The sequence below is a fragment of the Equus quagga genome, chromosome 17 (assembly GCF_021613505.1).
Source record: "Equus quagga isolate Etosha38 chromosome 17, UCLA_HA_Equagga_1.0, whole genome shotgun sequence".
Taxonomy (NCBI): Eukaryota; Metazoa; Chordata; class Mammalia; order Perissodactyla; family Equidae; genus Equus; species Equus quagga.
In genome coordinates this window covers 14,404,663-14,476,751 of record NC_060283.1, presented here as the reverse complement: position 1 = coordinate 14,476,751, position 72,089 = coordinate 14,404,663, and the positions used below count along the sequence as shown (strand labels likewise).

The window sequence follows — 72,089 nt, the reverse complement described above, 5'->3', positions numbered from 1 at the left end:
GGATTAGTCAGTAGTATTCTAAAGAGCCACAAGACATAGCCCCAGAGAGCCTCTCCGTGGCGGGAGGGAAGGTAAGATAGGATTGAATTTAGATGTATGTTTGCTGAAGGATAGAAACCTTGAGGGGATTGGAGATTCTAGAGAAGATTCTAGAGAAGACACAAGTAGACAGACATGGAGAAAAGCTGGCAGCTTCTCTGAGGTAGGGAAAGAGACACACATAGTGACACAAACACACATACACACACAGAGTTGTGGACATGCAGAGAGAGGCTGACAGCTATGTAAGCATATACATAGCATCGGGTCCACAAACTCAGGCAGACACCAGGCAGAATGGATGTGACACATAAACAGGCAGACACGTGGACTTGGACCGATCACTCAGATGCAGAGACAGGCAGACACACAGAGGCAGGCATTCAAGTGGATGAGACAGGAAGACAGGTGACACAGACTATAGAGGGTGGGACAGACACACATAGAGATGGGTGGCCATATACACAGGCAGACGGATGGGCACAGGCACAGGCAAACTCTTGCAAAGACAAATAACCACACACACAAGCAGAGAACTACACGTAGGTGCAAAAGATGCATGCTAGAATGCTTTTGACAGAGATCTAGGCGGGAAGAACTAAGACAGACATGTAGTGACACAGGGCCCTGGCTACATACCTCCTGGGTATCTCTCTGGATAGAACTTGCAAGCTCAGAGACTGAACTCTGTTTAGAAACCAGTTAAGCCTTGGAAATAGCTCAGGTATCTGTGGATATGAGCTCGTGGGAGAGGGTTGTTGACAACGGTGGGCCTGGGACTGCCTTCCCTCTGGTCCCATGAACATGCTCATGGATACATCTTACCATAGCTCCCACTGCCATGATTCTGAAACTATTTCCAGGTTTAAAGCTACTGAGCTCTTCTTTCCTTCAAATTTAAGGAACGTTAGCATTGTGCAGACGGGGGCATAAGGTCTAGAGAGAGAAAGTGGCTTGCTTTCACTTACTGAGTGACTCAGAAGAGCTGGGACTAGAACCAAGTCTCTAACACCCAGGTGCACAGAGCGAGGAGCTGACCCTGTCAAGGGTCTCACTGTCAGGGAGTCCTGGAGGATAGGTAATAGATCTGGGGCCCCCAGCTGCAGCAGTGATCAGGAAGGCCGCTCTCCTTCTTCCCTCTTTCTGCCCTTCCTCCCCAGGGATAAAGAGCCTAACCCACTGTTGGCACAAAGGCTGCTCCAGAGGCTGCTGGAACATGACTTCCAGCTGATCCAGCACTGTGTGTAAGGGGGTCACAGCCCCAGTGAGCACATCTCCTTTGGTGGAGAAGATGTCTGAGGGATCTGGACACTGTGCACATGGACGTTGCTGAGAGCAGGGCCACAAGGACAATTGGATAGGGCATGGGGGCTCTCCTTTCTGTTGGTGTGAGGCTAGGGGTCCTCTGCTGTCAGACCTTCTGGGCATGGCTTCCTCCAGGAAGCTCTAGGCACAACTGCTGGGTGTTCAGGAGATCCCCCAAAAGAAGGAGAGCCAGTATGGCTGAGCTCCTAGCCTTTGCCCTATCTGACCATACCTTCAGAGTACTCGGGGGCAATGTGACTCCCTTCCGGCCCTGGCCACCAGCAGCCCCTATCCTTGCCTCTCATATCCTGACAACTACCAACTTTCCTTACTTCCTGGCTGAGGTACTGGGCGAGAGTGGGAGCAGGAGGTTGCCCTGCCCATCAATACCTCCTCTCTTCCAGGGACCCTGTTATGGGGGCCTGTGTTTATGAAGGAGTCAGACCTCCCTGCCCCGGGGCCTCCTAGGCCTGCTGACATCCCACAGTCTTCAAAGCCAGAATTAATCCAGTGATGCACAGGAGATGCCGGAGTTCTTCAGGGAGGGGCTGAAAAACAAACACAGCCTCGTCAGGTCTATGGCCTCAGGCCTCTCTCAGGTCTGTCCTGTGGATGGGTGCACTTGACACCATGGTCACAGCGAGGCACGGGCCAGAGGATGGCTGGCCTTAGCGTTCAGCTTCAATCTGTTTTTGTCCTGAATTCTGCCCCCAGCTCTGCTATGAATGCTCTGAGTGATCTTGGACAAGTCACCTCCTCTGACTTGGGCCTTAATTTTCTCTTTGGTGATGGGAAAATATCGAATTCATCATGTGGTTCTCAAACCCTATTTCAACAGCCAAACCCTTTCCTAACACACGAGAGAAGCTCAATAAAACCAGACAGGGGTGGAGATGCCCTCTGTGTGGCAGGGACAGGCAGTGGCCTTGAGTTTTGCCTGCTGGGCTCTGCCTTGACCCTCTCACTGGTTTCTTGGGTCTCTTCAAATAGTCCAGCACTGATAAGGACCACAGTTTGATGTCATGACACTGAATTGCCTCTAAGGCTCCTTTCAGGTCTGACTCTTAATTTTTAAATGAGTCTGATCAGGTGAGCATTGGAATAGTCAGAACTCTTTCTTTTTTTGTTTCTGAATAAAATTTGCCCTGAGATAACTTTTGTTGCCAATCTTCCTTTTTTTGCTTGAGGAAGATTCACCCTGAGCTAACATCTGTGCCAATCTTCCTCTATTCTGTGTGTGGATTGCAGCCACAGCATGGCTGCCAACGAGTGGTGTATGTCCACGCCTGGGAAACCAACCCGGGCTGCCAAAGTGGAGCACGCCAAACTTAACCACTAGGCCATGGGCCAGCCCCGCGGAATAGTCATAACTCTTTATCCAGGGGGGATTGGGGCTGAGGAAAGGGCATAGAGAGTCCAGACTCGGGCTAGAAGGAAAAGTTTTAGGCTTGTGGACTGTGCACCGGAAGAGATGAGGAACACTGAGTGGGCAGAACCATTAATACACTAAGAGCCAATGGAACTTTGTTTCATTATGGATTGTGCTGACCTTGTCTGAGAGAGGCTGGTTTCCAGGACAAACAGGCCATGGTTCCAGAGAGATCCAGGTGAGCACCTGAGGGCAGGTAAGAGGAGGGCTGGTGCAGGGTCCTCAGAAGGGCCATTTCAGGGGACAGTGACAGCTGTGTAGTGTACAAAGCATCCTTGAACCCAGTTGCCATTTGGTCCTCATGCGAGTCCACATAAAGCAGGAGTTATCATGCTCATTTTACAGACGGGAAGCTGAAGTGCAGAGGGACAGAGTGATTTGCTCCAGGTCACACAGGCAGTAAATGGAAGATATGGGCCTAGAACCTGAGTCACCTGGACCCTGCCCCACACCTGCAGGGAGGTACAGGTGGCCATGCAGAAGTGGGACAGGACATCATCTGCAAGAGTCACCTGCTGACTTGTCGGAGGAAGCTCCTGATGCAGTTGTGCTGCCCGTGTGTTTGGAATATTTCCTCTTGGGGGCGGGTAGGAGGAGCTTGAGCCATGTCCTTTCCCCTGCAAGCTGCCTCCAGAGCAGGCTGCACACCCTGCCCTGAGCTCCAGGAAAGCCCCAGGAGGCCCAGAGCACTATGTCTCTGGCCTGGTTGGTGGTTGAAGCCTAGGCTTCCCCTTGGTGATCCAACATCCCTCTTCCAGCCCATGGGAATGAGCCCATGTAGGTAGGAGGGTACCCTTAGTGTGGGCTCTCAAGAGACAGCTTAGATCATCGCCAGGATTCAAATCCTGACTCACTCACTCCTGGGTGTGTGAGCTGGGCAAGACATTCAGTCTCCATAGGTTTCACTTTCATCTCTTGAAATATGGGAGTGATTATTCCTTCCTTGCTCGCTTGGTTGTTGTAAAGCTTGAATGTGATAATTAGGGATTTTAAAGAGCCTTGTAAATTTTAAAGTGCTGTGAAAAATAAGAGATAGTTATGCCAGGATTGGAAACAACAGCATATGAGCATCAATAGCAGCTCTCAAGGGCGCTCCAGAGAGCAGCTTTGGCGAGAGGAATGGGAGGGGGGCAGGGACTGTGCACTGGCCAGCCTGAAGGGGGCGCCAGTGATTAGGAAAAATACAGGATTGCAGGTTAGGGTCCATGAATATACATCTGGTCTGCCACATGCTTTTTAAAATAAAGTTTTGTTGCAACGCAGCCACACTTACTTGTTTACGTAGTATTGCCTATGGCTACTTTCTCACTACAATGGCAGACGAGAGTAGTCCTGACAGAGACTGCTCAGCCCGCAAGGCCTAAAATATTTGCTATCTGGTTCTTTACAGAAAACGTTTATTGGATGCTGCTTTAAAACAAACCTTTGGGTTATAAGAAATACAGGGAAGAGTGACATATGTTAGTTTTCTATTGCAAAGTAATAAATTACCATACATTTAGCCGCATAAACGACAAAATTTAGCTCGTAATTTCCATGCGACAAGAGTCAGGGTATGGGTTATCTGGGTCCTTTGCTCAGGGTGTCCCATGACTGAAATCAAGGCAGTGGGTGGGCATCAATCTCATCTGAGACTCAAATCCTCTTCCAAGCCCCATCAGGTTGTCAATACAATTTACTGCTCTGCCATTGTGCGATTGTGGTGCCCATTTCCTTCTTAGCTGCAGACCAGGGACTGGTCTTGAGCCCACCCTCAGGTCCTCGCCATGTGACCCTCTCATCTCACAACGAGGCAGCTTACTTCTTCAAGGCAAGCAGGGGAATGTCTGTGCTTCTTTGAATTTCTCTTTTGGGCTTTCTCCATTAGGTCAGGCCCACCTGGGATAATCTCCCTTTTGATGACTCAGAGTCAGCTGATTAGGGATCTTACTTATATCTTCAAAATCTGGAAACTTAATAATGGGAGTGTTATCTCATCATATTCACAGGTCCTGCCCTCATTCTAGGGGAGGACATTATACAAGGGCATATGTCATTGGAGATCATTTAAAAATTCTGTCTACCACAGACCTTAGCAACCAATCAGACAAATCTAGAATATAGAGTATTTATAACACAGCCATCAGTGCCTTGGAGCAAATGAAAAGGAAGGGGAACTCTACTAGATTAAAAGAATGTAAAAATAAAATTTAACAATCAAACACATTGGTTGAACATAGGTTGAATTCTGATTAAAACTAATAAAATAAAATCCATTCTTGGATAAATAAACAAAATGTGAATGTAGACTAGATATTAAATTAGGTAATGGAGTCATTGGTCATTTTCTTAAGCGTGGTAATGGTATTATAATATGGTCATTTGAAAGAATATCCTTAAGATCCATAATGTTAAACAATGTCATTGAAGTACAAAAAACACTCAGAAAAAGTAATATCATATATGAATTTTCACAATCTTAACACACCTGAGTTACTAGCACCAGATCAAGAGTCAACACATCACCAATTCTGAAACCCTTCTGTGCTCATTCTGCTCATCACTCCCAATTCTAATAGCATTGATGGATTTGCTTGCCTTTGTCCTTTTTAGATCTGGAATCATACGGTACGTACTCATTTGTGTCTGATTCTCTTCATTTAAATTATGTTAGTGAGATTCATCCAGATCGTTACAGTAAACTATAATACTTTTGATGGAACAGTATTTTCTCTTCATAGACATATTTAATAAGCTATGAGAAAATTTTGCTAAATGGAAGATATTCTCAATTGTAATTTTTTTACATTGTACTGTGTATATATTTCAGCCCCTGTATTTTCACATGTGCCTTTTTTGCCTCCTCTAGTTAGAGTATCTTTCTCTGACAAATTTTATAAGACAAAATCATAAAATTATGATTTTTTGGAATGTTTCATGAAATTTAAATGATGATCACGGTATAGACAAATATCAAATCATTATGTTGTACACCTGACACTACATAATGTTACATGTCAATTATATCTCAATAAAAAATGTGCATACTGAAAAATGATTGACTTTGTTGGTTATTTCACTCCAGATCAGAATATAATTTTAACTAATTAAAATTAGGAGCTTCATCAAAAGCCTTGCCACAAGATAATATATTCTAAGCCACAATTATGTAGTTTCAGAACTACACCTTGTACAGTTTTTGCTGTTTATTTTGTTTAGCTTTTCCATTCCTATGGAAGGAATAAATTTCAACGCCTTCCAGTTTGCAAGATTTGTTTTCATTACTTGGAACTTGCTAAAGCCTTCAAAATGAAGGTTTTTGTCCTCCATTCATTACATACTTTGATGAAAGATACAAGATTTCTAACAGATTTTAAATAAACATAATAAAAATTTTGAGAACATTTTAACAAATGAGTTCAATATTATCGTAAATCACCCAGGCTGATTTCAAAGGCTTTTCAAGGCTTACATACTTCTACAACACTATGGATAAGAAGCAGGAAAGAAAGAAGCTGCCATGCAGAGTTTTGTTTGTTTTTTAAATTTTTTTGGTATTCCATCCCATCTTGGTCAAAAAATGTTGTAACCCCATTTCTCTAATTGTGTCTATATGGAAACATTTGTAAATATCAACAACTATGGCTTCTGTTTTGATGGAAAGACCATCATAACTTGTTTGGATGCAAATCTAAATTATGTGTACCACAACTGATTCCAAATATATGTCTGTTCCATGGGTTTCAAAATTCAATAAGGACATGATTGTTATTATGATGCCGTGCTTCACCTAAATTTGTTTTTGTATTATTACCACAAAAACAAGAAGTGTTGCCTTCATGGTTGATATTCTATGCTGAATTTACAGCAGCATTCCCAATAATGTCATCTTGTCACTGACAGAAAGAACTTTTGACAGCTTTACTTTGATGACTTGGGTGAAAAAATCAAATTATTGGAACAACAAATGATTTTCCAGTTGAAGCATTTAATGACACTGATATAAAACTGTCATCATTCCACTGTGCGTAAAACTGGTCTTTTCTATTGGAGCTGATGCATTACCAAGTACTGCTTTACTTTTTCTTCATGCACGAAAAATTAGAATTAAATAAATGTGCTCAATTACCTTTGATGTGAACGAAAAGTCACGCTGCACAGAATGAAATGTAAACAAACACACCTGCTATTTTAAATCATTACTGTCAGGCACAGTCTTTGAAAGCAAGCGTTATGCATCTTCAGCACATTCGCACCTTCTACTTTTCAAGTCCTCATGGACATCGCCGTGACTCCCTCAATGGATGATAAATGTGCTCAAACATCTTGTGCAAAATACATGTTCATCATCAACTTCCTGGAGTAACATGCCCTTCTGGTTTTTGATTTTATTAATACCAAAAGTGCTTATTGCAAAATATAAAAGTGATACCAAACAAAATATTGCTGTGGTTTTGCATCATTCAAAAATAGACCAAACCACTGTAGCAAAAGCTTTCAGACTACTCTTTGTATGCTCCACAGCACTTCTTAGTCCCTTTGTTCTGCACATTTTTTGTTTATACCTAAGTGCCTGTCAAGGGACACCTGTGGCTTCATGTGCTTTGGCATGGGCTGCAATACAGCTGGCTGGTACAACTGTGGCTGCCAGAGGCAGCAGTGTCAAATATTTCTCTCACCATCACCCTAGATCAGAGAAATGAGCCCTCCCTACATCCTTATGTCTGAGTGATTCTTTATTCTTTTTTTTTTAAACAGGAGGTACCTTGTAAGCTATCCTTGGACAAGAGATTTCATTCTGGAAGTAATCAGGAAAAGAGAGACAAGATATGGCTGATGTCTTTCAGATTTAAATGTATGTCAAAGTGACAACTATATTCACTCTATATGTGTCTCACACACTACTAGGTCTGACCATGGCAAAGCTGGCAGTGCAAATGGAAGTCTACCAAAAATATCAAAAATAAATAATTAATCATGAAAAAGTAAAAAATCTGGGACAAATGCCACATTGACTAGGATGCCAGGACAACAGGTGTAAATAGAGACTGTCCTGAGAAAACCATGAAGTTGTAAATGTGCTTTTCTTTCCTTTCTTGTAGTTTGGGTCTGCTGGCAACCATTATTTGTGGTTTAATTTCTCTGAAAATGTCTATTTAGCCTTCATTGCTGAATGATATTTTCACTGATATAGAATTCTAGGGTAATATTTGTTTTTAGCACTTTAACGATGTCGTTACCTTCAAAAATTTCTTTTGTTCCATTTTCTCTGTGCCTTCTTGTGTCCCCCCAATTACACATATGTTTGACCATTTGATATTTTACCAAATGTCTCAGACATTCAGTTAAAAAAAATTTCTTTTCCTCTCTCTGCTTCAGTTTGGATGATTTCTATTGACCTGTATTTGTGTTTATTTTGCTGTATCCAATCTGCTTCATTTCACATATTGTGTTGTTTAGTTCTAGAACTTGCATTCTGTTAGATTTTTTGTTTCTCTGATGAAGTTCCCCATCTGTTCATCCATTTTATTCTTTTATTCTAAATTCTTTAACATATTTTCAGCAGTTATTGTAAAATCATTGTCTCTAATTCTAATTATGCATCTGTTTGAATTTTTCTTTTGGTTTTGGCTTAAATTCATTGCTTTTTTTCATATCTAGTAATTTTTTTGTTGTGTGCTGTACTTTGTGGATAACGTATTGTAGATATTCTATACGGTAGATTGCAAAAATAGCCACATTTCCTGTTTTTTTATTCTTCTGTTGGTTCATAAAAGGTCTCAGTCTAAGGGCTCTTAACAATAAATTTAACTCAGTTTAAAGCTAAGTTCTTTACTCTTTCATTTAGAACTGTAAGGTATTTCCTGTTATAAATTTATAGGCCTTTTTAATTATTTTGCGTGTAAGAATTCTCTTTATTTGAATTTGTGGTTGACCTATCTTGGCATATTTGTATCTAATGCTAATAACATTCTACTAGTAGCTTTCGAGAAAATGAGGTTGGGAGAATTGGGGTATGAAGAGGATCAGCTTTGCATTGCAAGGTAAGTACCAGCAGAGATAGAGACAAGAAGCTCTTTTAGACAGAGAAAGAGATGATGCTTGCAAGGGACGCTCTATGGGGTTGAGATTTGGGGTACTTAGAGCCACCCAAATCTTCCCTAATGTTGCCATTCCAGATTGTTACCACAGCAAATCTAGCCTCTTCTGACTAATCCCAAATTCCAAATTGATTGTCAGCATCTTCTTTAATCCTTACAGGAATTCTTTCAAGTAGGAAATATTAATCTTTTTTTGATTTGAGCAAACTGATATTCTAAGAGGGTGAGATATTACCTGAGAAGGTAATACCATTTACAACTGTTTGCTATAGGTCCATCATTATGACTGCAGATGCTGGGAATGAGTTTATTGACAGCAGTAATTGTCACAAGTCAGGCAATCTGTTTAGGAGGAGGAGAAACAAAGGAATTGAAGATTCAGAATGTAGAGAATTTCCACTTGAAAGGCGGGTATTAAAGTCCTGGAGGTATTGGGAACCATTTGGGAAGACATAAGTAGAAGACTAGCCTAAAGGAAGCACTCTTCCTCTACTATTTTAATCTGTACCAATGGGAAATTCCACTGGGCTTATGGTTCTTTTCATGAACTTCCTCATAAAGAGTTGGCAGGTAACCCACACCATAAAAGAAAAAACTCCCCTTATTCTCCCATCAGTATGATTCTCAGCTATAACCCTCCATGCAGACTAAAAGTCAATATCAATGAGCAAAGAGATAAAAGGATATATATTATTAAATATATTTACATCTCTTACCTTATATATTTATATCTCTTATACACATATCTTATCTATATATGTATATATTTATTTATTGATTATAGGGAATTGGCTCACATAATTACGGAGACTGAGAAGTCTCATGATTTCCTTCTTGTCCATTTCCCAAGTGCTAGTGAAAGCCACCTACTGTCCATTCTTGAGGGCAAGTACCAAATGGTTTTGATGCTTATCAGAGCGTGAAGATCTGGGGAGAAGATGGATCAGGATGAAGGACACTCACCTAAAGCGACATCCCTTGGGAATTGGAGTTTACTAATGACTTTTCTGAATGTAGTTTTTATATCTTTGTTCTTCAGACTGTAAATCAAAGGGTTCAGCATAGGGATGACTACTGTGTAAAATACAGGCATGGTCTTGTTTTCCTCTCGGATTTGTCTGAGTTACTTCTCTGGTACATGAAGGCAAGTGTCCCAAAGAATAGAACAACAGTGGTGAGGTGGGAGTTGCAGGTGGAGAAGGTCTTGGCTTGCCCACCAGCAGACATCACCCTCGGGGGGGCTCTGATGATGAACATGCAGAAGATCAGGATGATTATGACATTGGCCAGGAACATGAATTTGGCAAAAAAGAGGATGTCAATCTCACTTTGTGTCATGCTGTGGCAGGCGAGCTGTGGCAGGCATGCTCCAGCAGGGGTGGGGGATTACAGAAGAAGAAGTTGATCTGATTGTCATCACAGAAGGAAAGGGTGAAGGTGCATGTGGTATTCAGGATGCCCCCTAATACCCTACAGACATAGGTGCTGGACAACAAGCTCCTGGAGGTCCTTGAAGTCATAGTCACCTTATAGTGCAGTGGATTGCTACTAGCGACAAAGCAGTCATAGGTCATCACTGACAGCAGGTAACATTCTGAGCCTGCAGAGATGGTGAAGAAAAAGAACTGGGCAGCCCATTGGCCATAGGAAATGACTGTCTTGCCTGTGGTCAGTGTGGTCAGGCTCTGAGGGGCAACGATCAAGGCACAGCAGACACGCTGCAGGGCAAGATAGCTCAGGAAGAAATACATTGGGCTGTGGAATTGGGTGTCCACTTGGGTTAGAATAAACATCCCCATATTTAGCAGAAGGGTGACTAGATGTAAACTGGGAAACATTAGGAAGAGTAGAAGCACCAGTTCAGGGTGATCTGTGAACTTTATCACCGTGATGAGATTTCTTTTGCCTATAGACTCAGTGTAGCTGGGTAGCCTAAGGTGGAGAATGGAATTAGAGATTCTAGAATGAAGGCCTTTGTTTTCTTCAGAGTCAGATGTTAAGTGACTATCTCAGATATTTTCTGCTCAGAGAGAGAAGAAGATGTTTACCATCTTAAGAATCCACAACTGGCAGTTACTATGGAGAGCTTTTACTTTTCTCTGTGTGTCTCCTGAAACTAGACTTTGGGCCAGTGTTTCTTCAAGTTCACTTGCTTATTGTCTGGGGCTTTCTTAAAGGCCAGAGAACCTTAGAATATCAAACTGTAAGGGATCAATCTAGAGTCCTTTCTTCTAGAATATCTCCAATAAATTGTTACGTAGCCTACACGTACACTGGGACTGCCTCATATGCCAGAGAGAATTCTCTTTGAAAAGAGAATTTGATTTATCCAGTTGCCTTTTTTTAAGGCCAGGACAAAATAAAAAAATTGAAGATATGTAGCCAACCTACACATTAACTGTCTGCTCTGTCCAAAGAGACAGGTATGTGATACAACACACAGGTTTCATGCCTTCAGCGGGGCTGTGGATGGAGCTGGCATTGTGACATCCCTTCTAGATCTTTCCTTACTGTTTTCGTAACTCAGTTTGGAAATTTCCAGTACAGAAATCCTGAATTTGCACTCAAATCTATTTTTCTGCTCTGTGACTCAATATCTCCTTCTTTCAAGGCTGCCGTTATCATCCTTGTTTAGCCACAGAGTCTTTTTTTTGCTTTTTTCTACAGAAATGGAAATTTAGAGATATGGAGTCCGTGTTTTAGGAGAGGCTTAACTAGGTGTTCTCCAAGGATTCTTTTCTTGCTACATCTATCTCTGAATGATAGGATTATAAATTTAAGTTTCTTTGAGGCTCTTAAAAGACTACTCTGAATGCCTCAATATTTGAAAGAAATAACCAGTATATTCAGATTTCTAAATAATCATACGCTTTGTAGACTTACAGCAATAACTAGGTAGGATTGTGCTTAGTAGGATCTGTGCTATCATGACTGGCCAATTATAGCATCTTTTTTTTCCAGAGTGGTCATAAGTTTTCAGTCCAGCCATTGGACATGTCCCATGACACTTGTATAACTTCGTTCACAGCCTGAGAACAGATACCATCATGCTCTAATTGACCTTTTTGCCTAGAGGGATGCATTCATCTGGCAGCTCTCTCCTGGATGGTGGCAACAAACTTGCATCTATTCAAGACATTGATTGCGCCAATGGAAAAACCTAACAATAGCAAAACCCTTGAAACTCTGAACTGTTAGCTGTTGTCTGTTAGTTTGTGTGTCCACATGGCTGTGTGATTTCTGTCATTTGAATGTAGCATTATGTCAGGTGAGCATCTGAGTGACTGATTTCTCTCTTTCTCCAGTATTTAGGGGGTCACTGTGCACACAGCCCTCAGGATGGTCTCCGTGAGGGCTGAGACCCTGAAAATGGTGGCTCACAAGCTCCGCTCTACACTTGGTGAAAATGCCCACAACCCTCACTAGAGACTCCAGACTTTATAGACACACAGAACCCTGGAGCTGGAAGGGACCTTGCGATGTGGTTCTGCAATTTTCTAGCTCTGCTTCTCAGGGGCCCCAGCCTTCTTGGAGATGCCTCAAGGGTCACAGCAGCGGGAAGTAAAGGAGGGGCTGAGCCGGTGGGGAGCTGCCAACTCAGCCCCAGCTTCAAACAAAGCAGCAATTCTTTTAGCTCTTGTAAACAACCAGGTGCTTCATTTCATTTTGTTTGCAAAGGGGGTTCTAACGTTAAAAAGAGATTTGAATGCACTTGGTCTACTCCATTCTCTTCACTTGGCAGAAGAGGAAATTGAAGCCCAGAGAAGAAGTAACTTTAATCCAGTGTGCCAGAAAATACTCCTCGCGAATTTATCTCAGTGGGGCCTCAACCCTAGTGTCCTATTTGGTGCCTCAGGAAAGACCACGGAGTCATGAAGGAACAACCAGCACTAATAAGTCCAGATGGAGCCACATGGTTGGGAGGATTTGTACCACATAGCCGGGACACTCAGAGGCCAGGCCACAGCAGTTCCCAACTTGTCACCTACCTCAATGCATCTCTGCCTGTAACATCCATTTCCACATTATCTTCTCAAAAGCTTCTCATTGCCCTGTCTCTCTGACCTCACCAGTTGAGACAACCTCCTCAGAGAGACCTGGGCCCATTCTCAGTCACACTCTGAACACTTGGTTACTCAACAGTGTGAGTGTCAAGGGAGTAATAATATCTTAATGCCAGCTATTGTTCCCTGCCCTTGACATATTTGTTACTAATTACTGTAATCATCAGCAAGATATGTACTCTTATGTCCATGTTATATAAGATAGAATTGCAGCTTTGAGAAGATAACTTGTTCTAAAGGTCACACAGATTAAATTGCATTTGAAAATTTGGAAAGCACATTTAATAGTCTCTGGAATATATCTAATCTGCCAACGTAGTCACAGGATTTACATTAGCTCATAGGGAAAGAGCTGGTCCTTGTGCTCCTGTGAGCGATTTCTGTGAAGCACTGTTGAGGTTTCTTTGTTTTCTGAGCAGGCCAAAGAAGATTATTGCTTTGGTGATCTGAAAACCAGAGAAAATGCAATTACCTCATCTTCTTCGGTGCAATTTTATGCATATGCTGGAACGCACCTTTGAATACAGTCCTAGCAGGTAGCAGGGCCAGCCTGGGCGCCCTGTTTTATAGACCATTGCTGGTGAAATTCATAGTTTGCAACCTACAGGTCCTCCAGGTGGCGAATTCTTTTGCCTTCTTGCTCTGACAACCCAGTTAGGATCTCTTGTTTCCGAATCATTGAGTTTTCTGATCCAATTGAATCTTTTGCTGGTTTTAACATCTTGTAGGTATCATCTAAGATAATGCTTGTGTATGAAGATGATAACGATAAATGAAAGACAGACCCTTTCTTTTTCTCTGATTCACTGTGATGATTTACTTGCCTTCAGTGGGGACTGTGTGAGCCCAGACTTGCTTGAAAATCACAAAATGAGGAGGACAGGGTTTCAGATTTCTGGAAGAAGCCAGCTCCCTTCAGTTAGAGCTGACTGCAGGGGTATTATATGTTCCTCTCTCTCCATCTAGCTAAGAGAGCAGTGGGTCTGGGGATTAAAAAGCTCAGAAGGGCAAGTGGCAGACCCTGAATGAGACATCATTTCCCATGTTCCTCTGTATGCTCTTTAGGGAATTAACAATGTCACCTTGCTGCCACTTCCTCCAAGGCTGGAAAGAAACTGAGCGAGAATCCAGATCTACTTTGACAACTTACAGATGAGGAAACAGATCCAGAGCGGTTGCGTGTCTCACCTGAGGTCACATAGCTTCTCAGCTGCCAGCTGAGATTGTGTAGGATGATCAGAAGTGTTGGTGGAGGGTGGTTGTGGTCAGGAGGAGGAGACTGGGACTATCACACTATGGTGTGTTTCATCAGGCTGATTTCACCTATTAGCCTGTTTTGCTCAAGGATTCTGCTTCCTTCTAGACCTGGTTCAGATCTCATCACTCTGGGGAGCCTGACTGAACCCTCCAGGTCCATCCATGTTGCTGCAAATGGCACGATTTTGTCTTTTTTTTATACCTGAGAGGTATTCCATTGTATAGATATACATACCATATCTTCTTTATCCATTCATCTGTAGATGGGAACTTGGGTTGATTCCAAGTCCTGGCTCTTGTGAATAATGTTGTGATGAACATATGGGTGCATATTTCTTTTTGAATTATTGATCTCTTGTTTTGTGGATAAATTCCCAGTAATGGAATAGCTGGATCATTTGGTATTTCAATTTTTTTTTTTTTTTTTTTGGTGAGTAAGATTGACCCTGAGCTAACATTTGTTGCCAATCTTCCTGTTTTTCCTTGAGGAAGATTGTCCCTGAGCTAACTTCTGTGCCAGTCTTCCTTTATTTTGTATGTGGGAGGCCTCCACAGCATGGCTTGATGAGCAGTGTGTAGGTCCACACCTGGGATCCAAACCCACGAACCCAGGCCTGCTGAAGCAGAGCACGTGAACTTAACTACTATGCCACCAGGCTGGCCCCTGGTATTTCTATTTTTAATTTTTTTGATAATTATTTTATTGAGATCAACTTGTTATTTCTTGTCTTGTTAATTATAGTTATTATTATGTGTGTGAGGTGATATCTCATTATAGTTTTGATTTGCATTTCCCTAACAATTAGTGACGTCGAACATCTTTTCACGTGCCAGTTGGCCATCTGCATAGCTTCTTTGGAAAAATGTCTGCTCATACCTTCTGCCCATTTTTGATCAGGTTGTTCATTTTATTGTTATTGAATTGTATGAGTTATTCACATACTTTGGAAATTAACCCCTTTTCGGATATATGATTTGCAAATATTTTCTCCTAGTTTATGAGTTGTCTTTTTGTTTTGTTGATGGCTTCCTTTGCTTTGCAGAAGGTTTTTAGTCTGATGTAGTACCATTTGTTTATTTTCTCTTTTGTTTCCCTTGCCTGAATAGACATGGTATTGGAAAAGATACTAGTAAGGCCAATGTCAAAGAGTGTAGTGCCTATATTTTCTTCTAGGAGTTTTATAGTTTCAGGTCTTACATTGAAATCTTTAATCCATTTTGAGTTAATTTTTGTGTATTGTGTAAGATAATGTTCTCCTTTCATTCTTTTGCATGTGGCTGTTCAGTTTTCTCAACACCAGTTATTGAAGGGACTTTCCTTTCTCCATTGTATGTTCTTGACTCCTATGTCACAGATTAGCTGTTTATAGGTGTGTGGTTTTATTTCTGGGTTCTCAGTTTTGTTCCAGTGATCTATGTGTCTGCTTTTGTGCCAACACCATGCTGTTTTGCTTACTATAGGCTTGTAGTATATTTTGAAGTCAGAGAGAGTGATACCTCCAACTTTGTTCTTTTTTCTCAAGGTTGCTTTGGCTATTCAGTCTTTTGTTGTTCCGTATAAATCTTAGTGTTCTTTCTTTTATTTCCATGAAGAATGTCATTCAGATTCTGATTGGGGTTGCATTGAATCTCTAGATGGCTTTAGGTAATATGAACATTTTAACTATGTTTATTTTTCCAATCCATTAGCATGGAATAGCTTTCTGTTTCCTTATGTCTTCTTTTATTTCTTTCAATAATGTCTTATAGTTTTCAGTGTATACATCTTTCACCTCCTTGGTTAAATTTATCCATAGACATTTTATTCTTTTGTTGTGACCATAAATAGAATCGTATTCTCAACTTTTCTTTCTGCTAGTTCGTTATTAGTATATGGAAATGCAACTGATTTTTGTATGTTAATTTTGTACCCTGCAACTTAACTGTATTCACTTATTATTTCTAATAGTTTTTATGGTGGATTCTTTAGGGTTTTTTATATATAGAATCATGTAATCCACAAATAGAGTTTCACTTCTTCTTTTCCAATTTGGATCCCTTTTATTTCTTTTTCTTGCCTAATTGCTCTTGCCCAAACTTCTAACACTATGTTGAATAAGAGTGGAGAGTGGGCATCCTTGTCTGTTCTTGTTCTCAGAAAAATAGCTTTCAGTTTTTCATTGAGTATGACGTTGGCTGTAGGTTTGTCATATATGGCCTCTATTATGTTGAGGCACTGTCCTTCTATACTCATTTTATTGAAAGTTTTTTTTTTTATCATAAATGGATGTAGGATCTTGTGAAATGCTTTTTTTACATCTATTGAGATGACCATGTAATTTTTATTGTTCTTTTTGTTAATGTGGTGTATCACATTGATAGATTTGTGGATGTTGAACCATCCTTGAATCCCTGGAATAAATTCCACTTGATCATGGTGTATGAGATTTTAATGTGTTGCTATGTTTGGTTTGCCAATGCTTTGTTGTGGATTTTTGCACCTATGTTCATCAGTGATACCAGCCTGTAATTTTCCTTTTTTGTGTTGTCCTTGTCTGGGTTTGGTATCAGGGTAATGTTGGCCTCATAATATGAGTTAGGAAGTGATTCATCTTCTTCAACTTTTTGGAAGAGTTTAGGAAGGATATGTATTAAATCTTCTTTGAACGTTTGGTAGAATTCTCCAGAGAAGGCATCTGGTTGGGGACTTCTGTTTTTTTGGGAGGTTTTTGATTACCATTTCAATCTCTTTACTTGTGACTGCTCTATTCAGATTCTCTGTTTCTTCTTGATTCAGCTTTGGGAGGTTGTATGATTCTGTGTATTTATCCATTTCTTCTAGGTTATCCAATTTGTTAGTGTATAACTTTTCATAGTATTCTTTTATAATCTAGCTTATTTCGCCTAACATAATACGCTTAAGTTCCACCCGTGTTGTTGCAAATCGGACAATTTTGTATTTTCTTATGAGCTGAGTGGTATTCCCTATTGTATATACACATACCACATATTCTTTATCTATTCATGCATATAAGGGCGTTTGGATTGCTTCCACATCTTGGCTATTGTGAACAAGCTGCAAATATTGTGAACATAGGGATGCATAAATCTCTTTGGATGAATACTCAGTAGTGGGATAGCAGGATCATATGGAATTTCCATTTTTAATTTTTCGAGAACTCTCCATGCTGTTTTCCATAGTGGCTGTACCAGTTTGCTTTCCCACCAGCAGTATACGAGAATTCTTTTTTCTCCCCATCCTCTTCAACATTTGCTGTTTTTGTCTTGGTAACTATAGTCATTCTGACAGTTGTAAGGTGATATCTCATCGTAGTTTTGATTTGCATGTCCCTAATAATTAGTGATGTTGAACATCTTTTCATGTGCCTGTTTGCCATCTGTATACCTTCTTTGGAAAAATGTCTGTTCAAATCTTCTGCCCTTTTTTTGATTGGGTTGTTTGATTTTTGTCAGGGAGTTGTATGAGTTCTTTATATATTTTGGAGATTCACCTCGTGTCAGTTATATGATTTGCAAATTTTTTTCCCAATTGGATTTTATTTTCATTTTGTTCATGGTTTCCTTTGCCTTACAGAAGTTTTTTAGTCTGATGAAGTCCCATTTGTTTATTTTTTCTTTTGTTTCCCTTGCCTGAGTAGACATGGTATTTGAAAATATGATGCTAAGACTGATGTCAAAGAGTGTACTGCGTATAATTTTGTCTAGGAGTTTTATGATTTCAGGTCTTACATTCAAATGTTAATCCATTTTGAGTTAATTTTTGTGCACAGTGTAAGATAATGGTCTACTTTCATTCTTTTGCATGTGGTTTTTCAGTCTTCCAACCCTGCTGAAGAAACATTCCTTTTGCCATTGTATATTCTTTGCTTCTTTGTTGAAGATTAACTGTCCATAGATGTGTGACTTTATTTCTGGGCTTTCAAGTCTTTCCCATTGATCTGCATGTATACTTTTGTGCCAGTGTCATGCTGTTTCACTTGCTACAGCTTTGTGGTATATTTTCAAGTCAGAGGTTTTGATGCCTCTAGCTTTGTCCTTTTTCCTCAGGATTGTTTTAGTTATGCAGGGTCTTTTGTTGTTTCATGTAAATTTTAGGATTCTTTGTTCTGTTTCTATGAAGAAAGCCATTGGGATTCTAATTGAGATTGCATTGAATCTGTAGATTACTTTAGTTATTATGAACATTTCAACTGTGTTTATTCTTTCAATCCATGAGTATGGACTATCTTTTCATTTCTTTATGTCATCTTTGATTTCTTTCAGTCTTAAAGTTTTCAGTGTATAGGTGTTTCACCTTCTTGGTTAAATTTATTCCTAGATATTTTATTCTTTCTGTCGTGATTGTAAATGGGATTGTTTTCTTGACTTCTCTTTCTGCTAGTTAGTTATTAGTGTATAGAAATGCAATTTATTTTTGTGAGTTAATTTTGTATCCTACAACTTTGTGGTAGTTGATTATTTCTAATAGATTTTTGGTAGGTTCCTTAGAGTTTTCTGTATATGGGATCCTGTAGTTTGCCAACAGCTAGAGTTTCACTTCTTCCTTTCCAGTTTGGAAACCTTTTATTTCTTTTTCTTGCCTGATTGCTTTGGCTCAAACCTCCAGTACTATGTTGAATAAGAGTGGCAAGAGTGGGCACCCTTGTCTTGTCCTGTTCTCAGAGAGATGGCTTTCAATTTTTTACCATTAAGTATGATGTTGGCAGTGGGTTTGTCCTATATGGCCTTTATTATGTCAAGGTACTTTCCTTCTATACTCATATTGTTGAGAATTTTTAACATAAATGGATGTTGGCTCTTGTCAAATGCTTTCTCTGCATCTTTTGAGATGATCATGTGATTTTTGCTCCTCATTTTGTTAATGTGATATATCACATTGATTGATTTGCAGATGCTGAACCATCCCTGCATGCCTGATATAAATCCCACTTAATCATGGTGTAGATTCCTTTTAATGTATTGCTGTATTCGGTTTGCCAATGTTTTGCTGAGGATTTTTGCATTTATGTTTTTCAGTGATATTTGCCCGTAATTTTCCTTCTTTGTGTTGTCCTTGTCTGGCTTTGGGATTGGGGTGATGTTGGCCTCATAAAATGTGTTAGGAAGTGTTACATCTTCTTCAATTTTTTGAAATAGTTTGAGAAGGATAGGTATTAAATCTTCTTTGAATGTTTGGTAGAAATCTCCAGAGAAGCCATCTGGTCATGGACTTTTGTTTTTGGGATGTTTTTGATTACTGTTCCAATCTCTTTACTTGTGATTGGTCTATTAAGGGTCTCTATTTCTTCTTTATTCAGTTTTCAGAGGTTGTGTGAGTCTTAAGAATTTATCTACTTCTTCTAGGTTATCTGATTTGTTGGCATGTAGTTTTTCATAGTATACTCTTAAAATTCTTTGTATTTCTGTCATATCCCTTTTAGTTTCTCCTCCTTCATTTCTAATTTTATTTATTTGATGCTTCTCTCTTTTTTTCTTAGTGGGTCTGGCTAAGGACTTGTCAATTTTGTTTATCTTTCCAAAGGATCAGCTCCTAGTTTCATGGATCCTTTCTATTGATTTTTTAGTCTCTATTTCATTTATTTCTGCTCTAATTCTCATGATTCCTTCCTTCTACTGACTTTGGGCTTTGTTTGTTCTCTTTTTCTATTTTATAACATTATGAAATTTCAGTTGTACACTGTTATTTGTCAATCACCATACATATGTTCCCCTTTACCCCTTATGCCCACCACCCAACCCCCTTCCACTCTGGTAACCACTAATTTTGTTCTCTTTGTTCGTGTATTTGTTTATCTTCCACACATGAGTGAAATCATATGGTATTTGTCTTTCTCTGACTTATTTTGCCTAACATAATACCCTCAAGTTCCATCCATGTTGTTGTAAATGTTATGATTTTGTCTTTTTTTTTTTTTACAGTTGAGTAGTTTTCAATTCTTTACACACACACATATGCAAACACACACACACACATATATGTACACACCACAACTTCTTTATCCATTCATCAGTCAATGGGCACTTGGGTTGCTTCCACTTCTTGGCTATTTTGAATAGTGCTGCAATGAATATAGGGATGCATAAGTCTCTTTGAATTGTTGATTTCAAGTTGTTTGGATAAATATTCAGTAGTGGGATAGCTGTGTTGTATGGTATTTCTATTTTCAATTTTTTTGAGAATTCTCTATACTGTTTTCCATAGTGTCTACACCAGTTTGCATTCTAACATTTTTCACATTGAACTGTATAAATATTTCAGCCCATGTGCATTTTTTTGCCTCCAGTTAGAATATCATTCTCTGACAAATTTTTATAAGAAAAAAATCATATTTCAGGTGGTGAACATGATGTAATCTACACAGAATTCGAAATATATTATGATGTACATCTGAAAATAAACAAATAAATAAAAAAAGAAAAAATCAAAAAGTGATGATGTTTTGGAATGTTTCATCAAATTTAAATGATTACAATATATACAAATATCAAATCATTATGTTGTACACCTGATATATGTTGTACACCTAATATAATGTTTCATTGTATGTATGTGTGTGTGTGTGTGTATATATATTTTAAAGATTGACACCTGAGCTGGCATCTGTTGCCAATCTTTTTTTCTTTTTCTTCTCCTCAAAGGCTCCCAGTACATAGTTGTATATTCTAGTTGTAGGTCCTTGTGGTTGTGCTATGTGGGATGCCATGTCAGCAAGGCTTGATGGGCAGTGCCATCTCTGTGCTCAGGATCCAAACCAGCAAAACCCTGGGTCACTGAAGTGGAGCATGTGAACTTAACTGCTCGGCCACGGGGCAGGCCACTTATGTTATATTTTTTATATTAGATCTCAATAAAAAATGTAAAGGCTGAAAAATGATTGACTTTATCAGTTATTTTGTTCCAGCTCAGAATATAATTTTATCCAATTAGAATTAAGAGCTTCACTGAAAGAGGCTTGCCACAAGGCAATATATTCCAAGCCACAATTATCTAAGTTCAGAATTACATCTTGTACACTGTTTTTGTTCATTTATTTTGTTTAGTTTTTCCCTTCCAGTGGAAGGAATAAATTTCAATGCCTTCCAGTTTACAAGATTTGTTTTCAATACTTGGAACTTGCTAAAACCTTAATTTTAATTATAATATGTCTTTATGTGGGCCTCTTTGGGTTTATCTTGTTTGGAGCTGTCTGTGCTTCCTGTACTTAGATGTCTGTTTCCTTCCTAAGGTTAGGAAAATTTTCATCTATTATTTCTTCAAATAAATTTTCTGCCCCTTTGTCTCTCTCTTCTCTTTCTGGGATACCTATAATCTGAATGTTAGCACGTTTGATATTTTCCCAGAGTTTCCTTAGACTGTTCTCATTCTGTCTGATTCTTCTTTCTCTTTTCTGTTCAGCTTGGGTGATTTCCTCCAGTCTTTCATCTAGCTCGCTGACCCATTCTTCTGCTTCCTCTACTCTGCTATTGAGTCCCTCTAATGAATTTTTCATTTCCAGTATTGTAGTCTTCATTTCTGATTTGTTCTTTTTTATATCATCCAGTTCTTTGCTGATGAGCTCACTGTGTTCATCCAGTCTTCTCCCAATATCTGTGAGCATCCTTATGATATTTTGTTTGAACGCTTTGTCGAGTAGGTTGCTTGCTTCTGTTTCATTTAGTCCCTTTTCTGGGGTTTTGTCCTGTTCCCTTACTCGGAAAGCATTCCTTTGTCTCCTCATTATGCCTCTTTCTCTGTGCTTCTTTCTTTTTTTTTTTCAAATTTAATTTAAGAATTTATTTTTTTTCAATTGCAGTAACATTGGATTATAACATTATATAGCTCTCGGATGTACATCATAATATATTTCGAATTCTGTGTAGATTTCATCATGTCCACTACCCAAAAACTAATTATAGTCCATCCCCTCACATGTGAGCCTAATCACCCCTTTCGTTCTTCCCCCCCTCCCCCATGGTAACCACCAATCCATTCTCTGTTGTTATGTGTTTGTTTGATGTTGTTTTTATCTTCTACTTATGAGTGAGATCATACAGTATTTGAGTTTTGCTCTCTGACTTATTTGACTCAGCATAATACCCTCAAGGTCCATCTGTGTTGTCACAAATGGCCAGATTTCATCATTTCTTATGGCTGAGTAGTATTCCATCATGTATATATACCACATCTTCTTTATCCATTTGTCCCTTGATGAGCACCTAGGTTGCTTCCAAGTCTTCGCTGATGCGGGATCGGTGAGCCGAGGAGTCGAAAGAAAGATTTCTTAGACTCTCAAGATCTGGCAGTAGTGCTCTTTTATTTAGAGAATAGTGTGGAATAGCATGGGGACAGGACCCATGGGCAGGCAGAGCTCCTGCTGCTGCCCCCGCTGGCATGGGGACAGGACCCATGGGCAGGCAGAGCTGGTGTGTGGGGACAAGACCCACGGGCAGTCAGAGCTCCTGCTGCTGCCCCCGCTGGCATGGGGACAGGACCCATGGGCAGGCAGAGCTGGTGTGTGGGGACAAGACCCACGGGCAGTCAGAGCTCCTGCTGCTGCCCCCGCTGGCATGGGGACAGGACCCATGGGCAGGCAGAGCTGGTGCGTGGGGACAGGACCCACGGGCAGTCAGAGCTCCTGCTGCTGCCGCATGGGGACGGGACCCATGGGCAGTCAGAGCTGGTGCGTGGGGACAGGACCCACGGGCAGTCAGAGCTCCTGCTGCTGCCCCGAGTTGAGGGTTAGGGCTAATTTTATAAGGCATGGGTACGTGACTTATTTTTACTGGAAAAAAAGAAAAGATGATGTAAAAAGTCATTAAATGATTTCAGTGCAGATGGGGTCTGGTTATTGTGCGGTCATATAACTTTAGATACAAATCTGGCCATATAGATCGGCATGTAGGTGAGGATGCCCTGGGCTTCGCTCCCTGGGGCGGTCCTAATTCATACCATAAAAAAAGTCCACTGGGTCGTATAGTTTGGCATGTAGGCCAGGTCACCTTGGGCTTCTCTAGCTGGGGCAGCCTTAATCCACATCATTCGCTATTGTGTATAATGCTGTAATGAACATAGGGGTGCAGGTATCTTTATGCCTTTGTGTTCTCAAGTTCTTTGGATAAATACCCAGCAGTGGGATAGCTGGATCATATGGTAGATCTATTCTTAATTTTCTGAGGATACTCCATACTGCTTTCTATAGTGGCTGCACCAGTTTTCTCTGTGCTTATTTCTATGTATTAGGTGAGTCGGCTATGGCTCCTGATCTTGGAGAAGTGGCCTTATGTATGAGATGTCTTATGAGGTCCAACAGTGTGCTTCCCTCTTGTCACCAGTCCAAATGATCCAGCAGTGACCCCTTTGTGGGCTATTTGTGTCCATCTGCTGTGGCAGGGTTGCTCCCATTGCAGGTACCCAGGGAGTTGAGTCTTTCCTTCCCTGGCCAGCTGTTTGTAAATCCGGTTTGGGGAGCCTCAGCACTGTTGGCTACAAAGTCTATCAGCACACTCCTATTGCAGTTTTCCTCTTAATTGGGTTGGTACTCAGTGTAGCTGGTTGCTAGGCTCAGGGGCTTACAGTTGCTATAGGCCTCAGGCCTACAAGGCTGTTGTCAGTTCTCTTAGGAGTGCAGCTGAGTGGGGCTGGCCCTAGGCACAGGAGCACTCAATTGTTTCAGGCTTTGGAAGGTGGGGCTGATCCTTTTTACGGCTATTTGTGAAGCACAGGTCTTCCGCTGCTGATAAGCCTCATCCTCCACAGGACCACACACACTGTCAACACAGTCCTGGTCCGTGCACGCTTCTCAACCCCCTTGAGTGTACCCCGATGCCACACTGCAGAGGTCCCCACTCCTCCACCAATGCCCCCCACAGTTCACCTGGTCCTCACACAGGTCCTGCTCCACAGAGGTGGACACACTTGCTGGCCTGTAGAGGATCAAGGCACCCAGTCAGTGCAGGCTGAAAAGTAGCCGGAGGGTTGCTGTTAAGTGGGGCCGGTCCCTAGGGTGGGCTGCCTGCCCTGGCTGAACTGGATTAGATCTGTGCTCTAGTGTGTGTATCAGACCCCTGGGCTAACAGGCCAAGGGAAAGAACCTCAGTGGCGCCCACCGGGGTCTGTGTCAGCATGTCTGGACCAGGTCAGAACAATGGCCCCCACCAATGTCTCAGTCTCCAGAGAGGTCTCTCCTCTCACCAAGATGCCCCCAGAGCCTGCCAGGTGAGTCTCGTTTCACCAAAGGGCTGTCAGCCTTCTCTCTGGTGATTTTAGGTTGCTGCAATGAGTGAGTTTGTTCACAGGCCCTTTAAGACCCAGATCTTTTTGGCTTTTGGCTGATAGCTTTTCTAGCTTTTTTTTGGCTGATAGCTTATCCTCGTTGCAGTTAATAGCCAGTGATGCCAGACAGTAAGACCCCCGTTTCACTTGGGGTGAATCTGAAGGATGCTTATAGTAGTATCAGCCCCTGTTCCGGACCTCACTTCTCCAGGGAGGGCTGCGTACCTTAGAGTGTATCCTGCCTGGCCAGCTGAGAAGCTCCGCTGCTCCCAAAGGTGGTTTTTTTCCTCTCCAGCAGGAATTTCTGCCTCTTCCGCCTTAGGACTGTCCCTTGTTGTGGGGGTTCTTTTTATCCAGTTTTCAGTTTTCTATCCGGGGTAATTTTTCCAAAAATAGTTGTAACCTGGTTGTGTTCATGGGAGGAGATGAGTTCAGAGTCTGCTTATGCCGCCTTCTTGACGAGATCTCTTGGAACTTGCTAAACCCTTCAAAAGTTGAAGACTTTTGTATTCCATTCATTACATGCTATGATGAAAGATACAAGATTTTTATCTGATTTTAAATAAATACAATAAAAAGTTTGAGAAAGTTTTAACAAATGAGTTCAATATTATTGTAGATCACCTAAGTTGATTAAAAAGTAGCATTTCAAAAGCTGTGGGTAAGAAACAAGAAAGAAATGAGCTGCCATGCAGAGATTTTTGTTTGTTTGTTTTGTGTTTTTGGTATTCACTCTCATCTTGGTCAAAAAAATGTTGTATCTCCATTTCTCTAATTGTGTCTATATGGAAACATTTGTAAATTTTAACAGCTATGGCTTCTATTTTGATGTAAAGGCTATCATAACTTATTTGAATGCAAATCTAAATTATGTGTACCACAACTGATTCCAAATCTATGTCTGTTCCATGGGTTTCATAATTCAATAAGAACACTGTTTTTATCACGATGCTATACTTCATTGAGATTTGTATTTGTATTATCACTGCAAAAACATGAAGTGTTGTCTTCATGGCTGATGTTTTATACTGAATTTACAACAGCGTTCCCAATAATGTCAGATATCTCCTCGCTGATAGAAAGAACTTTCAACAGCTTTACTTTGATGAATTGGGTGAAAAAGAAAATTATTGGAATAACAAATGATTTTCCTCTTGAAGCATTTAATGACACTGATATAAAGCTGTCACGATTTCACTGTGTGTAAGACTGTTTGTTTCTATTGGAGCTGATGCATTACCAAGTATTGCTTTGCTTTTTCTTTGTTCACAAAATATTGGAATTAAATAAATGGGCTATCTTACCTTTGATGTGAATGAAAAGTCACACTTCACAGAGAGAAATGTAAACACACCTGCTATTTTAAATCATTACTGTCAGGCACAGTCTTTGAAAGCGTGTGTTATGCATCTTCATCACATTTGTACCTTCTACTTTTCGAATCTTCGTGGACATCACCATGACTCCCGCAATGTATGATAAATGTGCTGAAATATCCTGTGCAAAATATACGTTCATCATAAACTTTTTTGAGTACCATGCATTTCTGTTTTTTTATTTTATTGATGCCAGAAGTGCTTATTGCAAAATATAAAAGTGATACCAAACAAAATATATTGCTATGGTTTTGTACCATACAAAAATACACCAAATCACTGTAGTGAAACCTTTCATACCACTCTCTAAATGTTCCACAACGCTTCTTTTTTTTAAAAAAGATCTTATTTTTCCTTTTTCTCCCAAAGCCCCCCAGTACATAGTTGTGTATTTTCAGTTGTGGCTCCTTCTAGTTGTGGCATGTGGGATGCTGCCTCAGCATGGCCAGATGAGCGGTAACATGTCTGCGCCCAGGATTTGAACTGGTGAAACCCTGGGCCGCCAAAGCAGAGCACACAAACTTTACCACTTGGCCATGGGGCCGGCCCCCAGCCACAGCACTTCTTAGTGCCTGTTTTCTGCACTTTTTCATTTATACCTAAGTGCCTGCTAATGGGCACTTGTTGGCTTCATGTGCTTTGGCATGGGCTGCAATACAGCTGGCTGGTACAACTGTGGCTGCCAGGGGCAGCAGTGTTGAATACATCTCTCACCATCAACCTAGACCAGAGAAATGAGCCCTCTCTATATCCTTGTGTCTAAGTGATTTTTTTTCTTTTTTTTTTAAACAGGAGACATCTTGTGTGTTGCCCTTGGACAAGAAATTTCATTCTGGAAAGAATCAGGAAAAGAGAGACACGATATGACTGATTTGTCTTTCATATCTAAATATATGTCAAAGCGACAACTTGATTCACTTTATTTGTGTCCCACACACTCCTTGGTCTGACCATGGCAGAAGTTGGAAGTACAAATGGGAAGTATATTGAACTATTAATAATAAAAAAGTGAAAAATCTGGGACGAACGCTGCATTGACCAGGATGCCAGGAAAATAGGTATAAATAGAAACTGTCTTGAGAAAACCATGAAGTTGTAAATGTATTTTTCTTTCCTTTTTTTTTTTTACCTCCCTTCCCTCCTTTCTTCTTTCCTTCCCTCCTCCCTAGCTCCCACTCTTCCTCCCTGCCTCCCCTCCTTTCTCGCCCTCTCCCTCCTTCCTCCCTTCACTTCTTTTCTTTCTCTCTCCCTTCCTCTTTCTTTTTGAATCGTTAAAGTCATATTTTCTTTCAGGAGAACTGATCACCAAATACAGATTTTTTAATACTAAAGCACTTTATTGAGATATAATTTCAATACAGTAAATTAATCTTATGTGTACACCTCAATGAATTTTGATAAAATATATGTACATATATAACCATCACACAGATCAAGATATAAAAGATTTCTATACCCCAGAAAATCCCCTCCAGTCTCTGTCTTCACCATCATTCCTCTCCTCTCCTCCAGAGGAAACCAGTATTCTGATTTCTATGGCCATAGGTTAGTTCGTCTATTTGAACTTCATATAAAGGACATCATTTGGTCTGCCATCTTTCATTTGATATTTTTTGAGAGTTGTCCATGTTGTTGCATGTATAAATAGTTCATTTGTTTTTAAATTTATGAGTGTGTGTATACTACAATCTGTTTATCCATTCTTCCTGAACACTTTTGGGTTGTTTTCCATGTTGAGCTGTTGCGAATAAGACTGCTCTGGACTTTCATGTAAAAGTTGTTTTGGGCAAACATATGCATTTGTGGGTATATACCAAAGAGAAAGAATTACTAGGACTAGGGTAGGTGTTTATTTAATTTAATGAGAAGTTGGCAAATAGTTTTCCAAAGTCACATTATTTTATTCTGATCATGCCAAGTGTTGAAAAGGGTATAGAGAAACTGGAACTCTCATACATTGCAGGTAGGAATGTCAAATGGAAAATCATTTTCCAAAGCAGTTTGGCAGTTGTTTAAAGCTTGAATCATACACCTACCGTAAAACCCTGCCATTCCACTCTCAGGTATTTTTTCAAAAGAAATGAAATGAATGTGTACACACAAAGACTTGTGCACAAATGTTTGTAGCAGCTTTATTTGTATTAGGCAAAAATGGAAACAATTTATCAACAAGTGAATAGATAAACAGATTCTGGTGTATCCATTTAATGGAATGTTACTCAGCAATAAATAGAAATTGATGGTAAATGCAACAAGGATGAATCTCAGAATAGTTATGGTGAATAAAGCCAGTCAAGGAATAGTAAATGTTATAAATCAATTTATGTAAAGTTCTAGAAAATGTAAAACTAATAATGACACAAAGCAGATAAGTGTTTGTGTGGGGATGGAGGCTGGGAGAAATGAATTACAAAAGTACATGAAGAAAATTTGGGGGTAACAGATATGTTCTTTATATTGATTGTGGTAATATTGTATACATATGGCAAAACTTGTACATGGAAGAAAGACTAGTTCTACACAAAATGTCTATTTAGCTTTCATTGTTGAATGATAGTTTCACTAGATATATAATTCTAGGTTAATATTTGTTTTTAGCACTTTAACAATGTCATTACATCAAAAAAATTTGTTTTGTCTCATTTCCTCTGTGCCTTCTTGTTTCCCTTTAATTAAGTGTATATTAGACCACCTGATACTTTCTGAAATGTTTCAGACATTCCGTTTTTAAAAAATTTCTTTTCCTCTTTCTGCTTCAGCTTGGATGAATTCTGTTGACCTGTATTTGTGTTTGTTTCAACGTATCCAAACTGCTTCATTTCAGGTGTTGTGTTGTTTAGTTCTAGAACTTGCATTCTGTTAGATTTTTTGTTTCTCCATTGAAGTTCACCATCTATTCACTCATTTTACTTTTCTCTTCTAAATTCTTTAATATATTTTCATGAAGGGATGGAAAAAGATACTCTATGCAAATGGCAATGAAAAGAAAGCTGAGGTAGCAATACTTATATCAGACAAAATAGATTTTAAAACAAAAACTGTAATAGACAAAGAAGGGCACTATATAATGATAAAAGGAACAACCCAATTTATAAGAGGAGATAAGACTTGTAAAAAATATCTATGAACCCAACATAGGAGAACCTAAACATAGAAAACAATTATAACAGACATAAAAGGAGAAATAGACAGTAACACAATAATAGTAGGGGAATTTAACATTAAACAACACATTAGACAAGATGGACTTAGTAGATATATATAGAACATTCCATCCAAAACCCACAGAATACACATTCTTTTCAAATGCACATGGAACATTCTCCGGGATTGATCACATATTAGGCCACAAAACAAACCTTAATAAATTTAAGAAAATTGAAATAATACAAAGCATCTTTTCTGACCACAAAGGTATGAAACTAGAAAACAACTACAGGAAGAAAATCAGAAAAGCCACAAATATGTGGAGGTTGAACGAAATGCTACTGAACAATGATTGGGTCAATGAAGAAATCCAAGGAGAAATAAAAAAATACCTGGAGACAAATGAAAATGAAAATACCACATGCCAAAATCTTTTGGATACAGCAAAAGCGGTTCTAAGAGGAAAGTTTAGAGAAATATAGGCCTACCTCAACAAACAAGAAAAATCTTAAATAAACAATCTAATAGTGCACCTAAAGGAACTGGAAAAGGAAGAACAAACAAAGTGCACAATCAGGAGAAGGCAGGAAATAATAAAAATCAGAGCAGAAATAAATGAAATAGAGACTAAAAATAAATAGAAAAAAATCAATGAAATCAAGAGCTGGTTCTTTGAAAAATAAACAAAATTGACAAACCTTTAGCTAGACCCACTGAGAAAAAAATAGAGAAGGCTCAAATAAATAAAATCAGAAATGAAAGAGGAGAAATTACAGTGGACACCTCAGAAATACAAAAGAATAAGAGAATACTGTGAAAAGCTATATGCCAACAAATTGGATAATCTAGAAGAAATGGATAAATCCTTAGAATCACACAACCTTCCAATACTGAATGCAGAAGAAATAGAGAATTTGAACAGACCAAGCACCAGTAAGGTGATTGAAATGGTAATCAAAAACTTCCCCAAAAATGAAAGTCCAGTACCAGATGGCTTCCCTGGTGAATTCTACCAAACATTCAAAGAAGAGTTAATACATATCCTTCTCAAACTCTTCCAAAAAATTGAAGAGGAAAGGAAACTTCCTAACTCAATTTAGGAGGCTGACATTACCTTGATACCAAAACTAGACAAGGACAACACAAAAAAGAAAAGTAGAAGGCCAATATCTCTGATGAACATCAATGCAAAAATCCTCAACAAAATACTAGCAAATCAAATACAACAATACATTAAAAAGATCACACACCATGATCAAGTGGGGTTTATTCCAGTGATGCAGGGATGGTTCAACATCTGCAAATCTATCAACATGATACACCACATTAACAATATGAAGAATAAAAATCACATGATCATCTCAATAGATGCAGAGAAAGCATTTGAAAATATACAGCATCCATTTATTATAAAAACTCTGAATAAAATGGGTATAGAAGGCAAGTACCTTAACAATAAAGGCCATATATGGCAAATCCACAGCTAATATTCCAAATGGAGAAAAACTGAAAGCTATCCTGCTACAAACAGGAACCACACAAGGATGCACACTTTCACCACTCTTATTTAACACACTTTTGGAACTGATAGCCAGAGCAATCAGGCAAGAAAAATAAATAAAAGGGATACAAATTGGAAAGGAAGAAGTGAAACTGTCACTATTTGCAGATGACATGATTTTATATATAGAAAACCCTAAAGAATCCACCAAAACACTTTTAGAAATAATAAATGAATACGGTAAAGTTGCAGGCTACAAAATCAACATACAAAATCAGTTATGTTTCTATACACTAACGATGAAGCAGCAGGAAGAGAAATTAAGAATACAATCCCATTTACAATTGCAACATAAAGAATAAAATACCTAGGAATAAACTTAAGAGGTGAAAGATCTGTACACTGAAAACTATAAAACATTGTTGACAGAAATTGAAGACACACAAAAAATAGAAAGCCATTCCGTGCTCTTGACTTGGAAGAATTAACATGGCTAGAATCTCTATACTTCTTAAGCCAATCTACAGATTCAATGCAATCCCTATAAAAGTTCCAACAATACTTTTCACATAAAAAGAACAAATCTTAAAATTTACATGGAGGGGCCGGCTCCATGGCCGAGTGGTTAAGTTCGCACGCTCCGCTGCAGTGGCCCAGGGTTCGGATCCTGGGCGCGGACATGGCACCGCTCATCAGGCCACGTTGAGGCAGCGTCCCACATCCCACAACTAGAGGGACCTGCAACTAAGATATACAACTGTGTACGGCGGGGGGAGGGGGGAATTTGGGGAGATAAAAGCAGAAAAAAAAAAAAAGGATTGGCAACAGTTGTTAGCCTAGCTTCCCATCCTTAAAAAAAAAAAAAAAAGGAAGATTGGCAACAGCTGTTAGCCCAGGTGCCAATCTTTAAAAAAAAAAAAAATTTACATGGAACAACAAAAGACTTCGAATAGCCAAAGGAATCCTTAGAAAAAAGAACACAGCTAGAGGTATCACACTCCCTGATTTAAAAATATACTACAAAGTTATGGTAACCAAAACAGCAAGGTACTGGCACAGAAATAGACACACAGATCAATGGAATAGAATTGAGAGCCCAGTAGTAAACTCGCACATCTGTGGGACAGCCAATTTCCAACAAAAGAACCAAGAACATACAACGAGGAAAGGAAAGTCTCTTCAACAAATGGTGTTGGGAAAACTGGACAACCACATGTAAAAGAATGAAAGGAGATCATTATCTTACGCCAAGCACAAAAATTAACTCATAATGGCTTAAAGACCTGAAATGATGAAACTTCTAGAAGAAAACATAGGCAGTACATTCTTCAACATCAGTCTTAGCAGCATATTTTCAAGTACCATGTCTGACTGGGAAGGGAAACAATAGAAAGAATAAGCAAATGGGACTACATCAAACTAAAAAGCTTCTGCACAACGAGGGAAACCATTAACAAAATGAAAAGACGGCCAAACAATTGGGAGAAGATATTTGCCAACTATATATCTGAAAAGGGGTTAATATCCAAAATATATAAGGAATTCATACATCTCAACAACAAATCAACTAACAATCCATTTAAAAAATGGGCAATAGATCTGAACAGACATTTCTCCAAAGAAGATATACAGAAGGCCAACAGGCACTGAGAGGATGTTCAACATCATTAACTATCAGGGAAATGCAAGTCAAAACTACAATGAGACATCATCTCATGCCCATCAGAATGGCTATAATTAACAAGACAGGAAAGAATAAGTGTTGGAGAGGGTGTGGAGAGAAGGGAACCCTTGTTCACTGCTGGTGGGAGTGCAAACTGGTGCAGCCACTATGGAAAACAGTATGGAGTATACTCAGAAAACTAAGAATAGATCTACCATATGATCCAGCTATCCCACTGCTGGGTATTTATCCAAAAAACTGGAAAACGCAAAAGCATAAAGATACTTGCACCCCTATGTTCATTGCAGCATTATTCACAAAGCCAAGACTTGGAAGCAACCTAACTGTGCATCAACAGACGAATGGATAAAGCAGATGTGGTATATACACAACCGAATACCACTCAGCCCTAAGAAATGATAAAATCCGGCCATTTGTGACAACATGGATGGACCTTGAGGGTATTACGCTAAGTGAAATAAGCTAAAGGGAGAAAGTTAAATACTGTGTGATTTTACTCATGAGCAGAAGATTAAAAACAACAACAAACAGTTACATAGAGACAGTGATTAGGTTGGTGGTTAGCAGGGGGGAAGGGGAGGAGGGAGAGAGCGAAAGTGGTGATTAGGCACATGTGTGGTGATGGATTGTAATTAGTCTTTGGGTGGTGAATGTGATGTAATCTACACAGGAATTAAAATATTATGATGCACACCTTAAATTTATATAATCTTATTAATCAATGCAACTGCAATAAAAAAATTAAAAAAATAACATTTACAGCAGTTATTGAAAAGTTCTCATCTCTACTTCTGGATCATTGTGCATCTGTTTCAATTTTTCTTTTGGTTTTGGGTCAAATTCCTTGCTTTTTCATATCTAGTAATTTTTTTGTTGTGTGTTGGACTTTGTGGATAAGATATTGTATATATTCTGTAAGGTAGATTGCAAAAATGGCCACAATTATTTCCTGTTGATTCATAAAAGGTCTTGGTATGAGGGCCCTTACCAATAAATTTAGCTCAGTTTAAAGCTAAGTTCTTTGGTCTTTCATTTAGATCCCTAAGGCATTTATTGTTATAAATTTATAGAGCTTTTTAATTATTTCATGTGTAAGAATTCTTTCTCTGTTTGAATTTGTAGTTGACCTATCTTGGCATATTTGTATCTAACCCTAATAAAATTCTACTAGTAGCTTTGGAGAAAATGAGGTTGGTGGAATTGGGGCATGAAAAGGATCACTTGCTTATTATCTGGGGCTTTCTTCAAGACCAGAGAACCTTAAACTATCAAGACTGGAAGAGGTCAATCTGGAGTCCCTTTCTTGTAGGGTATCGGCAATAACTTGTTATGTAGCCCAGGTGTACAGTGGCATATGGCAGAGAGAATTCTTTTCAAAAAGAGAGGTTGATTTACCCAGCTGCCTTTTTTTGGAGGCTAGGAAAAGATAAAAAATTGAAGATATGTAGCCAGGCTACACATTAACTACTTGCTGTGTCCAAAAGGACAGGGATGTGATACAAAACATAACTTTCACGCCTTTAGCTGGGCTGTGGATGGAGTTGGCATTGTGACATCTCTTCTAAATCTGTTCTTACTGTTTTCATAACTTGGTTTGGAAATTTCTAGTACAGACATCCTGAATTTGCACTCAAATCTATTATTCTGTTCTATGACTTGATAACACCTTCTTTCAAGGCAGAATTTTCATCCTTACTTAGCCACAGAGACTTTTTTTCTTCTTTCCACAGAAATGGAAGTTTAGAGATACGGAGTCCGTGCTTCAGAACAGGATTAACCAGATGTTCTCCAAGGGCCCTTTTTAGGCTATATCTACTCCTGAATCATAAGATTATAAATTTAAGTTTCTTTGAGGCTCTTAAAAGACTACTCTGAATGTCTCAATATTTGAATGACATAACCAGTATACTCAGATTTCTGAATAGTCATATGCTCTGTAAACTTCTAGCAATATCTTAGTAGGATTGTGCTTAGTAGGAACTGTGCTGTCATGATTGGCCAATCACTGTAGCTTTTTTTCCAGAGTGGTCATGGTCTTTCAGTCCAGCCATTAGACATGTCTCATGACACTTGCATAACAGTTCACAGCCTGAGAACAAACACCGTCATGCCCTAATTAGCCTTTGTTATCATCCTAGAAAGATGCATTCACCTGGCAGCTCTCTCCTAGATGGCGGCAGATACAACTTGCATCTGTTCAAGATATTGATTGTCTCAAAGGGAGAACTTCACAATAAGAACATCCTTGAAACTCTGAACTATTATCTGTTGTCTGTTAGTTTGTGTGTCCACATCTCTGTGATGCCTGTCATTTGAATGTAGCATTATGTCAGGTGAGCACCTGGGTGGCTGGTTTCTCTCTCTGCTATTTGCAGAGTCACTGTGTACCTGGTCCTCAGGATGGGCTCAGCGAGATCTGAGAGCCTGAAAACGGTGGCTCACAAGCTCCTCTTGACACTTGGTAAAGTTACCCACAACCCTCACCAGAGACTCCTGACTTTATAGACACACAGAACCCTGGAGGTGGAAGGGACCTTGTGATGTGGTTCTGCGATTTTCCAGCTCTGCTCCTCAGAGGCCCCAGCCTCCTTGGAGATGCCTCAAGGGTCACAGCAGTGGGAAGAAAAGGAGGGGCTGAGCCAGTGGGGAGCTGCCAACTCAGCCCCAGCTTCAAACAAAGCAGCAATTCTTTCAACTCTTGTAAACAACCAGGTGCTTCATTTCATTTTGTTTAGAAAGGGAGTTCCAAAGTTAAAAAGAGATTTGAATGCACCTGCTCTACTACGTTCACTTTATTTGGCAGAAAAGAAAACTGAAGCCCAGAGAAGATGTAACTTTAACCCAGTGTGCCAGAAAACACTTCTGAATTTATCTATCTCAGTGGGGCCTCAACACTAGTGTCCTATTTGGTGCCTCAGGAAAGGCCACGGAGTCATGAAAGAACAAACCAGTGCTAACAAGTCCAGGATGGAGCCACACGGACGGGAGGATTTGTACCACATAGCCGGGACACTCAGAGGCCAGGCCACAGCAGTTCCCGACTTGTCACCTACCTCAATGCACTTCCCTGCCTGTAACATTGGTTTTCACATTATCTGCTTGAAAGCTTCTCAGTCCACTGTCTCTCTGACATCAACAACTGAGACACCCTCCTCAGAGAGACTTTCCCCATTCTTGGTCCATGCTCTAAATACTTGGTTACTCAACAGTGTGAGTGTCAGGGGAGTAATAATATCTGAATGCCAACTATTGTTCCCTGCCCTCAACATATTTGTTATTAATTGCTTTAATTATCAGCGAGCTATATAGTCATATGTCTGTGTCATATAAGATAGAATTGCAGCTTTGAGAAGATAACTTGTCCTGAAGGTCACACAGATAAAATTTAAATTGCGTTAAAAAATTTGGAAAGCATATTTAATAGTCTCTGGAATATATCCGATCTGCCAACATAGTTACAGGATTTACATTAGCTCATAGGAAAAGAGCTGCTCCTTGTGCTCTTGAAGCACTGTTGATATTTTTTGTTTTCTGAGTAGGCCGAGAAAATTACTGCTTTGGTGATTGGAAAACCATAGAAAATGGAATTACCTCATCTTCCTTGAGCTGATTTCATGCATATGCTGGAGGCACCTTTGAATACACTCCCAGCAGGTAGCAGGGCCAGACTGTGTGCCCTGTTTTATCTAGTGTTGCTGGTGAAATTCAGAGCTTGCAACCTACAAGTCCTCCAGGTGGTGAAGTCTTTTGCCTTCTTGCTCAGACAACTCAATTAAGATCATCTTGTTTCTGAATCATTGGGTTTTCTAATCCAATTGAATCCTTTGCTGGTTTTAACATCTCCTAGATATCAACTAAGATGATGCTTGTGTATGAAGATGATAACGATAAATGAAAGACAGACCCTTTCTTTTTCTCTACGATTCACTGTGATGATTTACTTGCCTTCAGCGGGGACTGTGTGAGCCCAGACTTGCTTGAAAATCACAAAATGAGGAGGACAGGTTTCAAATCTGTGGCAGAAGCCGGCTCCCTTCAGTTAGAGCTGACTGCAGGGGTATTATATGCTCCTCTCTCTCCATCTAGCTAAGAGAGCAGTGGATCTGGGGATTAAAAGGCTCAGGAGGGCAAGTGGCAGACCCTGAATGATATCATTTCCCGTGTTCCTCTGTGTGCTTTTCAGGGAATTAACATTGTCACCTTGCTGCCACTTACTCCATGGCTGGAAAGAAACTTAGAGAGAATCCAGATCTACTTTGACACATTACAGATGAGGAAACAGTCCCAGAGGGGCCGTGTGTCTCACCCGAGATCAGATCACGTAGCTTCTCAGCTGAGGTTTGTGGGATGATCAGAAGTGTTGTTGGAGAGTTCCCTTTTCTCCACATGCTCTCCAACACTTGTCTTTTCTTGTCTTATTAATTATAACCATGAGATGATATCTCATTGTAGTTTTTATTTGCATTTCCCTAATAATTAGTGATGTTGAGCATCTTTTCATGTGCCTGTTGGCCATGTGTATATCTTCTTTGGAGAAATGTCTGTTAAGGTCTTTTGCCCATTTTTTAATTGGTTGTTTGTTTCTTCATTGTTCTGATACATGAGTTCTTTATATATTTTGGATATTAACCCCTTATTAGATATATAGTTTGCAAATATCTTCTCTCAATTGTGAGGTTATCTTTTTGTTTTGTTGATGGTTTCCTTTGCTGTCTAGAAGCTTCTTAGTTTGATGTAGTCTTATTTGTTTCTTTTTTATTTTTTTCCCCTTGCCTGGTGAGACATGGTTTTTGAAAATATGCTGCTAAGACTGATGTCAAAGAGTGTACTGCCTGTGTTTTCCCCAAGAAGCTTTATGGTTTCAGGTTTCATACACTGCTGGTGGGAATGTAGATTGGTGCAGCCACTATGGAAAACAGTATAGAGATTCCTCAAAAAATTAAGAATAGAACTATCATATGACCCAGCTATTCCATTCTTGGGTGTTTATGCCAATAACACAAAGACAGGAACACATAAAGATATATGCATCCCTATGTTCATTGTAGCATTATTCCCAATAGCCAAGACTGGAACAACCTAAGTGTCCATAAAGGGACAAGTGGATAAAGATGTGGTGTACATATACAATGGAGTACTACTCAGCTATAAAAAGAGATGAAATCTTGCCATTTGTGACAAGATGGATGGATCGCAAGGCTGTTATGCTGAGTGAAATAAGTCTGACAGAGAAAATCCAATACTGTATAATATCAGTCATAAGTAGAAGATAGAAACAACAAATAAACACACAGATACAGAGATTAGATTGGTGGTTACCAGAGGGGAAGGGAGGAGGAAGGAAGGCAAAAGGGGTGACTGGGCACATGTGTACAGTGAGGGATGGTAATTAGTCTTTGGAGGGTGAACATGATGTAATCTACACAGAAATCAACATATAATCATGTACATCTGAGATTTATATAATGTTATAAAACAATGTTACCTCAATTAAAAAAAGAAGAAGTGATGATGGAGGGTGGCCATGGTCAGGAGGAGGAGGTCAGGAGATCAGGAGGGACTATATCACACTATGGTGTGTTTGATCAGGCTGGTTTCACCTATTAGCCAATTTTGCTCAAGGATTCTGCTTCCTTCTAGACCCATTTCAAGTCTCACCACTCTGGGGAGCCTGACTGAACCCCACAGAAGAAGTTCTTCTGTCCTCAGTGAGCCGTACACCACTTACCTTTCTATTCTATATTGTGGCAGAGTCTTTAATCATCTCCTAGAATATTCTGTGGGAGAGGTATTCAGTCCTACAGTGTTCAACTTTGAAATAAAAGAAGACGGCTTAATGGTGGAAAACCAGCAAGAACAACAGAGCAGGGAAAAGTCATTACTGAGGAGAGACCTCTAGAGCCCCTCAAATTCTACTATGTTGTTGTCAAGGAAAGAGGAGAGGGGTCCCACTGTCTTATATGGGCACAGAAGCCATGACTCCAGCCTCTGTGTGAGCTTAGGGTTGGGTGAGGATTCAGATATTAGTTTATTTTTATTGTGAAATATAATATACAAATAGACCTGTTCATAAAAATGGATACATTTTAATAAAAAATTATAAAACGAACACCCAGGTAATCACTATAACCAAGATAAATGGAATACTACCTCTCTCCAGAAGTTCCTGTGGGGGCCTTCCTCATCACAACCCTCCTTTGCTCCTTTATCATGACTATAGTTTTTTGTTTTTGAGGAAGATTAACCCTGAGCTAACTGCTGCTAATCCTCCTCTTTTTGCTGAGGAAGCCTGGCCCGGAGCTAACATCCATGCCCATCTTCCTCTACTTTGTATGTGTGATGTCTACCATAGCATGGCTTGCCAAGCAGTGCCATGTCCACACCGGGATCCTAATCGGTGAACCCTGGACCGCCTAAGCGGAATGTGCACTCTTAACTGCTGCGCCAGTGGGCAGGCCCCAATGACTATAGCTTTAATCACTTGTTTAATTTAAAGTTTTGTCATATGTCTTTATATTCCTAAACAGGATAGCTTAGTTTAACCTATTTTTGAAAATATATGTATAAAACTGTATATGTATAGCTGTTTCTAGTTGTTTTCTCTAATAAGATAAACATTTATTTCTTTTCCACATAAAAGAAGCCTGGAGATAGGCAACCCAGGGCTGGTATGGTGTATTAAAAATGTCATCAGGGGCTTAGGCTTCTCTTTCTTTCTACTGTGCTGCTTTCTGTGCATGGCTTTCATCTTAAAGGTCAACTTATGGCCCACAATGGCTGCCAGGGTTCCAGCCATCACATCAACACTCCAGACAAGAAGAATAAAAAACTAAAAGCAAATGTTTTGAGTTTTATGTTATTACAACAATGTTTTATGAACATCCTTGCCCCCATATCCTGCTGTGCATGGGTAAGAATTTCTCCATTGTGTATACCTAGGTCACTGGAATAGCTGGATGGTTATGTGTATCTTTGATTTTTAAAGGATAATGCTAAACTGTTTTAGAAAACTAATTTTTTCTACTCATTTTTCATATCCTGACAACACAGTGGTATCATACTTTTTAAGTTTTGCTTATCTAGTGAGCATATTGTGGTTTTAATTTGCATTTTCAGATTACTAAGGAGAGCAAGCATCTCTTCATAGGCTTATTGACTATTTGGATACTCTTTTTGTGAATTACCTGTTTCAATCTCTGTGTTGTCTTTTCTTAATGGTTTTTCAGTCCACACACAAACACGTACACAAGATAGAAATTCTTGTTGATTGTATGTCTTAAAAATACTTTCTTCCATTCTGTGTTTTGACTTTTTATCTTCTTAATCATGAGTTTTGATGAACAGAACCTCTTTTATGAATGTCACACTTAGGGATATTAAAATTTGTGATTAATACTTTTGCTTTGCATTTAAGAAATTTTTCCATATAAAGAGATTATGAGAATATTCTTTATTATTTTATAAAGATTTTATTACTTTCCTTTCACATTTCATTCTCTACTGTACTTTGAATTTATTTTTATGTGTGATGAGAGATAGAGGGCTGTATCAGGTAGGGTCTCTATAGGCAACAGATGGTGTATTCAAATTGGGTAATTTGGGGAGAGTTTAGTAAAATCACTTTAAAAAGGTGTGGAGACAGTGTCAAGATGGTAGCATAGATGGGCTCTGAACTCACCTCCTTCTGTGGACACAACAAATTTGCAAGTACTCTGGGAATAATTATCCCTGAGAGAGAACTGAAAACTGGACGAAAAGAACCCCCACAGCAAGGGACTGTGCTGACTGAGGTAGAAGAGGCAAAAATTCCTTTCTGGAGAGAATAAAAAGCCGCCTTCAAGCTGTGGCACCTCACAGCTGGCCAGGAGCTGTCCTAAGGTATGAAGCCTTCCCTGGAGGACTGGGCAATCTGAGTGCAGGAGTGTTACCACAATAAGCAGCTTTTGGACTCAGCACAACTGAGACAAGTGTCATAATATCTGGCTTTGGTGGTTATTAACTACAATGGAGAATAACCCCAGAAAAGCTATCAGACATAAGGAAAAGAAGCCAGCTCTTAAAGGGCCCCCACACAAATTCACCCAATTCAGAAAGCAGCCTAAAATCACCATAAAGAAAGATGCACAGTCCTTTGGTGAAAAGAGCCTCTCTTGATAGGCTCTGGGTGCATCTTGGTGAGAAGTGAGACCTCTTTGGGGACTGAGACATTGGTGATAGCCATTATTGTGACCTAGTACAGGCATGCTGACACAGATGCTGGCAGATGTCATTGGAATTCTTCCTGGCTAGTTGGCCCAGGGGTCTGTCCCATGCACTGGAGTCCAGATTTAATCCAGCTTACTCAGAGCAAGCAGCCCACCCTAGGGACTGGTCCTACCCAACAGCAATCCCTAAGGCAACTTGTGGGCCCATGTGGGTGGGTGCATGGAAACTGCAGGAGGGCAAGAGGATCTGCTTCTGTAGGGCAAAGAGCGTGTGAGAGACAGGCCTCATTGGTGGAGTGTGTGGGGCCTCAGCAGTGGGGCGACTGGGTCTGTTTCAGTGGGTTGAGGCATATGCATGGGGAAGGACTGTGTTGATGGGCTATGTAGCCCTATGAGTTGTGAGGCTTATCAGCTGCAGCAGACTTGTGAATATCAAAAGCCACATAGGAGACCAGCCCCATCTTCCAAAGCCTGAAACAATTAGGTGCTCCCATGCCTAAGGCTGGTGGCACTCAGTTATAACCTTGAGAGAGTTGACGAAAGCCTTGCAGGTCTGAGGCCTACAGCAATTGTAAGCCCCTGAGCCTAGCAACCAGCCATGCTGGGTGCCTACTCACTTAACAGAACAACTGCAACAGGAATGTGCTATTAGACCTTGTAGCCAACTGTGCTGGGGCTACCAACACCCAAAAAAGTGACCAAAGGGTCTATATCAGCCATATGCAGCTAAGCATTACAACCAGCTGGCCATGGGGCCAGCCTAGCCTCTCTAGGCACCTACAGCAAGAACAACCTTGCCACTACAGAAGGACACATGTAGCCTACACAGGGACACTCCTGGAACATTTGGAGCTGGTGATGAGAGGGAAGCACACTGCTGGGCCTCATAAAGCATCTCTTTCATAAGGCCACTTCTCTAAGATCGGGTGACATAGCTGACTTACCTGATACATAGATATAAGCACAGAGAAAGAGGCAAAATGAGGGGACAAATGAATACATTTTAAGTAAGAGAACAGGATAAAACCTGAGAAAAAGAACTAAATGAAACAGAGATAAACAGTCTATCTGACAAAAAGTAAAACTAAGAGTCATAAGGATGCTCACTGATCTTAGGAAAAGAATGGATGAACTCAGAATTTCAACAAAGAATTGGAAAATAGAAAGAAGAACCAATCAGAAATGAAGAATACTGTAAGGAAATGAAAAATTCACTAGAAGGACTCATAAACAGAGTAGATAATACAGAAGAATGGATCAGCTAGCCGGATGAAAGAATTAAGAAGAACAAGAACAGTCTAAGGGAACTCTGGGACAACATCAAGCACACTAACATTTGTATTACAGGTATCCCAGGAGAAGAGAGAGACAAAGGGGCAGAGAGTCTGTTTGAAGAAATAATAACTGAAAGCTTTCCTAACCTAAGGAAGGACACAGACATCCAAGTACAGGAAGCAGAAAGAGCACCAAATGAGATAAAACCAAAAGGGTCAAACCAAAGCACATTATAATTAAAATGTCCAAAATTAAAGATAAAGAGAGAATTCTAAAAGCCACAAGAGAAAGGCAGCAAGTTACATACAAAGGAAACCCTATAAGGCTATCAGGTGACTTCTCAGCAGAAACTTTACTGGCTAGACGGGAGTAGCATGATATATTTAAAGTGCAGGAAAAAACCTACAGCCAAGAATGCTCCATCTGGCAAAGTTATCATTCAGAATGGAAGGAGAGATAAAGAGTTCCCCAGACAAGCAAAAACTAAAGCTGTTTATCACCAAGAAACAAGCCTTTCAAGAAATGCTAAAGGGACTTATTTAAGAGGAAAAGAGAGGATCACAAATAAGAATAAGAAAATTATTTTAAAAAGCAATAAAATCAGTGGTAAAGGCAAAAATACAGTAAAGGTAGCAGATCAATCACCTATGAAGCTAATATGAAGGTCAAAAGACAAAAATACCAAAATTATTTGTTTCCATGATCAGAGGGTAATGGGAACACATGCACAAAACATGAAAGATTAGATATGATATCAAAAACATAAAATGTGGAAGGAGAGAAGTAAAAGAGTAGAGCTTTAAGCAAGACGTCAAACTAAAGAAACCATCAACTTAATATAGATTGTTATATATGTAGAATATTATATATGAACCTCATGGTAATCACAAACCAGAAATTGTAATAAATACACAAAAAATTAAGAGAAAGAAACCCAAACATAATACTAAAGAAAGCCATCAACCACAAGGGAAGACAGCAAGAGTAGAAGAAAGGAAGAGAGAAGAACTATTAAAATACTCAGGAAAAAAGGAAGAAAATGGCTATAGGTACATTCTTATCATTAGCTATTTTAAATGTCAGTTGACTAAACACTAATCAAAAGGCATAGAGTGGACGACTGGATAAAAACCAAAATCCATATATATGCAGCATACAAGAGGCACACTTCAGACCTAAAGGCACTCACAAACTGAAAGTGAAGGGATGGAAAAAGATACTCCATGCAAATGGCAATGAAAAGAAAGCTGGGGTAGCAATACTTAAATAAGACAAAATAGACTTTAAAACAAAAACCGTAGCAAGAGACAAGGAAGAGCACTACATATTGATAAATGGAACAATCCGACAAGAGGATATAACACTTGTAAATATCTATGTAAATATCCCAACATAGGAGCACTTAAACATATAAAGCAATTATTAACAGACATAAAAGGAGAAATAGACAGTAATGTAATAATATGGGGGACTTTAACACACCACTTACATCAACAGATAGATCATCCAAATAGAAGATCAATAAGGAAACATTGGCCTTAAATGGTACATTAGACCAGGTGGACTTAGTAGGTATATATAGAACATTCTAACTGAAAACTGAAGAGTACACATCCTTTTCAAATGCACGTGGAACATTCTCCAGGATAGATCACAGATTTGGTCACAAAACCAGTCTCAATAGATTTAAGAAGATTGAAATAATACCCAGCATCTTTTCTGACTGTTACTGTATGAAAAAAGAAATCAACTAAAGGAAGAAAGTTGGACAAGCCACAAATATGTGGAGATTAAACAAAATGCTATTGAACAGCAATTGGGTCAATGAAGAAATCAAAGGAGAAATTAAAAAAACTTGGATACAAATGAAAATGAAAATATGACACACCAAAATTTATGGGATACAGCAAAAGCAGTTCTAAGAGGGAATTTTATAAGAATACAGGCCTACCTCAACAAACAATAAAAATCTCAAATAAACAATCTAACATTACACTTAAATTAACTGGAAAGAGAAGAACACACAAAACCCAAAATCAGCAGAATGAAGGAAACAATAAAAATTAGAGCAGAAATGAATGAAACAGAGACTAAAAAAAAAAAAAAAAAAGGAAAAAACTAATGAAACCAATAGCTGGTTCTTTGAAAAAATAAACAAAATGGAAAAACCTTTAACTAGAATCACCAAGAACAAAATAGAGAAGGCTCAGATAAATCAAATCAGAAATTAAAGAGGAGAAATTACAATGGACACCTGAGAAATACAAAAGATTATAAGAGAATACTACAAAAAGCTGTAGCAAACAAATTGGATAATCTAGAAGAAATGGATAAATTGTTAGAATCATACAACCTTCCAAAACTGAATCCAGAAGAAATGGAGAATTTGAATAGACCAATCACCAGTAAGGAGATCGAAACAGCAATCAAAAACCTCCTCCAAAATAAAAGTCCAGGACCAGATGGCTTCCCTGGGGAATTCTACCAAACATTCAAAGAAGAGTTAATACATATCCTTCTCAAACTGTTCCAAAAAATTGAAGAGGAAGGGAAGCTTCCTAACTCCTTCTATGAGGCCAACATTACTCTGATACCAAAACCAGACAAGGACAACACAAAAAAAGAAAAGTACAGCCCAATATCGCTGATGAATATTGAAACTAAAACCTCAACAAAATACCAGGAAATCGAATACAACAATACATTAAAAAGATCATACATCATGATCTAACGGGATTTATTCCAGAGATGCAGGGATGGTTCAACATCTGAAAATCTATCAACATGATATGCCACATTAACAAAATGAAGAACAAAAATGACATGGTCATCTCAATAGATGCAGAGAAAGCATTTGACAAGATCCAGCATCCATTTATGATAAAAACTCTGAATAAAATAGGTATAGAAGGAAAGCACCTTAACGTAATAAAGGCCATATGTGACAAACCCACAGCTAATACCATTCTCAATGGAGAAAAACTGAAAGTTATCCCTCTAAGAATAGGCACCAGACAAAGATGGCCACTCTCACCACTCTTATTTAACATAGCATTGGAAGTCCTAGCCAGAGCAATCAGGCAAGAAAAATAAATAAAAGGGATCCAAATTGGAAAGGAAGAAGTGAAACTGTCACTATTTGCAGATGACATGATTTTATATACAGAAATCCCTAAAGAATCCAACAAAACACTTTTAGAAATAATAAATGAATATGGTAAAGTTGCAGGATACAAAATCAACATATAAAAATCAGTTTTATTTCTTTACATTAACAACAAAGTAGAAGAAAGAGAAATTAAGAATACAATCCTATTTACAAATACAACAAACAGTATAAAATACCTATGAATAAACTTAACCAAAGAGGTGAAATACTTGCATACTGAAAGCTATACAACATTGTTGAAAGAAATTAAAGAAGACACAAAGAAAATGAAAAGATATTCTGTGGTCTCGGATTGGAAGAATCAACATAGTTAAAATGTCCATACTTCCTAAAGCAATCTACCAATTCAGTGCAATCCCTATCAAAGTTCCAAAGACATTTATCAGAGAAAAATAATAAAGAATCCAGAAATTTATATGGAATGACAAAAGACCCCAAATAGACAAAAGAATTCTGAGAAAAAGAACAAAGCTGGAGATATCACGCTCTCTGATTTCAAAATATACTACAAAGCCTTATGAATTAAAACAGAATGATACTGGCACAGACACAGAAACACAGATCAATGGAACAGAAGTGAGAGCCCAGAAGTAACCCTGCACAACTAATTTTTGATAAGGGAGCCACGAACATACAATGCAGAAAGGAAGATCTCCTCAATATATGGTGTTTGGAAAACTGGAAAGCCACATGCAAAAGAATGAAAGGAGACCATTATCTTACACTATGCACAAAAATTAACTCAAAATGGCTTAAAGACTTGAATGTAAGACCTTGAACCATGAATCATCTAGAAGAAAACATGGGCAGTACTCTCTTTGACATTGGTCTTAGCAGCATATTTTCAAGTACCATGTCTGACTGGGCAAGGGAAACAATAGAAAAATTAAACAAATGGAACTATATCAAACTAAAATCTTCTGCACATCAAAGGAAACCATCAACAAAACAAAATCTAATAATTTGGAGAAGATATTTGCAAATCATATATCTGATAAGTGGTTAATATCTCAAATATATAAGGAACTCATACATCTCAACATAAAAAACCCAACAATCTACTTTAAAAATGGGCAAAAGATATGAGCACGCATTTCTCCAAGGAAGATATACAGATGATCAACAGGCACAGGAAATGACGTTCAGCATCATTAATTATCAGGGATATGCAAATCAAAACTACAATGAGATATCTCACGCCTGTCAGAATGGCTATAATTAACAAGGTAGGAAGTAACAAGAGTTGGAGAGGATGTGGAGAAAAGAGAGCTCTCATACACTGCTGGTGGAAATACAAAGTGGTACCATGGAAAACAATATGGAGATTGCTCAAAAAATTAAACCTAGAACTATCATATGAACTAGCTATTCCCCTGCTGAGTATTTATCCAAAAATCATGAAAACAAGAATGCGTAAAGATCTATGCACCCCTATGTCCATTGCAGCATTATTTACAGTAACCAAGATTGGAAGCAACCTAGGTGCCCATCAAGGGACAGACGGATAAAGCAGATGTGGTATATATACACAATGGAATACTACTCAGCCATAAAAAATGATGAAATCTGTCCATTTCTGACAACATGGATGGAACTTGAGGGTATTATGCTAAGAGAAATAAGTCAGAGGGAGAAAGTCAAATACTGTATGCTGTCGCTCACAAATAGAAGATAAAAACGACAACACTTAGAGACAGACATTAGTTTGGTGATTACCAGAGGTGAAGGGCGGAGGGACGAGGGTGAAGAAGTGATTAGGCACATATGTATGGTGATGGATTGTAATTAGTGTTTGGGTGGTGAACATGATGCAATCTACACAGAAATTGAAATATAACAATGCAAATCTGAAATTTATATAATGTTGTAAACTAATGTTACCACAATAAAAAAATAAAAGCAGTGATAAAACATAAATAAGAAGATGCGGGCAGGATTTTAAAAGACCAAGATGGGATGACCCAGCATCCTACAGCTAGTAGCTGAGGGGATCCATGACCAGTTCTCCAAGTAGTAATTCATATTGTGCCACTGTGACTTTCCATTTGTGGTTTCCAAAGCCACTGTGTTCTATTGCCTCAAGCCAGCAGAATGGGAAGGAGCATGGCTTGGAAGTGGTCTACACCACTTATTCAAACATTCTACTGGATAAAATCTCAGGCATCTGTCCATACTTAGCTGCAAAGGAGTCTGGGAAAAGCAGTGTAGCTGTATAACTAGCCATAGCTGAATAACGTGAATCATTTGGGGCCAGAGAGTGGACTGTGGTAGGCAACACCCAAGACGACCCCTAATGATTCCTGATTTCTGATATCACAAACTTCAGTAATTCTCTCTTCAGTATAGCGTGGATTTAGTGACTCACCTTTAGTAAATAAAATGTAATGGGATATTACTTCTGAGATTAGGTTTGAAAAAGACAGTAGTATCTGTATTGGGGACCGGCTCTGATGAAAGTCAGCCATTATGGTGTGAATTGTCCTATGGAGAGAACCATGTAGCAAGGAATGACATATTTGACCAACAACTGGAAAAGACCCACAGCTTGCCAACAACCAGCCATGTGAGTGGTCTTGGGAGTGGATCTCTCCTCAGTCAACCTTGAGATGACTGTATCCCTGGATAACATCTTAATTACAGATTTTGAGAGTCCCTGAGTTAGAGATATCTAACTTTCCCGTGTTTGGATTCTGACCCACAGAAACTGTATGATCATAAATGTTTGCTGCTTTAAGCAGTAAAGTTAACAGCAATAGACAACTAATATATCTTCATGCCAGCCCTGGTGGCCTAGTGGTTAAGATCTGATACTGTCACTGCCACAGCCTGTGTTCATTTCCTGATCAGAGAACCACACCACCTGCCTGTTGGCTGTCATACTGTGGTGGCTGCATGTTGCTGTGATGCTGAAAATTATGCTACCAATATTTTAAATACCAACAGAGTCACCCATGGTTGACAGGTTTAACAGAGCTTCCAGACTAAGACAGACTAGGAAGAAGGACCTGGCCACCCACATCTGGAAAAATTGGCTATGAAAACCATATGACTAGCAAAGGAGCTTTGTCTGATACACCACCAGAAGGTGAGAGGATGGTACGAAAAACCAGGCAGGGTTCTGCTCGGCTCTACAAAGAGTTGCTGGGAGTTGGAATTGACTAGATGGCACGATGACCAATAAAAATATCCTCATAGAGAGATGCTCTCAATGGTGAACAGCTTCAATACACTGCTTAGTTTCTAGGGTTCTGGTTTTCCCTTGGATTTTAGCCTTGGATTTGTTAGTATCTCTTGACTTTTTAATTTATTTTTTTACTTTTTTCAGGGGCAAAGTTAATTAGAAAATCCTAGTCCACCATATTTTCAGAAAAGAAAGTCTTCTTCATTTATATCTTCTTTCTGTTTTTCAACAGATATTTATTGAGCATCTACTGTGAGTCATGAAGCACTAAAAATGGGCAGACAGTTCTTTGCTTCCATGGAATGTACATGCTACTGGGGGTGGGGATAAAAACCAAACATAGATTTCAGGTATTGTTAAGTGTCTTGAACATTCTATAAATTATGATGTCAGAGTGTAGCATGAGACTTTTGGGTGCTAAGGAATGGACTGGAGGTGGGAGAGGAATTGAAAAAGAAAGTACTATTGGATTGCTGGAGACAAATTTTACCACATTTGCAGTTTTTATTGTGTGCCTGGTGGCACCTGTCTACCTTCTCTCTGTGGGTACAAGTTGCATAAAGTGCTGGTACCTACTAGATATATTGATATGGAAAGAAAATGGACCAAGAAGGGAGGTCCTCTCACTCAGATCTACATGCTCTGGGACCCCTGGAATCTACCAGTGACCTTTTTGAAGGTTGCCTTCACATCCTTGTTTCTCAGGCTTTAGATCAGAGGGTTGAGCATGGGGATGACCACAGGGTAGAAGACAGACACAACCTTGTCTTCCTCCAGGGATTTGTCTGAGCTGCTCCACAGATACACGAATATGAGGGTCCCAAGGAAAATGGCCACAGCAGTGAGGTGAGAGGTACAAGGGGAGAAAGTTTTGACCTTGCCACCTGAAAACTTCACCCTCAAAATGGTCTTGATGATGAGCAGGTAGGAAATCAGGATGACCAAGGCATTGGCCAAAATCACGAAGTTTCCAATCAAGACAACGACAATCTCAGTGTTTCTTGTATCATTGCAGATTAGCCTCAGCAGAGGTAGGACATCACAGAAAAAGAAGTTGATTATTGTCACAGAACGGGAGGGTGAAGGTGCATGTGGTACACAAGATGGCTCCTGACATCCCGCAGACATAGGCTCCCAGCACCAAACTCCAGCAGATTCTGGGGTTCATGGCCACAGTGTACAGCAGTGAGTTTCTAATAGCAACATGGAGGTCATAGGCCATCACTGCCAGCAGGAAACACTCAGTAGCTACACAAATGGTGAAGAAAAAGAACTGGGCAGCACCTTGGCCATATGAGATGACCATCTTGCCTTCAACCAGTGTGACAAGGATCTGAGGGGTGATGACTGAGGTGTAGCAGGCATCTAGGAGGGAGAGGTGGCCCAGGAAGAAGTACATTGGGGTGTGGAGTTGGACATGCACTTGGATCCGAAAGATCATCCCCAAGTTCCCCAGAAGGGTGACCAGATAGAAACTTAGAAACATCACAAAGAGGGGAATCTCCAACTTAGTCAGTTAAGCCCATGAGAATGAACTCAGTTATTGTGGTGAGATTATTCTTGGCCATGGAATCAATGTGGCCTATTGATCTGAGGATGAGAATGAAATTTAAAAAATCCCAGAATTGAAGGATAGATTCTTTCTCTCTGTGGTATAAGTTGGGTTTATATTTCTGGGCCACATTATATAGAGCTTGTTTTTGAGAAATCCTGTAACTTGCTGATTCTTCTTAGGCACCTATGTTCTTCTCCTGCATTTTTTGGAGCTGAGCCATGAGCTGGTGTTTCTGATGAAATTAATTCTGGTTTATATTTGGAACTTTCCATGAAGATAAGGGACACACAGACTCTCAGATTAGGAAAGCATGTAGTCAGCATCTGTTCTAATCCCCACTGGATGCAGGAGTCTCCTCAATTGCGTACCCACCATGTATGTCCAGTTGTATGAGCCTCCATGGGTGGACATATCTACCTGCTAATTCTCTTTTTGAATCTAGATTCTCTCTCTTTATTTTCCCTCATTGGCTTTAGTTTTACCTCTTCCAGACACAAGCATTTTAATCCCTTCTTCTCATGAAAACCTTTCAGAAGTGGAAGATGATGAATCTGCTCTTTATCTTTATTCCCTCATATTACCCACTGATATATTTTTTCTTGTTATATGGTTATAATTATATAGTTATATATAATTATGATTATTTAGCATGTGGTCCAAAAATTGCCTAGTAGTATGGTATTCAAAGATGCTGTTTAAGGGTACAAAGTTGGAACTAATAGATATAAGTTTTGGAGATATGGTGCACAGCATAATGATTACAAACTTCAAATTTACTAACAGACTAGTTCTTAATTATTTTCACCACAAAGAAGACATGATAATTATCAGACCTGATGGAGGTGTTAACTAAAGCTATGGTGGTAGTCACACTGCAGTATAGAAATACATCAAACCAACACATTGTACACATCAAACTTACACAATTTTATATGTCAGTTATATCTCAGTAATGAAAAAAAAGATAATTCAAGTCTTTGTCTCCACTTTAATCTTTACCACTTTAATTTGGGTTGGAACCCTCCTCCAGCTCTAAGTAGGGGTCACTAGTGGGAGGGAGACAGAGACATACAAAACACAGCCTCAGCATTATTCCCTCCACCCTGCTCCAGGAGCACAGAGGGGATGAGTTAGCTTCTTTGGAAGGCCCTGTAGGTATGGTCAGCTCCATGGTTACCATCTCTAGGACAGGATACTAACTAGCTGAGTAACCTTCAAAAGTTCACTCCCCCTCCTTGGGTTTTACTTTCTGTTCTGAAAAATGGTGGGGCTACATTATAAGACCATTAAAATTCTTTCATCTCTCACAATCCATGATTTGTATGTCTGGGTATATGGGACAAGGAGGCTCTTGAAAGGATTTTTCTAATGTCTATATTACTAGAAATGTGCATAATCTTTAGCTACTCATTACAGAATATATAAAATATGTAGGCTCTATTTTAAGTGATTTATTACTTTAATATAATATATGGGATCTTGAATCCAAAATTGAGTTAATCATGCTCCTTAGTTCCTGATAAAACATTGTTATTGATTAGGGCAAAGCCCTTCTTCATTTTATTTCATTACTTTCCCTCCTGCTTTCTCCATCCTCACTCCTTCCCCTGCTTCTCATAGGTGTTCACTCTAACATATGTGAAGTATACATCCTTCCATGTTTATCCCTTTTATATCTATTTATAAATGTGTGTATCTTTAAATAATATAGTGATTTTGGTGTTGTAAAATTTACATACGTGATCTGTGCTATATATCCCATTTTGTTTCTCTCTTTTTCCACACACATTACATTTTTATGATTTGTCCTTGTTACGCAGGTAAACCTAGTTTGTTATTTCTTATTTTGTTATGGTCTTCCTTGGAATGGTCAGAGCACATTTTACTTATCCCTTCCCCTAAACACTTTGAAGCTTTGCATATATTATATCTTATTTAATCCTGGAAATGGCCCTTCCAGCAAGTATTCCTATCTTATTTTTTACCAATGAGAAATTTGAACATCTGGGAGATGAATTTGTCTAGGATCACCCAGTTTAGTAAGTAGAGATATGGACTCTAAACAGTAATGATTTGATGGGACATTCTGTGCTCTTTGTTATGAATTTGTTTTGCAGCCTACCTGCCTTTTTCTGCATCTTTATGATTTATGGAATCAAAGAAATCTCCCTGCAGTTCTTTGGATAATCAGATTCTTCGTACTTCTAAATCATGAGAACACTTGGGTAATTTCAACATCTTTCTCAACATCTAATCCTGAAATTTACTTAGTCCATTTTCTGTCTATCACATAATAAGTCCCGGAGTTCTCTCTGATTTAGGGACAAAATTGTTCAATGAACACAACTAGAAATTAAGTGACTATTCATTGTGATAGAGATGCAGCCACACTGGGTTTGTGCCACATACATGCCAGGCCCACCTCATACATTTGCTCAAATCCTTCCAGCAGCCCCACAAGTAGGGTATAGCCATGACTACTTTATGGATGGTCAAAGTGAGGTTCAGAGAGATTAAGGAAGTTGCCCAGCTTGCCACACACCCAGGAAGAAAAGGAATCAACATTTGAACCTGGGACTTTCTAACTCCGAATTCTGTTCTCTTTTCACCACATTATGCTCTCCTCTTTAGGGGAAGAGAATTACCCTTTCAGCAGACCCAAGTCTCAACATGTAAAATCCTAGCACCACTAAGACTGTTAGGCAAATATTCAACTTCCATGAGATAAGAGGATTAAGTTTGGTTTTGGAGTTTTGCAGTCGTTGATGTCTTTTCTTCTTCATACATTTTGGGTTAAGACACATTTAGTTGGGCCACACCTCTCCTTTGGTATGCTCTTGGGAAAATTGCTTAACTGATTAGAAACTCAATTTTCTCAATAATAAAATGGGAACTTAATAAGGAGATTGGAAAACTCAGAATGGATCTTTGTCTAATATGGTAGAGTGTGCTTATTTTCTAGACAGGCAGTTTCCAGATTTCCCAGAGGGAAAAATTTCAGGACCAGGTTGGTGACACCCAGTTTTGTATGATCTTATTTAAGAAGGGGTTTGGGGATCCAGCAGATTGTTTTGGGCCCAGTGTAGAGGGCAGCAACAGACTCCCTGATCCCAGAATAGTTAACAAGAGAGAAAGCAAAGGTTTAAGGCCAGTAGACATTTTAAAAGGCCTAGGGGCACTTATGGGTTGACGTTATTACTTGTAGTATGCTTTGATTATAATATGTAATGTAGAAAAATGCGAGGTTTCTGGAGGGAGTGGAGAAAGAGACAGTCTTACCAGGGGACACCCTTCAGGGTGTAGATGATCCTGAATCTTGTGCTTACTTTAACACTGGTACCTTCTCCCAAACTCTTCTCTCTTTTGCTTCTGAAAGTTGAGTCCACTGGGGAGAATGAATGTGCTCAACACAGTTAACTCTGCTCACCTTATTGGGATTGCTGTTTCAAAATAATATTTTCAACATTTACTAAGCTCTTGCCCTGAGTTAGGTAGCAGGCTAAGCACTGTGAAGCTTTCATTTCATGTCAACCTGATAATAACATTACGAGAAAGGAATATTTATCTTCATTTTACAGTTAAGGAAACCGAAGCTTAGAGACATTGAGTATTTTGCCTGAGGTTTCATATGAAGAAAGAGAAGTTGTTCAGAACATAACTCTGGTCTCCCCAACCCCAGAATTGGCTGCTGAGCCACTATGTTGTGCTGCTTTTCCTAATACTGGTAGTCATTCATTGAGCATCTTCTCTGTGCCGATCAGATGTTAAATATTCTACATATATTATCTCATATAATTCTCACAATGACCCTATGATGAGGTATTATTTTGCCCTGGAAGAAACTAAGACTCTGAATAGTTAAGTAACTTGCCCAAGGTCACATGACTAGTCAGTGAAAAAGTCCAGAATCTAGTTGACGTTTGCCTTATTCCAAAGCTGAGGCTCTAGTACATGTGATTAATCCCACCTCCAGCTTGATTATAGGAAGTACAGTAACTTACAATGAAGTCTCTGATCTAAGCTCCACAGTCTAGTCCTTGCTCCTGCCCTGTGAAACTGTTTACATTTTCTAAAATTTACCTAGTGACACATAAGCCCAAAGAGATTACATTTGTAGATCCACCCTCCCCTTCTCCTAAAAAAATGACCCAGTCTTGGGGCTGGCCCCCTGGCTGGGTGGTTAAGTTTGTGTGCTCCACTTCGATGGCCCAGGGTTTTGCCGGTTCACATCCTGGGTGCGGAACTAGCACCGCTCATCAAGCCATGCTGAGGCAGCATCCCACATGCCACAAGTAGAAGGACCTACAACTAGAATATACAACTATGTACTGGGGGCCGTTGGGCAGAAGAAGGAAAAAAAATGAAAAAAAAAAGACCCAGTCTTAATTGTATATTTCACACAAGAGCTCAAATCTCAGTCTGGACATGGTCCATTAAACGACAAGTTCTGATGACAATGGCCCAATTCTCTGCCAGTTTCACCTACCCTAGTTTGTGTGAACATCTCTTCAGAGTCAGCATCCTCTCAACATGACCAAGGCACAATTACATCTTAATCACCTGGTGGAATAATACAGTTGGATTCATCTTAGGTTTGGAATTAAACTAATCTAAGGTCATCGAGGCATTTTGTAGAAGGCAGCGAAGATTGCTCAAATAGATGAATGTAGCTGACAGATTTGAGGTTTCTTCTTAGTAGGCAAGCCAATGGGATATTTAAAACAATTTGGGGATGGCTCTATGGGAGGGATGCAGTGAGCACAAAGGTTCTCCCTGAATCATGAATCATCTCCTGGGACAGTCCCCAGAGCTCCTAGGAAAAGCCATCTTGTCAGGGAGAACACACTGTAGCAGGGGCTCATTATCTCATCTGCACACATCTGAGAGGATAAAAACAACTCTTGTGGGATTTCATAGCAACTCCTTAAGTCTTGTTAGTCTCAAAGCTCACTTGCGGTTTCTGTAGGGAATGCACTTGGTTCCTCTTTGCCAGGAGCCCTCAGTGTCCTGCCGTCCCAGTTAGTCAGTGGTGGTGCCAGGACTGGAATTCAACTCTGAGGACTCCTGGCGAAGTTCTATTTACACTGTGTCCATCCTTAGATGTGATGGCAAGTCTCATCTCAGGGGCTGAAACCGAGCAGCATTGTCTGCTCAGAATCTCATCAGGAAGGATGATTATTGGTTCAGGAGGGAATGAGGCTAGAGCGATCTAAACAAGCTTCATTTGAATGTACAGCCGGAGTAGCCTGTTGCTTTACTTTCATTAAAGACCCATTCCCAGACTTTTTGTAGGCAACTTTCTCTAGTTATTCTAGCTGCCATTTCTTCTTGGTCTCTGAAGCCCATATCCCACTTGTTAGCACCACACAATGCGATGCTTAATTCCGCTTGTCTTTCATTGTTTGTGGCTTTTCCTAAGTGATTAGTCTCATTTCCCCAGCTAGATTGTAGGTTTCTGGAGAACTTATCTTTGCTTCCTTCTAATAACTTGTGTTCTGGTTCAGGAGAATCACTTCTCTGCCCTGTAGGGTTTCATCTACTCATTATTGTAGGATCACAACTCTTTCAGCAGGAGGGGTCTCAAGAGAAGCATGTGCCCCATCCACTGCAAAGTAACAAAGCTGGAAATAAAACTTTGATAATTAGCAAGTAACAACCTAGCCAGGGTGATTTTTGCAATTGTAGATGCCAGATGATGCACAAATATATTACAAAGAAACGAGGCAGCCACAGACCACAACTTCTGGCAGCACAGGGAATTCTATCTTCCAATACATTTTTGGACAATATTTTTTATCATTTCCTGTGATTATCATTTTCTGGGATTAAACACCTATTGAAATAACTGTGTGGTAAAGGTATGTGTAATGTGTTGAAAATGTCTTCTGGAGTGGTATAGAGGGTAGGGTGGTAACTAGGACAAGGTAGTGAAAAAGGAGGGAGAATAGTCCATTAAACATTCCTTGGGAAACTTATGAAAGAGGCTGATAGTATACTATTTATTATCTTCTTCTCCTTGTGACAGATTGGGGGGATCTGGAGTGCTTTATTGTTGTTGATGTTATTTAAATTAAGCTTAGAACTTTTGTTTGGACTTATGGGAAAAGATGTGTCTTAGGTTGGGTTAGTTAAAAAAAGACCTGAAAAGGGGTTTTTGGGCCAGTGTTTCACTGAGGGAGTGATAACAGAAAAACCCTGAAAGGGAGTGAAAGAAGCAGGAAACAGATAAGCAAAGACATGGTTTTGTTGGAATCTAGCTTTGGCTCGATTTTTAGGGAAACTCTGGAGTGTGAATTATACCACACACTCGGTTCTGGCTCTAGGCAAGGGGTTTTGCCTTGTGAAGTCTATTTTGACTATCAGTTGATGGTGGGCTGCCTCCAAGAGGTGCGGTTTGATGCTGTAGGCATTTCTAGGAGAGGAGGATCCCTTGGCTGAGGGCAGTGCTCCAGAGAAGGCTGTGGCTGTGAGTCTTTAGCAGCCAACATTCACAGCAGCTGCAGGTGGCTGTGCGGATCTGGTACCTGGTGTATGTAAAGATGCTATTTCTTCCAGATAGAATTTTTTATTTTATTTTATTGAGATCAGAGTGGTTTATAACATTTGAAATTTCAAGTGTACCTTATTATCTGTTTCTATATAGACTGCATTGTGTTCACCACCAAAGCCTCATTTATCTCTCCGGTATATATATGCCCCTTTAACATTTTTGTCCACCCCCTCACCCCCTTCCTTTCTGGTAACTGCCAATCTGTTCTCTTTGTCTATGTGTTTCTCTTCCATATTTGAGAGAGATCATGTGGTGTTTGTCTTTCCTGGTCTGGCTTATTTCGTTTAACATAATAACTTCAGGCTCCATCCATGCTGTTGCAAATGGCATGATTTTGTCTTTTTTGTGGTGGTGTAGTATTCCATTGTGTGTGTATATATATATATATGTGTGTGTGTGTGTGTGTGTGTGTGTGTGTGTGTCTTCTTTACCCATTCATCAGTTGATGGGCACTGGGGTTGCTTCCATGTCTTGGCTATTGTGAGTAATGCTGCTGCAATTAACATAAGGGTGCATAAATCTCTTGGAATTGCTAATTTCATGTTTTTTGGATAAATATCCAGTAGTGGGACAGCTGGATCATATGGTATCTCTATTTTTAATTTTTTGAGAACTTTCCATACTGTTTTCCACATTGGCTGTACTAGTTTGCTTTCACACCAGCAGGATATGAGAATTCCTTTTTCTCTCCATCCTCTCCAACATGTGTTATTTTTTGTCTTGTTAATTATAGTCATTCTGACAGGTGTAAGGTGATATCTCATTGTGGTTTTGATTTGCATTTCCCTAATAATTAGTGGTGTTGAATATCTTTTCATCTGTCTGTTGGCCATCTATATATCTTCTTTTGAAAAATGTCTGTTCATGTCCTCTGCCCATTTTTTGACTGGGTTGTTTGTTTTCTTGTTGTTGAGTTGTATGAGTCCTTCATATATTTTTGGAAATTAACCCAGTGTCAGATACACACTTTGCAAATGTTTTTTCTCAGCTGGTGGGTACTCTTCTCATTTTGTTCATGGTTTCCTTTACCTTGCAGAATTTTTTTAGCCTGATGTAGTCCCATTTAAAAATTTTTTCTTTTCCTTCCCATTCCTGAGTAGACATAGTATTCAAAAAGATGCTGCTATGAATGATTTCAAAGAGTGAACTGCCTATATTTTCTTCTAGGAGTTTTACGGTTTCAGGTCTTACATTAAAGTCTTTAATCCATTTTGAGTTAATTTTAGTGTGTGGTTCAAGATGAGGGTCTACTTTCATTCTTTTGCATGTGGCTGTCCAGTTTTCCCAGCATCATTTATTGAAGAGACTTTCCTTTCTCCATTTTATGTTCTGGGCTCCTTTGTTGAAGATTAACTGTCCATAGATGTGTAGTTTTATTTCTGGGCTTTACTCTGTTTCATTGATCTGTCTGTCTGTTTTTGTACTAGTACCATGCTGCTTTGATTACTATAGCTTTTTAGTATATTTTGAAGTCAGGTATTGTGATACCTCCAGCTTTGTTTTTTTCCCTCAGGATTTATTTGGCTATTTGAGTTCTTTTGTTGTTCCATATAAATTTTAAGACTCTGTTATATTTCCATGAAGAATGTCATGGGGATTCTGATTGGAATTGCATTGAATCTGTAGATTGCTTCAGGTAATACGGACTTCTTAACTATGTTTATTCCTCCAATCCTTGAGCATGGACTATTTTTCCATTTCTTTATGTCATCTTTGGTTTCTTTCAATAATGTCTTATAGATTTCAGTGTATAGTTCTTTCTCCTCTTTGGTTAAATTTATTCCTAGGTATTTCATTCTTTTTTTTGCAATTGTAAATGAGATTTTATTCTTGACTTCTCTTTCTGCTAGTTTGTTATTAGTGTATAGAAATGCAACTGATTTTTGTAAGTTGATTTTTTATCCTGCCACTTTTCTGTAGTTGTTTATTATTTCTAATACTTTTCTGAGAGATTCCTTAGGGTTTTCTATATATAGGATCATGTCATCTGCAAACAACAATATTTTTGTTTCTTCCTTTCCAATTTGAATTCTTTTTATTTCTTTTTCTTGCCTAATTGCTCTGGCCCAAACCTCCAGTACTATGTCGAATAGGCATGGTGATAGTGGGCACCCAGGTCTTATTCCTGTTCTCAGAGGGATGGCTTTCAGTTTTTCACTGTTAAGCATGATATTGGCTGTGGCTTTGTCATACATAGCCTTTATTATGCTGAGTTATTTTCCTTCTATCCTCATTTTATTGAGAGTTTTTATGCTTTCTCTGGATCCACTGAGATGATCTTGTGATTTTTCTTCCTCATTTTGTTAATGTGGTGTATCACACTGATTGATTTGCAGATGTTTAACCATCCCTGCATCCCTGGTATAAATCCCACTTGACCATGGTGTGTGATACTTTTAACATATTGCTTTATTAGATTTTCCAATATTTTGTTGAGGATTTTTGCAACTATGTTCATCAGCAATATTAACCTGTAATTTTCCTTCTTTGTATTGTCCTTGTCTGGTTTTGGTTTCAGGGTAACAGTGACCTCATAGGATGAGTTCAGAAGTGCTCTGTCTTCTTCAATTTTTTGGAATAGTTTGAGGAGGATAGGTATTAAATCTTTTTGAGCGTGTGGTAGAATTCTCCAGAGAAGCTCTCTGATCCTGGACTTTTGCTTTTTGGGAGGTTTTTGATTACTGTTTCAATCTCTTTACTTGTGATTGGTCTATTCAGATTCTCTATTTCATCTTGATTCAATTTTGGGAGGTTGATTGAGTCTAAGAATTTATCCATTTCTTCTAGATTGTCCAGTTTGTGGGCATGTAGTTTTTCATAGTATTCTCTTATAATGCTTTGTATTTCTGTGGTATCCATTGTAATTTCTCCTCTGTTATTTCTAATTTTATTTATTTGATCCTTCTCTTTTTTTTCTTGGCGAGTCTGGTAAGGGTTTGTCAATATTGTTTATCTTCTCAAAGAACCAGCTCTTGGTTTCATTGATCCATTCTACTGCTTTTAAATCTCTATTTCATTTATTTCTATTCTAATTCTTATTATTTACCTTGATGTATTGACTTTGATCTTTGTTTGTTCTTTTTTTTTAGTTCTGTTAGGTGTAGTTTAAGATTACTTTGAGATTTTTCTTGTTTGTTGCGATGGGCCTGTCTTACTATGAATTTCCCTCTTATGACTGCTTTTCCCACATCGCATAAGAGTTGGTATGCTGTATTTTTATTTTCCTTTGTATAAAGTGTGTATAAAAGATTTCATAGATGAAATAGTCCATTTTCTGATGGCTTCTTATCTCCAATAGCCTAAATAAGTTCTAACCCTTTCCTTTTCCCCTTCTGAGTTATTGTTGTCGCAAATTGTTCTGTTTTCTGTTGTGAATCTTTTACTAAGTTGAAGTGTTTATAGTTACCTTTGATTGTTTCCTTTCTTTTATCTTTTAAGTTATAATTAAGTACTTACTTCTCTGTTCTGAAAGAGAACTACAATTTTCTGCTCTTGTTGTCTCTCTCTTTGCTCAAAGCTGTGTAAACCTTTGCTTTTCTGTGTCAGTTATGAGGGCATCCGTGATCATTTCTTGTAGGGGAGGTCTAGTGGTGTTGAACTCCCTCAACTTTTGTTTATCTGTGAAAGTTTTTACTTCTCCATTGTATCTGAAGGATAGTTTCACCAGATGGAGTATTCTTGGCTGAAAGTTTTTGTCTTTCTGTCTACTGAATATGTCATTCCATTCTCTTGTGGCCTGTAAGATTTCTTCTGAGGAATCCACTGAAAGCCTGATACTGGTTCCTTTGTAGGTTATTTTCTTCTGTGTTGGTGCCCTTAATATTTTTCCACTGTTGTTGACTTTTGCCAGTTTTACTATTATATGCCTTGGAGAAGGCATTTTAGCATTGGTGTAATTAGGAGATCTGTTGGCTTTGTGTATTTGTAAGTTCAGTTACTTTCCCACGTTTGGGAAATTCTCAGCTATTATTTCTTTGAGCAAGCTCTCTGCTCCTTTCACCCTCCCCCTCTCTCTGGAATATCTATAATCCGTATGTTGCTTTTCCTAATTCAGTCTGATATGTCTTGAATAATTTCCTCATTTAAAATAAATTTTAGTTCTCTCTCCTCCTCGACTTAAGCAATTCTATATTTTGTCCGCTAAATCACTAATTCTTTCCTCCATAACATCAGCTCTATTTTTTAAGGATTCTAGATTATTTTTTATTTAATTAATTGTGTTCATCATATCCAGAATTTCTGCTTCTTTTTTTATAGTTTCAATCTCTTTGGTAAAGTATCCCTTCTTCTCATTAATTTTATTCCTGAGCTCATTCAACTGTCTTTCTGAATTTTCTTGTAACCCATTGAATTTATTTATGACAGCTACTTTGAATTATCTGTCATTTAGATAGTACATTTCTGTGACTTCCGTGTTTTCTAGATATTTGTCATTCTCCCTTTGCTATGAATATTTGCTGTAGTTTCTCATGGTGTTTAAAAACTAATCTTTTGCCTGGGGCATTTGTGGCAGTATCAGGTTGCAGATTCCACCTGCTACTGCTAGGGGGAAGCAGGACCTGTGTTTCTGATCCCACCCTGTCTGCTGGAAGTTGTGGGGTGTAATGGGTGCTTGTGGCAGCCAGGAGTGTTCACCTGGGTGTGTGGATCTGCTGTTGCCTCTTCTTACGGTCACACCAGCTGCTTTGCTTGGTGGGCAGGACTTCCTCATGGGGTCCAAGCCTGGGTCAATCCTTGAGATTGCAGTGGTACTGTGGGCTCTCCCACCTGGTGAGAAAGCAATCAATGCAGGGCTTAGGGCTGCTGCCTCCTGCTCCCACATTTGTGCTGAGGTGTGCTCCCAGCTTCAGGGCTGTAGCAGTACTATGGGTGTTTGTGGCAATGGGAAACATTTGCTTGGGCATGTAGATCCACTGCTGCCTCTTTTTACAGTGTCACTGGTTGCTGTACTTGGTAGGCAGGGCTTTCTTATGGGGTCTGAGCCTGGGCTACTCCTTGGGACTGCAGCAGCACCATGGGCTTTCCCACAGGACCAGAAAGCAATCATGTGGGGGCTCAGGGCTGCTGGTACCTCCTCCCACAGTCATACAAAGACACGCTCCTACCTTTAGGGCCATATTGGTACTATGGGCGTTCATTTCAACTGGGAAATTGTTCACTTGGGTGCACAGATCCACTGCCACTTCTTTCTAAGTTTGCAGTGGCTATTGTGCTTGGTAAGTGAGGCCTTCTCATGAGGTTGGAGCCTAGGCCACTGGCTGGGACCATGGTGGCCTGGTGGAGTCTCCCACCTGACTGGAAAGTGATCACATGGGGGCTCAGGGCTGCATTCACTTGTTCCCACAGTCATGCCAATGTGTACTCCCACCCTTGGGGCCACAGTGATACTCTGGGTACTCCTGCCAGCCAGAAGAGTGGTTGAGCGTGTGCATAGGGATGCCGGGGGACTGGAGAGTGCTTACCTATCTCCACCATCTCCCTGGGGGTACTTATCCACCTTCAGATGTACAGCTTTATGAGTTTTTCAGGTGTCCTGTTGTGTTGTGTGGGTATCCTCCATTGATCACTGAATGTCCATTTAGTTGTAGTTCAAAGGGGGAGAGATAGAGGGAACAGCTCATCCTGCCACGTTGCTGATGTCACTCCCAGATAGACTTTTGAGTTTTTATATCTGGGGCTTCTGATGCTACTGTGTGGAGTAAAGATAGACCAGAGTAGCATTAAGAATTGGACCAAGAAGACTTACTTCCATGTAATCCCTATCAAAATTCCAATGACATATTTCACAGGAATAGAATAAACAATACTAAAATTTGTATGGAACCACAATCATGAGAAAAGAACAAAGCTTGGAGGCATCACACTTCCTGATTTCAAACTAAAGTACAAAATGATACTAATCAAAACATATGATATTGGCATAAAAATAGTCACATAGACCAATGGAACAGAATAGAGAGTCAGGTTCTTTTACATTCCACATGTAAGTGAGCTCATACAATATTTGTCTTTCTCTGACTTACTTCACTTAGCATAATGCCCTTAAGGTCCATCTGTATTGTTTCAAATAGCAGAATTTCCTTTGCTCTTATGGCTGAATAATATCACATTATATATATATATATATATATATATATATATTTGTGTGTGTGTATATATATGTGTGTGCATATATATATATATATGTATCTATACCACATTTTCTTGCCTCTTTATAATTCATATTCCTCATAGAATCCAGAGAGATTGTTTAAAACCTACATCAGCTTCTATAACTTTCTCATTAAAAACCCTCCATTGGCTTCCCATTGCACTTAAGAAAAAACCTAATTTCTTACTCTGGTGTATGAGGTCATATGTGATCTTCCCTCTGCCTGCTCCCTTCTTCATTCCTACTGCCCTTGTGTCTGTTCATTGAGAGCCCAGATTCTTCCTGACTCAGGGTCTTTTAACTTGCTGTTACATCTGTCTGCAAAGCTCTCCACACATGAAGATGCTCTTGTGAATTCTTTTCATGCATGTCCCAGTGTAAATGTCACATCATAGAGATCTTTTGTGACTTCCAGGAGTCCACTTTCTCCACCACTACCTCACATAGTTCCCATGATATCATCCAGCTCTATTTCTTTATAACACTATATTTTTGTGTGAAGATTGGACCTGAGCTAACATCCATGCCAATCTTCCTCTACGTTGTATGTGGGACACCACCACAGCATGCCTTGATGAGTTGTGTGCAGGTCCGCGCCCAGGATCTCAACCTGTGAACCTTGGGCTGCCAAAGTGGAGAGTGTGAACTTAACCACCATGCCACTGGGACAGTCCCTTTATAACACTATTTTTTTAGGGCAGGAATTTAACTTGTTTTGCTTATTGCTGTATCTCCAGTGACTAGAACACTTCCTGGAGTATGCTAGGCACTCAATAAACCTTTGTCAAACAAATGAAAGGAGGGATTCTTAATGTTTCTATAGTTCAATCAGAAAAGTCAAACACTTCATTAGAAAAATGGGCAAAGATTTTGAATGCTGAATGGACAAATGAAGAAATAAAAGTGGCCAAATAAACATGAAAAATGTTTAATACCAAAAGAAATAAAAAATTACCATTTATGTAGCCCTGAGCTACCTTTTTGCTTTTATAATCACAAAATATTTAAAGGAAGATCATAATATCTACATTGACCCAGGTGCTGGGAAATAGGCTCCCTCATATACTGTAGAGTTTTAGGGCCCACCTTGAAGTCAGTTTTATTAATGTGTATGAAGATCCATAAAAATGAAAATGACCTTCTCCCCATAGTTCTGTTTCTAGGAATTTATTTCAAGGAAATACTCATTAATAAGTACAAAGATCTATGGTCATGGTACTGTTATTTCATAACAAATAAACTGAAAATATCAATATGACCATAATTATTTAGGTAAAATAGGATATTTTGGATTTGAGGAGCCAGGGTTCAATTGTAGGCATCTCCCAGTGCATACATTTGATTTTAATTCTTGGATTTTGTATGGATAGAATTGAGAAGGGCTCTTGATCTACACAGGAAGCTGAAGAATTTCCCCTGAGATATGGGATTCAAACTCAGACCCCCAAAGAGGTTCAGAGAGACGTAAAATATCCTTGGCTGGCCTGAGTTGGGCATGGGTCTGTTCTGAACCCAGTATAAGGGAACGAGGGGCTTCCAGGTGGGCAGGGCCACATCACTGGTGGCAGGTGATGGTGTTAGATGTAAAAATTAGCAGATGAGGAGATCATTTCCATGCAGCTGTATTGGTAGTTGACAGTGGAAGGTGGGAGTGATTTAAGAGTACAGCACTTTGGGGCAAAGCTAATTTACTGTGGTGCTGGCTTATGTACTGTGGAGCAGGCTGGTGGTGCAAAATGATGAGTCAACACTAGGACATCTTTGTGGAATGGGCAGTGGTTCTGGAGAATATTAAGATGGCATGGAGTGTGATTGCAAATGTGATGTCATATGACCACTAGGGTGGAAAATGCTCAGGATATAATGTTAAGCGGACAGCAGTGTTTGGGATATACATTTTTTCCATCACATGTAAGGATAAGAAATACCACATAACTTTAAAAAAATGCACGTAAAGTTTTATTTATAATTAAATTCCAAAATAATGAACTGATAACTTTTAGAGTTCAGCAAGGTTCCAGGTAAAAGAACCTACATAAAAAAATTATCAATAGCTCTCCACTACGTGAGCAGTAATCAGTAAGATAATGAAAGGAAAAACCAGTGGCATAGTGAAGGAACTGAATGAATGGAAATGAGGTCTCATCTCTCATGGATTGGTATATAGGCATGTCTGTCCTGCGTATAGCAAAGAGGAATACCATCTATCTTTATTAATTTTTCTGACTTACATAAATCTGTACCACCTCCTTTTCTGTCAAGATTATAAGGATATTAAATCTCAGATATATATATATATACATATTATATGTATAATATACATATATACACGTATACATACATGTATATGTAAATATGCACATTATATATAATATGCACAATATATGTATATACAATATGTATAATATATGTAACATATGTATTCATGTAACATATATACATATTATATATACATGCAATATACATTAATAAATATACATATATATTATGTCTCAGATATATATACATATATATTCATATGTATGTATGTGTATATATATATATACACACACATATTTCCCCACTCCTTCCTCGTAGGTTCTCTCTTCTACTCAAGAGTTTTGAGGATTTCCACATTCCAGAAACTTTAAGGACATCTTCTGCCTTTAGGTAGTCATGATTATCCTTGAGTATAGTCAAGATTTTGTAAACTCACCATTAGTAAATAAAATGTGATGGGATATTACTTCTGAGACTAGGTTTCAAAAAGGCTGTGGTGTTTGTCTTGGGGATCTGCTCTGATGAAAGTCAGCCATCATGATGTGAGTTGCCCTAAGGAGAGGACCATGTAGCAAGGAACTGACATATTTGGTCAACAGCTGGAAAGGACTCGATGCCTGCCAGCAGTCATGTGAGCGATCTTGGGAGTGGATCTCCCCTCAGTTGACCTCAAGATGACTGTATCCCTGGCCAATATCTTAATTACAGCTTTGTGAGTGACCCTGAGTCAGAGCCATCTAACTAACCCGTGCCTGGATTCCTGACCCACAGAAACTGTGTGATAGTAAATGTTTGCTTTAAGCTACCAAGTTAACAGCAGTAGACAACTAATACATCCTCATACCAGGCCTGGTGGTCTAGTGGTTCTGATTCCGTGCTCTCACTGCCATGGCCTGGGTTCATTTCCCAGTCAGGGATCCACATCACCTGCCTGCCGGTTGTCAGACTGTGGTGGCTGCATTTTGCCATGAAGTTGAAAGCTATGCCACTGGTATTTCAAATACTAGGAGGGTCACTGATGGTGGACAGCTTTCAGCAGAGCTTCCCTACTAAGACTGGCTAGGAAGAAGGAGCTAGCCACCCATTTCTGAAAAAATTGGCTACGAAAACCCTATGAATAGCAGCAGAGCATTGTCTGATACACCACGAGAAGGTAAGAGGATGGCGCAAAACAACAGTCAAGGTTCCAGTCTGCTGTACACAAGATGGCTGGGAGTTGGAATTGACAGCACCACCACCACCAAAAATATCCTCATAGGGGAATATTCTCGATGTCCAACAGGTTCAATACTCTACTTTCTTCTGAGGATTCTGATTTTCCCCTGGATTTTAGCCTTGGATTTCTTAGTATCTCTTCACCTTTTTATTTATTTTTCACTTGTTTTTCAGGGGCAAGGTCAATTAGAAAATACTAGTCCACTGTACTTCCAGAAATGGAAATGGGATTCGTTTATATCATCTTTCAGTTTTTCAACGGATATTTAGTGAATGTCTACTGTGAGTTGAGATGAACTAAAAATATCAGTCTTTGCTTCCATGGAACCTACATTCTATTGTGGACAGGGAATGAAAACAAACATATGTATTAGATACTGTTAAGTGTCTTGAAGATTCTATAGGGAATGGTGTCAGAGTGTAGCATGAGACTTTTGGGAGCTAAGGAATGGACTGGAGGTGGGAGAGGGGAAAGGTGGAAAGTACTATTGGATTGCTGGAGACAAATTTTACCACATTTGCAGTTTTTCTTGTGTACTTGGTGGCACCTGTCTAACTTCTCTCAGTTTGTGGGTACAAGTTACATACAGTGCCGGTGCCTGCTAGATATGTTGATATGGAAAGAAAATGGACCAAGAAGGGAGGACCTCTCACTCAGATCTACATGCTCTGGGACCCTGGAATCTGCCAGTGACCGTTTTGAATGCTGCCTTCACATCCTTGTTTCTCAGGCTGTAGATCAGAGGGTTCAGCATTGGGATTACCACAGCATAGAAGACAGACACGACTTTGTCTTCCTCTAGGGATTTGCCTGAGCCACTCCTCAGATACATGAAGATGAGAGTCCCAAAGAAAATGGCCACAGCAGTGAGGTGAGAGGCACATGTGGAGAAAGTCTTGGCCCTGACACCTGAAGACTTCACCCTCAAAATGGCCTTGATAATGAGCATGTAGGAAATCAGGATGACCAAGGCATTGGCCAAAATCACAAAGTTTCCAAAGAAGACAATGACAATCTCACTGTTTGTTGTGTCACTGCAGGCGAGTTTCAACAGAGGTGGGACGTCGCAGAAAAAGAAGTTGATCTTATTGTTGTCACAGAAGGGGAGGGTGAAGATGCATGTGGTACGCAGGATGGTCCCCGACATCCCACAGACATAGGCTCCCAGCACCAAACTCCAGCAGATTCTGGGGTTCATGACCACAGTGTAGAGCAGTGGGTTGCTAATAGCGACATAGCGGTCATAGGCCATCACTGCCAGAAGGAAACACTCAGTACTTGCACAAATGGTGAAGAAAAAGAATTGGGCCGCACACTGGCTATAGGAGACGACCATCTTGCCTGTGGGCAGTGTGGCCAGGATCTGAGGGATAATGACTGAGGTGTAGCAGGCATCTAGGAGGGAGAGGTGGCCCAGGAAGAAGTACATTGGGGTGTGGAGTTGGACATCCACTTGGATCAGAATGATCATCCCCACATTTCCCAGAAGGGTGACCACGTAGAAACTCAGAAACATCACGAACAGGGGAATCTCCAACTCGGGGTAGTCAGTAAAGCCCATGAGAATGAATTCAGTTACTGTGGTGAGATTATTCTTGGCCATGGATTCAATGTGGATTATTGATCTGAGGATGAGAATCAAATAAAAAAATTCCCAGAATTGAAGGAAAGATTCTCTCTCTATGATAGAAGTTAGGTGTTTATTTCTGAGCCAATATATAGCGTTTGTTTTTCAGAAATCCTGTACCTGACTGATTTTCCTTGGGCATCTATGGTCTTATCCTGCATTTTTTGCAACTGAGCTGTAGGTTGGTGTTTCTAATTCAGATTAATTCTCATTTATATTTGGAAATTCTATGAAAATAAGAGACATAGAGACTCTCAGATTTGGAGAGAATCTAGTCTGTATCTGTTCTAACCCCCATTGGATGCTGGAGTCTCCTTAATTGCATACCCTCCATGTGTATCCAGCTGTAGGAGCCTCCGTCAGTGGACATATCTCCCTGTTAATTCTCCTTTTGTATATGGATTCTCTCTCTTAATTTTCCCTACTTTGGCTTTAGATTTACCTCTTCCAGATCTCAGAACAATTTTAATCTCTTCTTGTGAAAGCCTTTCAGAAGTTGAATGATGATGAATCTGCTCTATATGTTGACTTTTCCCTCACATTGCCCATTGATATATTTTTTCTTATTATATAATTAATTGGCATGTGGTAAAAAAATTGCCTAGACAGATTGTATTAGAAGAGGCTGTTTAAGGGCACTTACTTGTAAATATTAGATATAAGTTAGGTAGATCTACTGCACAGCATAGTGATTACAATGAACAACACTGTATTATAAACTTCAAAGTTGCTAAGACACTAGTTCTTAATTGTTCTCACCATAAGGAAGACAGGATAATTATGGGACATGATAGAGGTGTTGGCTAACACTATGGTGGTAATCACATTGCAATATAGAAATGCATCAAACCAACAGGACGTACACCTTAAATTTACAGAATGTTGTATGTCAGTTATATCTCAGTAATAATAAAAAAAAAGAAAGCTAAAAGTCTTTCTTTCTACTTTAGTCTTTAACATTTTAATCTTGGGTAAGGAGTCTCCTCAGTCTCTAATCAGGGGTCAACTGTGGGAGGGAGGCACTGGCATACATAAAAAGTGGCCTCTTAGCACTGTGTCTTAGAGCTGGTAATCATTTCCCTCCACCCTACTCCAGCAGCACAGTCTGGGGATGAGTTAGCTTCTTTGGAAGGCCCTCTTGTTATGGTCAACTCCATGATTACCAGCTCTAAGACAGACACTAACTAGCTGAGTAAACTTCAAAGGTTCATTTCCACTCCTTGGGCTTCATTTTCTGTTCTGAAAAATGCTGGGGCTACATTATAAGACAAGTAAAGTTATTTTGTCTCTCACAAGCCATGATTTGCATGTCTAGGTATATGGGCTAAAGGAGGCTCTGGAAAGGATTTTCCTAACATCTGTATGGTTAGAAACATGCACACTCTTTAGCTATTCATTGCTGAGTATATAAAACATTCAAGCACTGTTTCAAGTGATTTATAGTTACTTAAAGATAATATTAGGTGATCTGGGAGTCCAAAATTGAGTTAATCATACTCCTCAGTCCCTTATAAAGCACCATTATTGAAGTATAACCTCTGCAATATAGTCCTCACCACTACACCATGAAACTGTTCAAATTTTCTAAAATTTACCTAGTGACACACAAGCCCAAAGAGAATACTGCTGTAGATCCCCTCCCGCTAAAAAAATGACCCAGTTTTACTTGTGTATTTCATACAAGTGCTCAAATCCCAGTCTGGATGTGGCCCATTAAATGACAAGTTCTAATGACAATGGCATGATTCTCTGCCAATTTCATCTACCCTAGGTCGTATGAACATTACTTCAGAGCCAGTACCCTTTCAACATGACCAAGATCACAATCACATCTTAATTACCTGTGCAATAATCCGGTTGGATTCATTTTAGGTTTGGAATCAAACTAATCTAGGGTCATCGAGGCATTTTGTAGAAGGCAGCTAAGATTGCTCAAACAGATGAATGTAGCTCACAGATTTTAGGTTTCTTCCTAGCAGGCAAGCCAGTGGAGTATTTAAAATGATTTGGGGATGTTTCTGTGGGAGGGATGCAGTGAATACAAAAGTTCTCCCTGAATCATGAACCAGCTCCTGGGACAGTCCCCAGAGCTCCTAGGAAAAGCCATCTTGTCAGGGAGAACACACTGCAGTAGGGGCTCATTATCTCATCTGCACACATCTGAGAGGATAAAAACAACTCTTGTGGGATTTCATGGCAACTCCTAACTCTCCTTGGTTCAAAGCTCATTTGTCATTTCTGTAGGGAATGCACTTTGTTCCTCTTCGCCAGGGGACCTCAATGTCCTGCTGTCTCAGTTAGTCAACAGTGGTGCCAGGACTGGAACTCAGATCTGAGGACAGCTGGTGAAAGTTCTCTTTACACTGCATCCATCCTTAGACATGGTGTCAAATCTCATCTCAGGGGCTGAAACCGAGCTGCATTGTCTGCTCAGAATCTCATCAGGAAGGATGACTATTGGTTCAGGAAGGAATGAGGCTATTGGTCTAAATACGTTTCATTTGAATCTATAGCCCCAGTAATTTGTTAGTTTTCCTTCCTTAGAGATCCATTCCCAGAGTTTTTAGAGGCAGGTTTCTCTGTGGTTATTCTAGCTGTTCTCTCTTTCTTGGTCTCTGAAATCCACACACCCTTTGTTAGAACCACACAATTAGGCATTTAATTCCACTTGTTACACTGTCCATGGCTGTTCTAAGTGGTTATTCTCATCTCTCCAGCTATATTGTGGGTTTCTGGAGAACCCATCTTGCTTCCTTCTAATAACCTGTGCTCTGCTTCATTAGAGTCACCCCTCTGCCTTGTGTGCTTTCATCTACTCATTAATATAGGATCAGAACTCTTTCAGCAGGAGGGTTCTCAGACAAGCATGTGCCCCATTCGCTGTAAAGTAACACAGCTGGAATAAAATCCTTTGATCATTAGGAAGCTTTCAATCCAGCCAGGGTGGTTTTTACAATTGCAGATGTCAAATGATGCATGAATGTATTACAAAGAAAGGAGGCAGCCAGAGACCAGGACTTCTGGCAGCATAGGGAATTCTGTTTTCCAGTGAAGTTTTGGACAATATTTATTATCACTTCCTGTGATTAAACACCTTTTGAAATAACTGTGTGGTAAATGTGTGTGTACTATATTGCAAATGTTTTCTGGTGTGGTATAGAGAGTAGGGTGGTAATTGGGACAAGGTAGAGAAAAAAGAGGGATATTATGTCAGTAATGATAATAGTCCATTAAACATTCCCTGGGGAACTTATGGAAGGGGGTGATTGTAAGCTATTCATTATCTTCTTCTCCTTGTGACAGATTGAGGGGATCTGGAGTGCTTTGATGTATCACACAATGATTATTGTTGTTGTTGTTTTTCTTGTTAATATTAAGCCTAGAACTTCTTCTTTTTGAGGAAGATTAGCCCTGAGCTAACTGCTGCCAATCTTCCTCTTTTTGCTGAGGAAGATTGGCCCTGAGCTAACATCCATGCCCATCTTCCTCTACTTTATATGTGGGACGCCTACCACAGCATGGCATGTCAAGCAGTGCCATGTCTGCACCCAGGATCCGAACTGGTGAACCCTGGGTTGCCAAAGCAGAACGTGTGCACTTAACCACTGCGTTGCCGGGCAGGCCCCAAGCCTAGAACCTTTGTTTGGACTTTTGGGAAGAGATATGTGTTAGTTTGGGTTCCTTAAAAAAGACCCAATACTGGGGTTTTTGGGTCAGTGTTTCACAGAAGAACCCTGTGAGGGAGTGAAGGAAGCAGGAAGCGGATAAGTGAAGATGTGATTTCTGTTGGAATCTAGCTTTGACCTAATCCTTAAGGGGACTCTGGAGTGTGAGTTATACCTTGAGCTTGGTTCTGCCTCTAGGCAAGGGGTTTTGTCTTGTGAAGACCATTTTGATTATCCATTGACTGTGAGCTATTCCCGAGAGGTGAGGCACGACTCCCTAGGCATTTCTGGGTGAAGTAGATCCCTTGGCTGAGGACAGTACTCCAATGAAGGTTGCTAATGTGAATCTTTAGCAGCCAACACTCACAGCAGCTACAGGTGGTTGTACTGATTTGGTAACTGGGATACTTAAGGATGCTCTTTTTTCCTCATAGACTTTTGAGTATTTATATCTGGGGCTTCTGATGCTACTATGTGGAGTAGATACAACCCAGAGAGGTGTTAAGAAGTAGACCAAGAAAGACTGGCTTCAATGCAATTCTTATAAAAATTCCAATGGTGTTTTTCAAAGAAATAGCGTAAACAATCCTAAAATTTGTATGGAACAAACAGAGACCCTGAATAGCCAAAGTAATCCTAAGAAAGAAGAACAAAGCTGGAGACATCACATTTCCTGATTTCGAACTACATTGAAAAGCAATAGTAATCAAAACAGAATGTGACTGGAATAAACATAGTCATGTAGACCAATGGGACAGAATAGAGAGTAACGCTTTTTAGATCCCATATATAAGTGAGATCGTACAGTATATGTCTTTTGCTGTCAGACTTACCTCACTTAGCATAATGCCCTCAAGTTCCATTCATGTTGTCACAAATGGCAGGATTTCCTTCTTTCTAATGGCTGGATAATATTTCATTCTCTCTCTCTCTCTCTCTCTCTCTCTCTACATATATACACCACCTTTTCTTACCTCCCTATAATCCAAATTCCTCATAGAATCTGGAGAAATTGTTTTAAACCTACATCAAATTCTAAAACTTCCTTGGGCTGGCCTGGTGGTGCAGCAGTTAAGTTTGCATGTTCTGCTTCAGCGGCCTGG

General features: G+C 39.5%; 1 protein-coding gene and 1 pseudogene across 1 annotated transcript; both read right to left on the bottom strand.

Annotated features, from left to right (window-relative positions):
• Positions 1-48,596: 48,596 nt before the first annotated feature.
• Positions 48,597-49,531, bottom strand: LOC124229594 (olfactory receptor 9I1-like; annotated as a pseudogene).
• A 16,812-nt stretch (positions 49,532-66,343) lies between these two features.
• Positions 66,344-67,297, bottom strand: LOC124229517 (olfactory receptor 9I1-like). The gene has a single exon (XM_046644754.1). It carries the CDS (start codon positions 67,295-67,297, stop codon positions 66,344-66,346), a length of 954 nt encoding a protein of 317 aa, XP_046500710.1.
• Between the last annotated feature and the right edge of the window lie 4,792 nt (positions 67,298-72,089).

Bases quoted from the DNA above. Each gene is read 5' to 3' on its own strand.
- LOC124229517 (XM_046644754.1), bottom strand. From the start codon at position 67,297: ATGGCCAAGAATAATCTCACCACAGTAACTGAATTCATTCTCATGGGC.